The sequence below is a fragment of the Glycine soja genome, chromosome 1 (assembly GCF_004193775.1).
Source record: "Glycine soja cultivar W05 chromosome 1, ASM419377v2, whole genome shotgun sequence".
NCBI lineage: Eukaryota > Viridiplantae > Streptophyta > Magnoliopsida > Fabales > Fabaceae > Glycine > Glycine soja.
In genome coordinates this window covers 23,147,535-23,219,623 of record NC_041002.1, presented here as the reverse complement: position 1 = coordinate 23,219,623, position 72,089 = coordinate 23,147,535, and the positions used below count along the sequence as shown (strand labels likewise).

Sequence of the window (72,089 nt, the reverse complement as noted above, 5' to 3'; positions counted from 1 at the left end):
CAATCATCTTTCTTCCTTCTCCCTTCCACTGCCATTGAACTTCAAAAAGCAAAGGACTCCATTGATGAAGAAGATCCATGGCCTACAAGCTCCACATGGAGCTTCATCATGTGGTATCAGAGCATCTTCATCTAGGTGATGTTCTTTTGCTTCCTCTATCTTTTTGTTTGGTCAATTCACTTTAATTCCTTATTCTTCATATTATTCTCCATGTATATCCTCCATTTTCTTTTGGTTTGGTTCTTTTTAGATTAGATTCAAAAAAATAAATTGATTAAATCTTAGATCTACACTTGTTCTTGCATTTCTATGGTTCAAATTTTATAGATCTACTCTTGAATCATGTTTCCGTATTGATTTTAGGTTCTATCATTTTTCAGTCATAATGTTCTTGTGCTGAACCTTTAGATCTAAATTTTATTCCAAAATATTGATTAGAAAAAAAAAACACAAAAATCTTAGTGTAAATCACTTAATCGAAGTTGTCTTAGAGTCATGTTTAGTCATAATAATTGTCACAATATGTTGTAAGTCTGTGTTGAATTGTGATTTTGTTGATTGAATTCTAGATACATTTGTTCATGTATTCTTGTCATTATTAGCCTATATTTTGAATTTTGAGTCTAATTCATGCATGTTATTTAGTTCATAACATGTACTAAATCAATTCCTAGAAGTAGTCTTGTTGTTGAACTTTGTTTTGTTTTCTAAGTTTCCTATATGCCTATGAAGAAATTGAGTTGTGGTTCTGAGTTGTGGCTGGATTTGTGAATCAAAGTAAGTATTAAGCTCTCTTGAATTGTGTTATTCAAGAAATTTAAGCATAAGCAAACATAAATTGTAATTATCCAAGCCTTAAGCAACATAAACACTACTCTTGATTTCTAGGTTGAAATCGCTGGTGATGGGAGCTTGAACATACAAACTTGTAAAAATTACTAGGAATTGGTCACTGTGAATTTTGAGCTAAAATTTTTACTGAATTTTTTAGACATCTGGACCAAAATTATCAAAAAAAGAACCAAATGATTTGGATAAAACGAAAAAATACAAAAAATCACACAAGGTGGCAAGAAAAATCAGTGTCTAGGAAAAAAAAAAGTGAAATGGAAGTGTGCTTGTTGTTTTGGCTCGAAATTTGTTCTATAATTGGTGCCTATTTCATAACAATCTTAGTTCTGAAATTTCAATTGAAAATTAGTGTGAAAACAAGTTCCAAAACTAGAGGTTTCTTGAGTCTTATTTTTTTTAGTTTTTTTTTACTATACTCTAGAGCCATTCTAGGTTCTCTTTGAGTCCTCGCTTGCTTTTGTGTGCTTTTTATTGCTTTAATTGTTGAATAATCCTTGAAAATATATCTTGTTAAAACTCTATTGGTTTAACTTTAATTTCATTTTTTTTGATCTTTGGTTATTGCTTGTCTCTTTGTTTCCTTGTTTGTGAGTTACCATATAGGGAATTGGAAAGGAGGATTGGTGCCATCCCTTGAAGAATTTGAGTCAAGAATCAAGGGGCCAACCACCTTAAGAGATATTGGACTAAGAAGCACTTCAAATTGAGTGAAACACCAAAGAGAGAATAGCTACCAAAATTGAGGACTTTTTTTTTTGTAATTTTGTAATTGGCAATTTGCTTTGCTTTCAAATTTTGTAACAAAAAAATCTTTCATTGGAAGTAAGTTGGGAGCCTCCAATAGGTCACCCTACTTCCATTTGTGTGTAATAATTTTAGGCAATTTTCCCTTAGGATAGTGAGTTTTTTGTTGGAAACCTTAAATGAGGTCATCCAAACACTCTTAGGATTCGCTTAGTTTACATTTCTTGCACTTTAATTTCTTGATTACTTTCATAGCTTATTTTCTTTACTAGTCACGCCTAGTATATCTTGTTATTACATAATACTTTCTTCTTGCTTATCACGTTTATCTTGAGTTCTTTTGAACCCTAGATTTTACCTTTTGCAAACCCCTAACAAGAAAGAACAACAACTTAGGAACCAACATGAGTCATCATTCATCTAGTGTTAATGGTGAGGGTACTAGTCATAAGGATCCGCTATCTTGAATCTTAGATGCATTGAGTTCCCTCAAGTTATGGAAAGAAAAACTAGAAAGAAAAGAAAAAGGAAAAGAGAGGGTAGGAATAAATCATGGTGAGAGGGAACAAATAATGGAAGAAGAAAGAAGGAAAATACTAAACGAATTAAGAAAAGAAAAACATACCTCCTATAGTAGTCATGACCTCTTAGACTTCACTCCCATAGAAGAGAAAAGGAATGAAAGCCTCAAGAGGCTAACATTAACCTCCCATACTTCCATGGGAATAGACAATGTGGAGGCTTACTTAGATTGGGAAATAAGGGTAGAGCAACAACTTAAAAGGATGGCTACTTCAAAATCTTTTTGCCCTCACTCTTATCTAAAGAAAGACCAAGGTCAAGGCATCTTTGGGGCGGTACCTTCTAAGCCCAAAGATGATATGGGGAAGACAATAGAAAAGCAACCCCCTAAGGCTAGTATGCAAGAGAAGACTAGCTCTATAAAGTGCTTTAAATGTCTAGGAAGAGGACACATTACTTCTCAATGTCCCACCAAGAAAACCTTGATTATGAGGGGCCAAGACATTTATAGTAGCCAAGATGAGGCTACTACTTCACCTTCCTCTAGTGAAAGTGAAGAAGCAAAAGGGGAAGAATCTAGTGAAGAAATCTACCCCCAAGAAGAAGGACAACCTTTAATGGTTAAGGAGAAGTGTAAGGAAGTAAGTGTCTCCTCCAAGAGGTTAGCTAAGAAGGAAATTCATTTTGCAATAAAGACAAACATTAAAGAAAATTCCCCTCTTAGACAACCTCCACATCTTCTCCTTTGTAAAAAGACACTTGTAAGCACTGCCACACCTCTTGGGCTTGAGATTATTCCTCAACTAAAAGAGTTGTTGGATGAGGGTTTAGTTCGTAAGAGCTTAAATCCTTGTGTTTTGTTGAGGTGGTATGATGAATGTTTTGAGTGGTGCAACCCTCTTTTGTAAAATCACCCATGCATCCAACATCTTCATGATTCACATACATAGGGACTCATTAGGTAGGTTTGTTCTTATTTTTTGTTTCAATTCAAACCTAGGTGCTTATATGGGACACCTTTGGTTTTTCATACTTTTTGGTAGGAGTAATCAACAAGAAAATATAAAAAAGGTATGTTTTATTGCATTACTTTCGTTTATTTTTTAAATGGTGATCAAGGGGTTCCCATGAACCCTAGAAGAATAAAGGTCATTCCTGAGTGGCCCACTCCACCAAGTATAAGAAAAATTTAAGGCTTCCATGACTTAAAAAACTTTTACAAAAGGTTTGTCCCATATTTTTCTATATTGTAGCACCACTCATTGAGTTGGTGAGGAACCATGTTCCCTCATGGGAAGATGCCCAGGAAATGGGTTTTTAGACCTTACCTTACTCCAATATTCCAAACACCACTAATATATATGTTTTTATTCTTTTAACTGGTGTGGTCCCAATTCAATTAAATTTATTTTCCAACACACACATCAAATATTCACTTAATGCATGTGAAATTACAAAACTACCCCTGATACAAAAACTAGTCTAGGTGCCCTAAAATACAAGGGCTGAAAAATCCTACATTTCTAGGGTACCCTACCTACATTATGGGCCCCTAAATACAAGGCCCAAAAATAATGAAACCTTAATATAATATGTACAAAGATAAGTGGGCTCATACTTAGCCCATGAGCCCGAAATCTACCTTAAGGCTCACGAGAACCCTAGGGCCTTCTCTTGCATCTCTGGCCCAATCTTCTTGGAGTCTTCTATCCAATGCCCTTGGGGGGAGGGGGGTAGGATTGCATTAGTATGGAACCCCTTAGGTTTGTCATAGTTTTTTTGTAGAAATAATCAACTTGAAAATACAAAAAAGGTACGTTTTAAGGCATTACTTTCCTTAATTTTTTAAGTAGTGATCAAGGGGTTCCCATGGACCCTAAGAGAATAAAGGTCATTCCTGATTGGCCCACTCCACCAAGTATATAGGAAATCTGGGGCTGCCATGACTTAAAAAACTTTTACAAAATGTTTGTCCCATATTTTTCTATACTTATAGCACCACTCATTGAGTTGGTGAGGAACCATGTTCCCTCATGGGAAGATGCCCCAGAAAGGGGTTTTCTGACCTTACCCTACTTTAACATACCCAACACCACTAATATATATATTTTTATTCTTTTTACAGGTGTCGAGGGAAGGAGCCCAAAGTATCAAGAACCTCGGGATTTGAGGTCAAATCCTTTCTAAGGGGGATGGGATAATGCAATCCTACCCCCCAAGGGTATTGGATAGAAGACTCCAAGAGGAATGGGCTAGTATTTTGGCCATTCCAGTAGTATAAGGTTTTAGCCTTGTATTTTAGGACTTTTTGAGTAGTCCTTGTAGTATGGAATTTTTTGTATTTTCATGTATTTTTCCATGGGGGTGAGCTTAGCTATTATAGGGAGTATTTGTAGCTAAGCTCTAGCTTCTCATCTCAAGGAGGTGAGCTTAGCTATTAGAGGAGTGTGTGTAGCTAAGCCCTAGCTTCTCTAGGAATCTTCTCAAGGAAGCTTCTCGAGGAAGTTTCTCAAGGAAGCTTCTTAAGGAGGTGAGCTTAGTTATTAGAGTGTCAAAGCTCTAACTTCTCAAGGAAGCTTCTCAAGGAAGCTTCCATCAAGGAAGTTTCTCAAGGAAGCTACCTAGGTTATAAATAGAAGCATGTGTAGCACTTATTGTAACTTTGATTAATGAGAGTCTTGTGTGACACACTTCAAAGTTCAACTTCTCTCCCTCTTTTCCTCCTTCAATTTCGTGCCCCCCTTTCTCTCTCTCTCTCTTTTTCTTTTCCTCCATTGAAGCTTTCTCTCTAAGCTTCTTATCCAAGGCACTCTTTTGGTGGTGAAGCTCCTTCTTCCATGACTTATTCCCTAGTGGATGGCGCCTCCTCTCATCTCTTCTCCTTTATCTTCCGCTGCATCTCCATGGTGGAAAATCACCATTGAAGGACCTCATTGAAGCTCAATGATCCAGCCTCTATAGAAGCTTCACAAGTAAGCTTCCATCATCCTCACACATCTCCTTCATCATTTTGTTGTTCAAATTGGTGGCATTATCGGTGATTATCTTTCTGGGCAACCCATATCTGCAAATTATTTCCTTCTTGATGAATTTTACCACCACATTCCTAGTCACATTAGCATATGAGGTAGCTTCCACCCATTTTGTGAAGCAATCAATGGCGACTAGGATGAAACGATGCCCATTCAAAACCTTGGGTTCGATAGCCCCAATCACGTCTATGCCCCACATCAAGAACGACCATGGTGCTGACAAGACATTCAATGGCGCAGGTGGGGCATTAACATTATCTACAAAGGTTTGGCGCTTGTGGCATTTCCTGACGTGAACACAACAATCACTCTCCATGGTGATCTAGTAATACCCGACTCTCAAAATCTTTTGGGCCATGGCATGCCCATTGGCATGGGTGCCAAAGGATCCTTCATGCACCTCTGTTAGTATCTGCTCGGCCTCATTTGCATTCACACACTAAAGCAATACCATATCATGGTTTCTTTTATATAGGACATCCCCACTCAGGAGGAATCTGGCTGCCAACCTCTGTAACGTTCTCTTGTCATTGTCAGAGGCCTCAGGTGAGTATTCCTTGTCCTTGATGTATCGCTTGATATCGAAATACCAAGGCTCACCATCCTCCTCTTTTTCTATCAAACAACAGTGTGCAGGCTTAATGTGACATTTGATGTTTATGCACGAAAAATCTCCGCGAGAGCCTATTTTGAACATGGACGACAAAGTGGCAAGAGCACCAATCATTTGATTTTTCTTTCTCGGAATATGATGAAATGATATATCATTAAAGAGTTCCATCAATTCCTTGATATAAGCTTGGTAAGGTATCAACTTATGGTTTCTGGTCTCCCATTCACCTTTCAACTGATGAATTACCAACACCGAATCTCCGTACACTTTGAGCAACTTAACCTTAAAGTCGATTGCTGCTCGGATTCCTAGGGCACATGCTTTGTACTCCTCCATATTATTTGTACAAGCGAAACACAATCTAGCCATGAAAGGAAAACATTGTTTATCTGGCGAAACCAACACTACCCCAATTCCATGACCCAATGCATTAGACGCACCATCAAACCATATAATCCACTTTTCTTTGTCTTCATCTTCACTCTCTTCCTCAAATAGGGCCATAATATCCTCATCGGGGAATTCTAGATGCATAGGCTGATAATCACTTATGGGTTGTTGAGGTAGATAATCTGCCAAGGTGCTCCCTTTTACTGCCTTCTGAGTGACATAAACAATATCGAATTCTAACAACAAAACTTGCCATCGAGCTATTCTCCCAGTAAGAGCAGGCTTTTTGAAGATGTACTTGACTAGATCCATTTTGGACACCAACCAAGTAGTGTAACTCAACATATATTGTCTCAAACAGTGAGCTGCCCACGCCAAGGCACAACATGTCCTTTCTAGTAACGAGTAGTTCATCTTGCATGCTATGAATTTCTTGCTCAAGTAATAAATGTCTCGTTCTTTTTTTCCGTATTCATTGTGTTGCCCCAACACACACCCCATTGACTCATATAATATTGTCATGTACAGAATAAAAGGTCTTCTAGGCACTGCTGGTACGAGCACAGGAGGATTCATCAAACACCGTTTAATTCTCTCAAATGCTACCTGACAATCATCGTCCCACTTAACAGACTAGTTCTTACACAACAACCTGAAAAGAGGCTCACAAGTGGCAGTTAACTGTGATATGAATCTAGTGATGTAATTTAACCTCCCCAAGAACCCCTAGACTTGTTTCTTTGTACATGGCTTGGGCATCTCGAGGAATGCTTTCACCTTGTTTGGATCCACCTCTATTCCTCTCTGGCTCACAACAAAACCGAGCAACTTTCTAGATTTTACCCCAAACGTGCACTTCGCGGGATTCAATCTTAACTTGTATTTACGTAGTCGCTTGAACAAATTTCACTAATTGATTAAGTGCTCCTCCTCCATTCTTGATTTTGCAATCATGTCATCTACGTAGACTTCGATCTCCTTATGCATCATGTCATGGAACAATGCCACCATGGCCCGCTAGTATGTTGCCCCAACATTTTTTAGCCCAAACGACATCACCTTATAACAGAAGGTTCCCCATAGAGTAATGAAAGTCATCTTCTCCATGTCCTATGGTGCCATCTTTATCTAATTATACCCTGAAAACCTATCCATGAAAGAGAATAGGGCAAAACGGGTCGTATTATCCACTAGAACATCAATGTGTGGCAAAGGAAAATTATCCTTTGGACTGGCTCGATTTAGATCTCGATAGTCCACGCACATTCGCACTTTTCCATCCTTTTTGGGGACGACCAAAAAACTTGCACCAAAATGTTTCTTCACCTCTTCTTTTATCTTTAGGGATATCCCAAGCTTCATTCTCCTCAATTTTTGTTTCATCGGGGAGCAGTCGGGATTCAATGATAGCTTGTGCTGCACAATTTCTGAGCTCAAACCAGGCATATCCTAATAAGACCAAGCGAAGATGTCTTGGTAGTCTCGCAACAGGGCCACTAATTCTTCTCGGATGTTAGTTGACACACAAGTGCCAATCTTGACCTCCTTTTTCTCTTCACCAGTGCCCAAGTTGACAACCTCTGTTTCCTCTTGATGTGGCCTTATTTCCCTCTCTTCTTGCTCCGCCATCCTCAACAAATCAGGAGGCAATTCCTAATCCTTCTCTTCATCTTCCTCAACTTGGTTGATTGGCATCTCAAAATTGACATTAGGGATCTCGATATCAATGTCTTCATAAGACTCATTATCAGATTTGCATCAACTCATTTAATCGCAACGAAAATAAATGTTAAGAGATGTAGGAGGGAATATGTCTTTGAAATGCATTTTATTAATGATCACTGGAATTGAAAAAAAAGTACGCTCGACAATATGTGAATCCTAAAGCCTTAAGCATAGCAATATGATCTGGGAATGTTTAATTACATCAAATCTGAAACATAAATCTCGGGTTGCTCTATGATCTGCCAATTTCTCAATTCAAAGTCTGGGGGACATGGTTGCACCCAATTCAACTGATCTTGATCGGTCTCTTCATCCAGCATAGCAACTTGATCTTCATGCATCCACCCTACACTCATAAACCTCTCATTGATGTGACAAATAGGGACCCTCTCCACCTATGGTTCTCGCCCTTGTAAATGACCTAAGATTTTCTCTTTCCTTTCCAAAGCAATCCTCTTTTCGTCTGCACATGTAGGCTTGTAACCCAAACCAAATCTCCCACGGTTTTCAGAAATCTCCAACAAGCTTACCGCACCATCACCATTCAGGCCCAAACCTATTCCAGGCTCATACCCATCCTTTAGCATAACTCGGGCTACCAACAAAGAGGTATCAAACAAACATGGTTGTATCGAAGGAGACTCCACATAAGCATTATTCACAATTTCCAATGTTTGAAACAACATTTCTAATGACTCCTCTACTGCTTCAACATAAAGAGTAGAAGACAGACAACTTACTAGTATGTCCTCTTCACCTGATACTATAACAAGCTGACCCCGCACCATAAATTTCAATTTTTGATGTAAAGATGATGAGAGCACCCTAATAGAATAGATCCAGGGCCGACCTAACAAAAAATTGTAAGCGGGAGTTATATCCATGACTTGGAAGGTGATTTGAAATGTGCATGGGCCAATCTGAATTGGGAGATTAATTTCCCTCTCACATCACGTCGACTTCCATCGAAGTCTCTGACCACTATAAAGCTTGGCCTCATGTATGAGGCGTCAAATGGAAACTTGTCTAATGTCATTTTAGGCATGGCATTGAGAGAAGAACCATTGTCCACAAGCACCTTGGCCACCATATGATCCGCACATTTGACCGACACATGTAGAGCCTTATTATGCTCCCTCCCTTCAATTGGTAACTTGTCATCAGTGAAAGTCAGATAATTAATTGTAGTGATATTATTGATTATTCCTCCAAACTTCTCTACCGAGACGTCATGCGCCACGTGGGCCTCATTTAAAATTTTTATCAACAACTTCCGATAAGGCTTAGAATGCATGAGCAGTCCCAACAAAGAGATCCTGGCCGACATTTTATTCAATTGTTCGATTACCTTGAATTCACTCTGCTGAATGGTCCTCAGAAATTTTGTTGCTGCCTCAGTAGATATCTCTTTCTTTCCAAAATTGCCCTCTTCCTCCGCAATATTTCTGATAGGGGCCTCATTATTCGTCACAGGGCCTATTTTCTCCCTTTCAACCTCATCCTCCTTTGCATTTCCCTTGTCCTTCAACTTTGTTGGTAGTTCGGGAGGAGAAAAAATACGTCCACTACGAGTCATGCCACTCATATCGATAATATTCGTGACCTTAGTAGTCGGCATGCTAGCCCTAACACGCATGATGAACGCGTCCTGCCTTCTGTCGAATCCCTGTATGCCATACCTCTATGGCACCTCCTTGTCACTTTTATAAGGGAATGGTGATGGTGTCCTCACCACAGCGGGTTGGAAACCTCGAGGTACTTGAGTGGTAACATCTCTGGTAAAATGAATTTCCAAAGGTTTAGGCTTACCCAGGTTGCTGTCACTTGACTGCATGAACACCTCTCCTTCCTCCCTCCTTACACGGCCAATTTCAATTCGACCCCCATCTATCAATCCCTGCAACAACTCCTTGGATACTGGGCACGTTTCTACATCATGAAACTCCCCTGGATGCAGTGGGCACTGATCCCCTTTATTACCGTTGTATTCCACCATGCCAGCCTTACGTAAAGCCTCCAAGATGAATCATTTTGGGGTTGGCACATCCTCTTTTTTCTTCAACTCCTAAGACTCCCCTTTCTCAACAGCATTCACCGATGAGCTTCCATGATTTGCAGGAGGATTAGTTCTTACATTAGGACTATCCACTTGAAATGTAAGCCATCCCGCATCAGTCAAACTCTGCACTTTATGCTTAAAAGCTACACATTGTTCAATGGAGTGCCCCGGGACACCACCATGGTAGGTGCATGTAGCGTTAGGATTGTACCATCAGGGAAATGGAGGTTGATAAACCCTTCTCGGGCTCACTACTACCATTTGGTTGCTGAGTAAGGATGGTAGTAGGTCGGCATACGACATTGGGATTGGGGTGAATTCTACAGGTTTCCTTTATGGGAAATTCCTTCATGGGTTGGTGTTTATGTTGGGATTGGGAGTTGTATTTGGTCTGGGTTGTATAGGGAATTAATTTTGTGGGTGATGTTGGGGAGGTCTCTGCGGTTGGTTAGGTGCTCTTGGTCGAAGGGGCGTTGGGCAGGGGGGAGGACCGATATTGGCTGAGTAGTGGTATTGGTGTGGGGGATACTGATACATGTGGTTGTGAGTGGTTTGCGGGGAGTTCAGCCATGTGGGCACTATAGTCACGACATGGGTTTCTCCCTTTTTTTTCTTTGCTTTATTCTCCCTAGGCCTCCTATTACCAGGACTCATAATAGAAGCATAATCAAATTTCTCTCTTCTCAGACCCACTTCAATCCTCTCGCCAGCAAACACTAAATCTGGAAAACTTGAAGGCATGTAACCCACCATATTCTCATAGTAGAACACCGACAATGTATCCACTATCATTGTTATCATCTCTCTCTCCATCACCAGGGGCGCTACTTGAGCTGCCAGATCTCTCCACCTTTGAGCATATTCTTTGAAAGATTAATTATCTCTCTTGTACATATTTTGTAGTTGCATTCTATCTAGATTAGTATACTAGGTAATAGCTGCCCCAACAAGAGTCTCCTGGAAGAAATGCATCAATAACTTTTCATCCTTTGCATACGCCCCCATCTTCCTACAATATATTTTCAAGTGATTCTCTGGGCAAGTGGTTCCCTTGTACTTACTAAAATCTGGCACCTTTAACTTTGGAGGAATAACCACGTCTGGTACCAAGCACAACTCTGCCATGTCAGCAAAGGCATAATTTCCTCCTCCTTCAATGGCCCTCAGCCTTTCCTCTATGTGATCAAATTTTTCCTTCTCAATTATAGCAAGAGGCCCTCCTCCCCTCACAAAATGTAAGGGTTGGGGTGGTGATTGATATTGAGTCCCCCTTGGAGCGTTTGGCACAGGGACACAAGAAAATGTCTGCCCTTCAGTGGTATATCCGGGGTGGGGCTTGAAATCGACCAGAGTGTGGTCTTGGGGAGCTTCATGTGTTTCCCCCATGGGTTAAGGGATATGGGTATGATCAGGTTAGGGTTGTTGATTCTCAATAAGTATGGGTGCAAAATTGTTGATATTCTCACCAGGAGCGTATACAACAGTGGGTGGTGTATAATTGGGAGGAAAACCATATGGTGGAAGGAAATGCTTGCTCTAAACCTGAACATAATGGGGGCCACTTGCATTTTCCACTGCCTCGCCTCCTTGACCTACTACATCTGAGACTGGACAACTCACTCAATTGAAACCGGACGGGTGAATCGAGTCCATCGTAGTGGCAGTACTCGCAAAAACAACTGTAGCAGTGTTAACCTCGATCATCTTCCTCATGCTCATCATTGCTTCCATCATTATTGTTATCTTCTCCTTCATGGCTTCCATGTCGGTCTTCATTTGTTCCTGTACCTCTTCTATCTCACTCATTATTCTAGCTTTGGCATGCGTCTGGTATGAGTGCCGTAAAGCGCATTTTTTCTCTTTGATTACAATGATTACGATTCTGATTTCAAGGAAAGAATGCAATGAGCAATGCAACAACCAATAAGCATGAATGCATGAAAATGGTGACCCGACACAATTTTTTTTGGCACAATTTTCACGCAAGCTATTCAAAAGAAACATGAGGTCAAACCAAGCCCATTTTCCTTTTAACAAAAGTGGGTTCAAATACATTGTGTAAAGGTGTGGCGTCCCTAAATAATGACTGGTTTAATAGTAACGATTTAAATAACAAAAACCATGGGAATTTTTTTCTTTTTTTTCTTTTTCATTTCTTTCTCTTTTTCACAGTAATTAAGTTCAGAAGGAAAATCATCACTATAGAGTCCTGAATGGCCAGTTCACAACTCTATTCGGAGTCATTTCTTTTTTTTCACGCATAACCTTTAAAATATGTTGCTCTTTCAAAAATGAAAGTATACCAGCCATCAATTTAGGTCGTCACGTGTAAAATAATAAAGTAAAATACAGTCGGTGAACTCTCTTTCAAATAAAGTTTGTTAACACATTCTTTTCAACTAACAAGATTAATCATAAGCACATTCATCATCTAAAGCTGTCCAAAAATATGGGAGTTTTGCAAAATACATAGTGTCATCCAGAGCAAAGGTATCCAATGTGGTGGCTTCAGCCACATGTATACATTCATCAAATTCCTATACAATAGGTCTACACATACAAAAAAAACAAAAGAGTAAACCTAACTATCTGTACTAGATACACCCACCCCCAAAAAGTATATAATCCTAGTCTAAGGAGCCGTCTGCTATGATGAAGAACCTCCACTAGTCGCTATCCCTCTGGGACCTCTCTCCTCCGTAGAGTCTGCCTCAGATGCCGACATGACGTCCTCGGGAGAATCCACCTCAGGAAGTGGGTCCTCATCACCCTCTAGAAAGTCAAGAGCATCCACAGCAGGCTCAGGAGGTAGCTCCTCTGGGTCCTCCTCAGGGTCTTCCTCAGATGACATCACCTCAATCACTTGGACTGGCTCCACTAGTAGATATGGAGTAGGTGTAGGTAATATCCACTCCACAGTGCTTGAAGCGTGCGTGCTGGTTCCTCTGGATGTACCAACGAAGTAGCCGTGAGTCGGATCATGCCACGGAATCGGCACCTCGCATTGCCTTCGAGGGTCTCCCAAACTCCCTCCAGGCACTCCATCTCCACTCTGTCATGGATGAACTGCGCTGCCATCATGATCTACAAGGAATAAAAGAAAGGGGTAGACTCTTTCACGAGAGATCTAACTACAGTAGCAACACAAAGCTTCCCATAACCACTACATGCAATTAAAAGGTGTGCCTTAAGGCTTTTCTCCTCTGGTAATCGATTACACAGCATTGGTAATGGATTACTAGAGATCAAACACGAGTTACACAGCTTCAGAACATGAAAACCTGCAATATGCACTGTGTAATCGATTACACATAACTGGTAATCGATTACCAGTGGCCTGTTACTCTGTGTAATCGATTACACAGTATTGGTAATCGATTACTAGAGGCCTCCACAACATACTGTCTCCATTTCTAAGCTTGGTAATCGATTACACAACATTGGTAATCGATTACCAGAAGCCCTCTCACGTTCCTGATCCCATTTCTAGGCCTGGTAATCGATTACACATCCTTGGTAATCGATTACCAGAGGCCATCTTAACTTCCTGTCTTCATTTTTAAGCCTTGTAATCGATTACCCACCCTTGGTAATCGATTACCAGAGGCCATATTCCAAATATTACTCAAGATCCATAGCTGGCCAGCCACCACACAAGCCTCCTTGCTTTGTGGTCTTTGTTCTTTTATCGGTTGACTGCCAGGAGCTCGCCTGTTTAGGTACATCACAGGTTCTCACTGACTGACTATGCCCGGGTTGGGTCGGGATTGGTCAAGCTTGGTTTTGGGCAATAACACCCCACCTGACGTCCCCAAGGTCTCCTGACCCCCGCGACATATCTCCAGGTACCACTCTGTGGTCAACGAATAAAAGTAGGAAGTCTCACCCTTCCACACTTCCTCACTTCAAGCTTGTAGGATTATGGGGTACCCGTCACATGTGGTACTAGGTGGCGGTCGGGCGATGGTGCAAGTCGACTATCCACATCCACAAATCACACATAAATCCACCATCCCCAGTTGCCCACCTTCAACTGAGCTCACGTACTCCCACGTAGCCCTTATCCTCGTTCCTCTCAACACCGGGTCCCCATCAATCCCTCCAAGCTTCCATAACATCCAAGCAATTTCAACATCCAAACATCATGAACTATCAAAACCAAGCAAAAACAGGGCAGAGGCAGAAAACTCTGCCCAAAACACAAACCAATACCACAACTTTTCTTACTCAAATACCCCAGTAACATTCTCTTCGTTCCAATTTGTTCACCGTTGGATCGACTCGAAAATTTTACTGGAGGTCCCTAGTACACAAGTCTACATTTTGACCGTTGGGATCTGCTAGAAAACGTCGAGAACCCAATATGTACAACCCTTTCCACAGCCAGCCATGCATAAGCATTTTCTGCACAAACACAAAATTCAGTTGCACACTTTAACAACAAAATTCTGCATATAAGTGCAGATTTTCGAAATCACCCTTGCCCTCATCCAAAATTGCCCAAATTGGATCCTACAAGTCCTAAATCAAGTATAAATCATATCTAAACCGAAGACAAGCTTTAGACCAAAGCAACTCAAAATCTAGGTATCTAAAACCCCACAATTTAGTGGATTTTCAAGGTTTGAGAAGTGAAAATGAGAATGGGGTAACTTTGGAGCAAACTCTCATCTCAAACAATTCTATAACATTAATCTAAACTCTCTCAAACTGTTTTTACGACGAAAACTCTACCGAATCAAAATTTGACTCCTCAACACCCAATTTACCCTAGAAATGGCTCTTGCCTTCACTTTGGTCACTCATTTTCCTCCTTTGCACAGCCCAAGCTTTCCCACAGTCCTAAATGACATTTCAAACTAGGATTAACTCACTCTAACCTCCAATTACCACTAAATCCAGATTTGGCTTTTCAAATCCTCAAAGCATCACACTTTTCCACTCATATCACTACATTCTCAATTTTTAACCCTAGGTTAACTCTACCCTTCATCTCTATCAGTTTTCCATCATCCATTTTAGCACACAAGCATCATCATAAAAACCCTAAAACAGAATGGGTAAGCTTGACTCATACCAAACATGACAAATTTAGCATGCTTTCATCAAATTTCTTCACAAATAACTATCATAAGGCATAAACCTAGTAAAACTACCCATTATATCTCCCAAAACCCAATACCCACGAAAATTTATGTGAGAAGAAGTCTACCCAAACCTGAAATGTGAAGTCCCACAATGGAGAGGTGCGCTTCACGACTCCGAAAATGGCTTCCTTTCGCGATTTGGAGCAGAAATGGTGTACAAAGGTTGGAGCTTTGATGGAGCTTCAATGGTGAGGAAGAAGAAAGGAATAGCAACGTGAGAAAGAGAGGGAGAAAAGCTTCTGAATTTTTGGGGCTGAGTGAGGAGAGAGAGAGAACGTGGCTTGTGTTTAAAAGGCTTCCTCTTTTCTTTTTCTTTTTTAAACAAAAGATGTGCCACATGTCTTCTTTTGAGTGGAGCAAAAAGGGTCCATTTTTTTTTTCTTGATGTGACCCATAATCAGTCACAAGAAGAGAAAAATCTGACCTTTTTGAAACGCTAAAATCTTGCATCGTTTGCGTGTCGTTTCTCTGGTTCCAGTCCCTCGCGTTTCTCTGCACCCGTCGAGGCCAGTTTTTGAAAATAGGCAATATATATATCAAAACGCTCAGAATGAAACCCCGAGCGTGGTGCAGAGGTTGGTTTCGTTAAATTTTAAGTTGTACGCAAAATGATAATTTTTAGACTAATTAATTGAGAATTAACCTATAACTATCCAGTTATGGATTTCTCTTCGTTAATTAGCCTAACCCGCGTATCTTTCCCCCAATATACCTACTTCTACCAAAAGTATATATATATACACTGAATAATACTTATATGTAATCATTCAAAATGCATCGTTTACAAAATTCCGGGTAGAAATTTCCAGGATGTCACACAAGGTACAATTAAAAACAAATAGCAGGTGCATCAGTGGTTCCTGATTATATGGGTCATTAGCTCGACCATGTGTTGGTAGTAGTCGAAAAGACTATGAACTTCATCCGGGGTAGAGGATGCACCAGCCACCGTCTTGGCTCTGGCTAGCAGCCTTGGAAGCTCTTGACTTCCATTTAGAGTGAGAGCAAATATGTCCATCCATTTCATGCCTTCTTCATGCAATAACTCTATCACCTCTTCCCTTGCCTCCCTTTCAACTTGCAAGGCCGACACCTTTGCTTGTTCATCCTTCAGCACCTGCCCCCGACCAGCAGCTAGGTTCACCTTCTCTTTATATTGATCAATGATTATCAACATGTTGTTTTTCATCTTGCTCAACTGCTCTTTCAAACTTCCCTTTGACTCTCGACAATTCCTTAACTCATCTTTTAACATTACGTTCTCCATCCTTGATTTGTCTCTCTCGGCCTTTCTCTAAGTTTGAGCTCATTCCTACTGCCTAACAAAGCCCCCAAAACTTGTTTCTACTCCACTTTTCTTTTATGGCTTTCTTTGTTTCCTGCTCTAGCGCTTCAGCTGCAAACATGTTGATATCTTCCAGCCTATCACATTCTTTCCTAACTCTAGTGACTACCACCTTCAGCTTCTCCTTTGCTACTTTTGTCTTTTCCAACTCAGCCTTCAAGACTTGCACCTCTTCACTTTCCTTGAGCACTTCTGTCTCTTCCCCATTCAGACCCTTTAGCTTTTTGAGCCAAGCTATCCCTTGCACTCTAGATTTCAGCCATTTGTGATAGCTGCCTATGACACCATTTCTTCTTCCTTTAAGCTCCTTATCTTTTTTCCCCACTTTATTCCATGCCTTACGAATCTTTTGAAGTATCTTCGTATTAGCTTCGTTGAATCCTTGTGCGATGAAAGGCATGATGGTTTCCTCCGATGGCGTACCTCTCATTGGATACCCTAACTATCTTATGGCCAACATAGGGTTATGATGAAATCCTCCCTAGGAAGGGACCAGTCACTAGAGCCATGAGCAAGAGGCTCCAAGAGGATTGGGCTAGAGCTACTGAAGAAGGCCCTAGGGTTCTCATGAACCTCAGGATAGATTTCTGAGCCCATGGGCCAAGGTTGGGTCCAATTATCTTTGTACATATTAGACTAGGATGTCATTATATTTGGTCCTTGTATTTAGGGCTCCATAATGTAGGTAGGGAACCCTAGAAATATAGGATTTTTCAGCCCTTGTATTTTAGGGCACCTAGACTAGTTTTTGTATTAGGGGTAGTTTTGTAATTTCACATGCACTAAGTGAATATTTGATGTGTGTGGTTGGAAATAAATTTAATTGAATTGGTAGAAGCCCAATCCAATTAAATTTTAGAGGGGGAGGTGAGCATTTGCTTACTACACCCCATTGCCACATCATATAGTCACATTTTGTGCATGTCATTCATGCTTTACATGCCTCATGACACCTAAGCATACTTAGTGGAGAATCTTGGAATTGATCTTGGATTAGTGGGCTGAACCATAACTAAAATTCACTAATCATAATTAGTGAAATTTTGGCTCCAAAGTTTGGCTCTACAAATTCAATTTCAAATTCAAGTGAAATTTGAATTGAAATTCAAATTTCCCTCCAATTTTGTGTGACACTTAGGCTATAAATAGAGGTCATGTGTGTGCATTTTTTTAACTTTGATCATTTGAATATCAAACTTCAGATTTCAGAGCTCTTTTAGAGCACAAAATTTCGTGCTCTTCTCTTCCCCTCCCTTCATTCATCTCCTTCTTCCTCCAAGCTCTTATCCATGGCCTCCTATGGTGGTGAGCTTCTTCTAGGCTCATCTTCTCCTTGAAGTGGCGTCTCTTCTCTCTCTTCCTTCTCTATTCCGCTGCCATTCATCTTCCAAGAAGCAAATGAATCCATTGATGAAGAAGATCCTAGGCCTATAAGCTCCAATGGAGCTTACATCAGGTTATAATTAATGCAACCCCTCGTCCCTATCAAAGGGACATTTAGAAATCCTTCACACGAGCACAATACTCCTGTCCCCCCTTCTTTCCACCATGGGGACCAACTAATGGATTCTCCCATCATGCCTGCCAAGAGCTATTCCCAATTTGCTTTATCTTTTCCTGAACACATGCAATGACCTTGTAGAGGACAGACAAATCTACTTCCATGATTAAAGACGTGGGATACCAACCATACATAAAGAGCAGGCGTACAACAGACAATTCTTGCACTATTTTCTCACATCTTAAATCGAATGTATCACACACATCTGCTAAAACAGCAATGACCAGGATTTCCTTGTTGTGGTGATAAGTAAGAAAGGCATCAACCACTGCAAGATCTACAAGTTTGTCTACATTCGGAAATAATACTGCCACAAACAGTAGTAGTGCCAATACATCCATGAATGATAACCATTCTTTTGGGCTTGCTAAGGTTTCTGCCTTCTCCTCTAAGCACTTTCTCGGTATTCCCGCTACTCCATTCCTACTTTGCTTCACTCGATTTAACTCTCATTCTAAGATCTTGACTACTCCCGCTACTCTCGCCATAGAAGGGTAGTACCCAGAAAAGAGGTATGGCTTCCTTCCTCCTATCGGGCATCCAAAGTTCCTCTCAAACTCCTCTATGGTTGGTGCTAACTGAAAGTCCCCAAAAGTGAAGCATCTCAGCGATTGGTCATAATATTGGGTAAGAGAAGCAATGGCTTCAACTAATACTTCTATCATTGCCAGATCCCAAATCTTTCCATATACCCTGCTAAAAGACTGATGTTGAACCTGATCCATCCGCTACCCCAACTTTCGCAAGCTGGCTACTTCTAGATTTTTGACCTTGACATGATAAAACCTTTTCTTCAAAGTATGTGCTTGGTTTGGCCCCATGTTTTCATGAATAGAAAATTGATTGTTAATACTTCAACACCCTATCATAGAGGAAAGATATGATGAATGATCAAGGCATAGTTATGCTATGCATGACAAACGTATTTATCAAACTAACATAAGACGCCCGAAAGACCACCCCTTCTTATTAATAGTGCATTGGGTACCATGTTCATATGACTTTCAATCATCCTCGGGAGAAAGAATTGTATAACCCCAACATGGTTTATTTATAGTTATTACCATGGTACCCAACACATGCAACTAAGAACGTGGTGTAAACTTTCGTGTTTCATTGTGACTTTGGCGACAAAGAAAAGAATGCAAGGCATGAGCAACTATATGGAAGGAGTATGCATGAGTGAACATAACATGTGACTAATGACAACAAAAGGTATGTGATTGGCAGAACAAAAACATGCTAAATGAATATGTATGATAATGGAATGACTTATGCAAATGCAATGCATGAATATGATAAATGGTAAATATAGGAATGATATGTCCATTATGACACTATGTAGAGATGCATGATACGATCAAGGAAACAAGACATGGCGAGTTTGCTTCATGTCCCTAATTCAGGAAACTAATGGAAAGGATCCAAAAGTTCACTATCTAGTGACAACTCCTAAGGGTAGTTTCATGTAACCTTATAGGCCTCTAGAGATATCATCCTCTTAGGTAACAACACTGTGGCGGTAGAGACTACCAACGACAATGCATCACCAAAAGAGGAAAACTCTAGATGAGGCTTCACTGTTATCAAGCGAGTCGGAGACCTAGCATGATCACAGATTGACCTTCACTCCCTATGGCTCACACAGACTCGGGTATAGGGCCTAATATCTCAATGTGTGTGCAAAAAGTGTAGGTGTCATTTGTGAATGGAGCAACCTAAGGATTAACTAACCCTACCTGCCAAGCAAACAGAAAATTCCTAGGTAGATACAACAAGTACATCACATGTCTACCCAAGGATTCAATGGCACAAATTATTTCTAACTACGAAGGTAATAGATACAAAGATACACACCAAGAGATAAAAACATGGCAAAGGTTATTTACAAGTATGAACAAAACAAAGGATAAAAGAAATGAGGTTGAAGCAAAAACCACAAAAAGAACTGTAGTGGAATGAAACGATCATGAACGTGAGCATAACATAAGGATAAAAGAGAAAAGGGAACATAAATAAAGAAAAAGTCACAAAAAAAAAATTTCACACTGACCAAATGGCTTAACTTTCTAACATGTCCCCAGTGGAGTTGCCATTTGTCGCAACCTGCCTTACGACGGGATGGCGAAAGAAAATAAATAAAAGCACGTTCATCTCCTAGGGAGAAAACGAGTGGGAATCACCACCAACATTTTATTTTAGGAAAATGTTAGAAAACGAAAAGAGGTCTACAAATTTTGAAAAAAAAGGTTCAGGAGTTGTTTACGCATAGGGAAGATATTAGCACCCCACGCGCCCGTCACAAGAGATGGCATCCTTTAATCCAGTGTGCAAAACATGACTTCAAAATTATTTATTTTCCCTCTTTTATTATTATTATTATTTCGAATCGACAAGGGTGTTGCCCTTGCTCCTACGTATCCCCGAGTGCAATGAGGAAATCAGACCTATGTAATTCTTTAATAAGAATACTCATGTTTCTTTTTGAAAGATTCATTTTAAATGCAAACAAAAAGTTTTTAAGGCGTTGGACCTTGAAACCATCTTAAGTGATATTTGAAAAAAAGAAGTTTGATTGTGAATTGATTTTTTTTTTATTTTGGTTTTGTTTATCACTTTCTAGTCATACTAAGAAAAACAAATTTCGTGACACTAGTGACTGATTAGAACTAAGCCTTATGGATAAAATGAAATTACCAACGATATGTGAAGAAGATAAATGCACATATAATATAACAAAGGACCTATAAGGGTGCATAGATTACATAAAAATCTTAAGAAAAACTAACTGACTGTTGCACAGGTTACAAGGCTAGCAAGATAAATGATGTAGGAAATAATCCACGGTTCGATTCAGCAACGCCTCAACTTTGATTTTTTTTCTTCTTCTCTTTCTCTTTTCTGTGTTTTTCCTTTTTTTTCCCTCAATTTTCCAACCCTTAAACCCTTCCCCTGCAAGGCTATTTATAGGAAGGGCCATTTGGTGCAGGGGAAGCTCGCCCAGGCGAGCTAGTTGCTTAGGCTTAAAGGTATCAGCTTGCCCAGGCAAGCTGGTTGCTTAAGGCTGAAGCTTTCCTATGGCCTAGGCAAGCCAAATGCTGTTGGCCTGGGTGAGTTTAGGTCTAGAAAGTTCCAGAAAATGACCATTTTTCCCCTTTCTTTGTGGCCTTTGTTTTTGGATCTGACAATCAAACATCAACCCTGAGCAACCCCTCGACCTTGCGCTGCAGCCGGTGCCAGACACCGTAATTTGATTAGCAATGATCAAAACATCATATGTAAATGATAAAAGTATTATACTCAGATGAAATTAGGGTCTAATAGCAGCCTTGGTAATTTCCTTGAAAGTTCTGTTGAGGTCTGTCTTGATTATGCAAATAATGGGCCTCCTCTTCCTGTTGGCAATCACCAGGTGCTGAACAGTTGCCATTCTGATGGTCACCACCACATAAATCACATCTTAAAACTTGTTGAACTTGACGATCTTAATGCATTTTCTATGATCCACCTTGTTGAAATTGTTGAGGAAGTTGCCCTATCTATTTTGTTAAGGCCTCTATTTGCTAAGTCAAGAGTTTATTCTAAGCTAGAATTGCATTCTGAGTATTCGACTCCATTATACCTTTCCTTTGAACTAGAGCCCTATCATGTTGACTCTGATAATCACTGGCTACAATAGAGTCAATGATTACAATTGCTTCCTCAAGGCTCTTAGACATCATAGTACCTCCAGCTGAGGCATCAAGAATAATCTTTGTCTGAGGTCTCAAACCACTACAGAAAATATGTAGTTGTGCAACATCATCGAAACAATGGTTTGGGCACCTCTACAGTAAATATTTGAATCTCTCCCATGTCTCACAGAGAGGTTCATCTGGCCCTTGGGAAAAAAGTAACAATAGCTGATTTTTCACTAATGTATGTGGATGGAGGAAAGAATCTTGCAATGAATTTTTCCTCCACTTCTTCCCAAATGTTGAGACTTTTGTTTGGATGTGATTGGAGCCATGTCTTTGCTTTACCTGTCAAGGAGAACGGGAAAGCTCTAAGGTAGATAGCTTCAACATCTTCGTCAGAAGCTCCCATGGTACTGCATAGTTCCATGAAGGTAGACAAATATGTGTATGGATCTTCATGATCCATTCCAGCAAAATGGTGTGAACCAATCAAACTGAGCTATGTTGGCTTCAACTCCACAACCTTGTTACTGAAAAGAAAAATGACTATGTTGCTGTAATCTTTTGGTTCTTGTTGATAAGCATAGTCACCAAGAATCCTCCTTGGTGGTCTATTTTCTTCTCCTCTTCTATTAGCCATAACATCAATTACAAGTGGCTTTTCTAGTGAAGGAGAATAAAAAGAAGAAGATTCACCTGGTGGCTTAATGGTTGCTTGTTTCTTTTTCTTCCTGTTCTTCCCTTCAGTCTTGGCAATTTCCAGATCAAATAGCAATTTATCTGTGTCATACCCTAATTTCGTCCGGGGATTATAATTTGATGATATACAACCATTGATTGGTAGCTTCGAGATATTTGGCACCCTTTGTTGCACAATATGTGAAGTCCCGAGACGTGCCGAAAATCAAAAGGAAGCAGGCTTACGCGATCCGTGAAAATTCCGTGATGTGACGAAAATCGAAAGGAGGTATTTTTCGCAATCCGTGAGTTTTCGTAACTTCTTCGAAAGCTAAAAAAGAGTAAATACATAATCCGTAAGGACTCGTAATCTTGCGGAAGGAAAATAAGTACCGTTACGAAATTCGTAAACTTTCGTAACGTTACGAAAAAAGAATTACCAAAAAAGGTAGAGGGGGGTGCATTTAGTAAAAAGGGGGGTACAAATAGCAATCAGGCCCACTGGGGCCTTCCAGATTCTTCCTCCAGAAGGCTGTTGCTTTTGGAGGAAGCAACCTTGCTCGCCTGGGCGAGCTGGGTGGCAAGCTCCTCCCCTATTTTGCTATAAATAGGGGGAGGAGTGAAGGGAGAAGGGGTTCAGCCTTCTTGGCACTTCTCATTCTCTCGAAATTGCTGAGGAAAATTATTTCCGTGAAGAAAATCTAGGCCGAGGCTCTTCCGTAACGTTTCCGTGAGTAATTACGCGAAGATTCTCGACCGTTCTTCAACATTCATCGTTCGTTCTTCGTTTTCTTCAGTCTTCAACGGGTAAGTACCTCAAACTGAGCTTTTCAATTCATTCTATGTACCCGTGGTGGTCCACATTTTGTTTCATGTATTTTTATTCTCGTTTTCATTCACTTTTTATACCCCCTTTTGACGTGCTTAAGTCATTTCTCGCCTAATCTAAAAATAAAATAAATTTCCACCGATCGTTTGAATTGTATCATCCGTTAATTTCGGTTTAAATGAATTCCGACCGTTCGGTCGTGCCGTAACCACGTTGGAAATCAAAAAAGAGGTAAAATAATAATATAATAATCAAGAAAATACCTTTTAGTAAAATAAAGCGAAAAATCAATCGGACGTTTTCTCTTTGGGATTTCTCATTCTTAATTGAATTGACTAATAAATAAAGTGAAACTAAGGCTAAAATCAACTCGCCTAGTCAAGCTCGTCCACAAAAATAGGGTTTTGAAAGTTTATCATTTCAGTTTCTTACCAAGTAAAATGGATCATTTTTAAGGTCCAACGCCTTAAAATGATCACCTTTCAAGTAAAAAGAATCACTTGATTCACGCATAAGGAAGAACTACGTAGGTCTGATTTCCTCTTCGATGGAGGGTACGTAGGAGCAAAAGCCCCGCTTTTGTCAACCTCAAAAAATAAAAAGAAATAAAAGTTAAGGTAACACAATTTCCACAATTCTAAAAAATAGGTTGTTGTCCTTTGAGACAAACGTGAGAGGTGCTAATACCTTCCTCAAACGTAAATACAACTCCCGAACTTAGAATTTTCATTTTGACCGGTTTCCTTCGATTTTCCCGATGTTTTCCACAAATAAACGTTGGTGGCGACTCCGTGCACCTTTCCTCCTTTGGAAAGTGCACCCGTGAGCCTCGCCTTCGCTCGCCCGCAAAAGGGCACGTTGCGACAGTTGGCGACTCCACTGGGGACTATTTTTGTGAGTTAGGCCTATTTTAAGGAATTGTGGATTTGTGAAACTTCGTGTGTGCATTTGTTGAACTGTGTAAAATGTAAATAACTGTTGTCTATTTCGCATTCTTTACACTGCATTCTAAGCACCCCCGGGTTTGAGTAGAAAAAGGGCCCTATACCCGGGTTCATGGGAATTTAAGGAGTGGAGGTGAATCTATCATCATGCTAGGTCTCCGACTTGCTTGATAATAGTGAAACCTCGTCTAGAGCTTTCTCTCTTTATAATGTGTTGTCGCTGGTATTCCATACCGCCACAATATTATTATCTTGAGTGATGATACCCCTAGAAAACAGCCGTGTGAGTTATGAATTGTTGGGGAGTAGTTATTAGAGACCCCTAGATATTGTCCTATAGGTTCCCAAATAGGGGCAAAAAGCAAACACGCTCCGTGCCATTCGTTCTCATGCATTTTTTTTGGTAAAATAGCACTAGTTTATAGTTTTTGCTAGTGGTGTTTGGTTTCTTTAGAGTAATACAGCAGAGGCACCAGCAGAGGCTCCCGACGAGGCAGATGAGGCCCGCGAGGACGAGGAGATGACTGATTTACTTGATATCTTAGGAGGGAGCGGGGCCACATGATTGGGAGATCCCTTGATCCATATTTCTTTTTGTTTCCATTTTTCCTGTTATATATTTTTGTTTGACTAAGGGACTAACGTTTGTTTCATGTTGATTGACTTTTGTTTTGTACATACATATCGTTTGAGTTGTTACGTCAGTACTTGTTTCATTGTTGTCAATAATGTTTGTTGAAATTCCGGGACTATGTAAAGTTTTTCATTTAGGAACGTCGTCCTAAAAAATAAAATGAACCAAAAATCCTAATAAAAAGAAATAAGCGTTGTGAATAAAATGTCTGCGTATACAAAGAAAAAGGAAAGTGTGTATAAAAGGATTTTTTGTGTGTAAATGATGCGTGGAAAGGAATTATTGTGTGTGTGAGCAACGAGTGTATATGAAGAAACTTTTGTATGAACCATAAGTGTGTGTTGGGAAAAATGAAAAAATCTTTGAACGTAAATAGGGTTTGTATATAGACCGTGTGACGTAAAGAGAAAGAGTTCCAATGCGTGTACAGAAAAAGTTTGTCATGTATAAGAATGTAGATGTACAAAGAAAAATTTCTTCATAGAGGACCATAGGTGTATAATTTTGTGAATATATAAAAATGAAACAAAAAGGAAAAAGAAAGAAAGACCGTGAAGGTCGACATGTTATAGTTAAGAAAAGGAAAGAAAAGGAAGAAATGGAAAGAAAGAAAAATAAAAAGATGAAAATAAAGAAAAGAACAATAAAAAAGAAAGAAAGAGAAGGATTCCCGATCAAAGGTCGAAAGGAAGTAAAAATGGAAAAGAAGCGATTCTCAATCAATGAAAGAAAGGGAATGGAAGATCTTCAAACCAGATAAATTTTCGGCAAGATAAGTGATTGCCGGCAAAGGAAAACCCATTTTTGGTGTCTCTTCCTTTCAGATTGCCATTCAAAGGTCATTCTCGACTGGCGATATCCCACCCCACATGAACAAAGAGGAAAAGACCGAAACACCCAGCTTCCTCTCCAAAAAATCCTATTGGTCCATGATCGTACGTTTGATCTTTGATTCGATAGGAAGTCATGTGCAAAATAGAGTCATGGTGCAGTTATGGTTTGGGAATAGGATAAAACACTTGCCTTGTGAGTTTTATACACTATGAGTGATTTATTTTCAGCTTAGCCCGATGTTTCCCCTGCATGTTCATTTAAAAGCTAAAAGTTGACGTCCTGCCCTTCATTCTCGGTTACAAGGAAGATTACCCTTGGCACAAGTATATTTTTTCTCTAAGATATGGTGCTCTCGCGAATGATTTATTTTTCTTTACAAAAAGCATGTTTGCCTTTCAGGTGGAAAAACCCGGTGGACCGTTCGGTCCCGCCGACCCCCTTTTTCGGAGCCCCATGAATGTTATTGCCTAGCGCTGTTCATGTGTCCTCCACCTTCGAGTTTGGAGCTATGTTTCATGATTGCCTAAGTGCGGACCCTCAAGGCAATCCTCCATTCTCCCTCTTTTTCGGAGCCCCATGAATGTTATTGCCTAGCGCTGTTCATGTGTCCTCCACCTTCGAGTTTGGAGCTATGTTTCATGATTGCCTAAGTGCGGACCCTCAAGGCAATCCTCCATTCTCCCTCTTTTTCGGAGCCCCATGAATGTTATTGCCTAGCGCTGTTCATGTGTCCTCCACCTTCGAGTTTGGAGCTATGTTTCATGATTGCCTAAGTGCGGACCCTCAAGGCAATCCTCCATTCTCCCCCTTTCTTGGAGCCCCATGAATGTTATTGCCTAGCGCTGTTCATGTGTCCTCCACCTTCGAGTTTGGAGCTATGTTTCACGATTGCCTAAGTGCGGACCCTCAAGGCAATCCTCCATTCTCCCCCTTTTTTCGGAGCCCCATGAATGTTATTGCCTAGCGCTGTTCATGTGTCCTCCACCTTCGAGTTTGGAGCTATGTTTCATGATTGCCTAAGTGCGGACCCTCAAGGCAATCCTCCATTCTCCCCCTTTTTTCGGAGCCCCATGAATGTCATTGCCTAGCGCTGTTCATGTGTCCTCCACTTTCGAGTTTGGAGCTATGCTTCATGATTGCCTAAGTGTGGACCCTCAAGGCAATCCTCCGTTCTCCACCTTTTTCGGAGCCCCATGAATGTCATTGCCTAGCGCTGTTCATGTGTCCTCCATTATCAAGCACGGAGCCTCTGGTGACTGGGAAATATGTTCTTCTGTTGTTTTCCGGATCGGTTCCTTTGCCAAACGTGTGTATATGTGTATATGTATATTATATTCGTTGTTCTTGTTGTTGTTTGTATTTTGTTTTGTGTTGTACAACAAAAAAGAAGGAGTAGAGACGAGAATCGTCATCACGGAAAGGGCAGGATGGACGAAATCAGTGTCTTATCTTTGCTTTCCTCTTATCTCCGATGAGAGGTAAGTAAAGAGGGGCAACTGCCATACCCTAATTTCGTTCGGGGATTATAATTTGATGATATACAACCATTGATTGGCCGCTTCGAGATATTTGGCACCCTTTGTTGCACAATATGTGAAGTCCCGAGACGTGCCGAAAATCAAAAGGAAGCAGGCTTACGCGATCCGTGAAAATTCCGTGATGTGACGGAAATCGAAAGGAGGTATTTTTCGCAATCCGTGAGTTTTCGTAACTTCTTTGAAAGCTAAAAAAGAGTAAATACATAATCCGTAAGGACTCGTAATCTTGCGGAAGGAAAATAAGTATTGTTACGAAATTCGTAAACTTTCGTAACGTTACGAAAAAAGAATTACCAAAAAAGGTAGAGGGGGTGCATTTAGTAAAAAAGGGGGTACAAATAGCAATCAGGCCCACTTGGGCCTTCCAGATTCTTCCTCCAGAAGGCTGTTGCTTCTGGAGGAAGCAACCTTGCTCGCCTGGGCGAGCTGGGTGGCAAGCTCCTCCCCTATTTTGCTATATATAGGGGGAGGAGTGAAGGGAGAAGGGGTTCAGCCTTCTTGGCACTTCTAATTGTCTCGAAATTGCTGAAGAAAATTAATTCCGTGAAGAAAATCCATGCCGAGATGCTTCCGTAACGTTTCCGTGAGTAATTACGCGAAGATTCTCGACCGTTTTTCAACATTCATCGTTCGTTCTTCGTTTTCTTCAGTCTTCAACAGGTAAGTACCTCAAACCGAGCTTTTCAATTCATTCTATGTACCCGTGGTGGTCCACATTTTGTTTCATGTATTTTTATTCTCGTTTTCATTCACTTTTTATACCCCCTTTTGACGTGCTTAAGTCATTTATTTAAGTCATTTCTCGCCTAATCTAAAAATAAAATAAATTTCCACCGATCGTTTGAATTGTATCATCCGTTAATTTCGGTTTAAATGAATTCCGACCGTTCGGTCATGCCGTAACCACGTTGGAAATCAAAAAAGAGGTAAAATAATAATATAATAATCAAGAAAATACCTTTTAGTAAAATAAAGCGAAAAATCAATCGAACGTTTTCTCTTTGGGATTTCTCATTCTTAATTGAATTGACTAATAACTGAAGTGAAACTAAGGCTAAAATCAACTCGCCTAGTCAAGCTCGTCCACAAAAATAGGGTTTTGAAAGTTTATCATTTCAGTTTCTTACCAAGTAAAATGGATCATTTTTAAGGTTCAACGCCTTAAAATGATCACCTTTCAAGTAAAAAGAATCACTTGATTCACGCATAAGGAAGAACTACGTAGGTCTGATTTCCTCTTCGATGGAGGGTACGTAGGAGCAAAAGCCCCGCTTTTGTCGACCTCAAAAAATAAAAAGAAATAAAAGTTAAGGTAACACAATTTCCACAATTCTAAAAAATAGGCTGTTGTCCTTTGAGACAAACGTGAGAGGTGCTAATACCTTCCTCAAACGTAAATACAACTCCCGAACTTAGAATTTTAATTTTGACCGGTTTCCTTCGGTTTTCCCGACGTTTTCCACAAATAAACGTTGGTGGCGACTCCGCGCACCTTTCCTCCTTTGGAAAGCGCACCCGTGAGCCTCGCCTTCGCTCGCCCGCAAAAGGGCACGTTGCGACAATCTGCAGAAACTTTACCTTGCATAAAGGAAAAAAGAACAAACTACAATAAACCATAAGCATGAAGGTTAGCGAAAATAAAATATAAAAAGAGAGAATTTATACAAAATCAAAATAGGAAAACAATAAAAGTAAGGAAAATGGCCTATAAAACTGAAAGATTAAATCTGAAAGAACTGAGTGAGCGACTAAAGTCCCCAGCAACAATGCTAGAAACTTGTTAGACTATTGGCAAGCGTACCAATGTCGTCGCAAGTTACAGATTTTATAAAAGAGATCATCTGCACAGGGACTTGAGTTACTCAGTTTCTCCAATTAAAAGTAAATAGTTCAATAGTTATGTACAACAAATTTAATTGAAATCTCATGGGTTTAACGGAAATAACGAATGTAGCAGAAATATCAGAATTAGTGCGTCAAAAATACGTAAAATTACGAAAACAAGTTAAATGAATTTAATTAATTCAAGAGAAACATAGGATTGGATTTCATTGTTCATACCCTCAGTATCCAAATATTATTAATACATATGAATTATTTTCTAACATCATTAATGCATATATTAAATCACCCCAAATCAATCCTTCGCATTCGAGAATCCAAAAAATATTTACCTAATATCGATTCCTTGCATATGAAATAAATATCCCAGCATTAAAATCATAATCTCATGCTATTTGCAATCATAATGTTATGCTTTATTTCTAGCAACGAAACGTAAAGAGTAAATTCATTCAATTAAAATTCTAAGAGTACTTTCCAGTCAAACTTAAAATTCAATTTCATGAAATTAGTGATCAAATAGAATCAAGGATTAGGAATAGAATGAAATCACTAGTAATGAGTAGAAAAGATTCATATATATATATATATATATAATATTAAAGGAAATACATAAGGTTACGAAGATTACATCCAATCCTTCGGAGAAACTAGCCGATTATTGTGTAGAGCACAAGATCAATATAAGAAATGATGAAGGATGCGATTCACAGTCACTTCTCTGCAGCTCTAGGTCCACTTTTCTCTCTTCTCTCTCCTTGTTCATGCTTTTTCCTCTGGTTTCTGCACTCCACACCTCTGGTTTTCAACTTTTCCATGGCTTTTAAACAAAATGATCCAAGAGGTGTCTGACCAACTCACCCAGGCGAGTTGGTTCCTTCAAGCTGAAGTAATCTCACTAGCCCAGGCTAGTTGATTGCTAGCCTAGGCGAGTAGCACTCTGAATTTCTTCAAATTGACCCTTTGTGCTCTTCATATTGTCTTGGTTTCTGGTTCCAACAAATAACCATCAAAGCATAAGAAATGCATGGATGAATTTTTCATATTTAAACAAAACATTTATAAATGAACAATATATAAAACAACTAGAATTAAGGGAAGTTTATAAGAAAACTATTAAAATCAAAAGATAAGTGCTAACATTCTAATCCCAAAAATAACTAAAATATGACACTTATCAGTGGTGTTAGGAATTTCTTCAATGAGTCGCAAACAATATACCCAGAACATTTTGGAGGAATGTTGAGTTTGTCAATAAAAAGGTGATAGCATCCAAAGTTCTAGGAATCAAAGTGGTACTGTCCAACGACACCATTGCCAAGGCAATAGGGTACCTTTGTGAAAGAAGTACATACCAAGAGGGATGGAAGAAGAACTATGACTCTTATGTAACAAGTGCACTATATAAGGAAAATGCTAAGAAAGTAGAGACCAGAAGATGATTGTGTATAACCTCATGTGCGAGCAGGCCAAGATTTTGGCCAACATTCTAAACAAGAGTGTTCTCCACAAGGCAGGCTCAAAAACAACTCTGTCAGATCTTCACAAGTTTTTTCTTTTTCACTTGATGGAGAATTTGCCATTTGATTTTCCTTACACCATCTACATCAACATCTTGAGAAACTTGAAAGGCTTGGGTGGTCTGAACATCATCTATTATGCTTCTCTCATCAACATGATGCTCTGGGAACAAAGCATGTATCAGGTCTTCAACAAGATGGATGATGATTCTAAGCACACTCTAATAGCCAAGGGTTTAGTTGTTGCTAAAAAACTAAAATTTAGCAAAACTAACCTAAAAGATACAAAGGTTGCTCTAGAACATAGTGAAAAGGATGCTCCTCAAGTGGACTTGATTGCCATAAACAAGAGGAAGCAGAAGGGGCTAGCCAAAGCTATTGCTGATGAAGATCAGGGTGTGAACAACTTTGGTATTTCCAAAAATGGACAAAAGATAATGGCTGAGAAACAAAAGAAAAATAAAACAAGGAAGCATTCCCAAAAAGAAGAAGAAGAGGAGGATAAGATGAAGAAGAGACATGAGCAGTCCACTGCGTCCATTCCTGTGCATCTAGTAGCTGGAACTTCAATCCTACAAAGGTTGAAGGACTTGAGTAAGATAGATGAAAAAGATGAAGGATTTGTACAAGTTTATTTCCATAAGAGAAAAAGTTGTAGCCTTGCTTTCTCCTGCCCCCATAAAGAGTCACGAAAGTTCAACCAACTCCAAAACCAAGAGAATCTGTCATTTCGTCTGCAATACCAAGGCATATCAAGACAAGGGCTACTAAAGCCAATCCTAAGATTGGTGAAAAGGAGTGGGCAGTCTGCTTCACAGGGAACAAATGTTGGACAAATGGCCTCAGTTATCTTAAGAAGGGGTGAATTAATTTCCCACTAACAAACTTTTAACCCCCTTCTAAATGATAGGCTCAAAATGCAGAAGTAGAAGCAACAATCAATTTAATAATGTTCTTTAAACATGCATAAAAAATTGATTGCAATAATATAAATGAGATAAGGGAAGAGAGAAATGCAAACTCGATTTATACTGGTTCGGCCACTTCCCGTGCCTATGTCCAGTCCTCAAGCAACCCACTTGAGATTTTCTACTCTCTTTGTAAAAATCCTTTTACAAAGTCTGAACCACACAGGGACAACCCATCCATTGTGTTTAGGAATCCTTACAACTTAAGAGACCCTCAATCCCTTAATCAATCTCTTTGAAGAAGAAGAAGAATTCTCTCTTTAAGAGAAGAATATTACAATTGAAGTTCATGGATGAACTCTTAATGGATTTGCAAGTGTTTGCCCAAGAGTTGTTGAGAGAGCATTTGGCAATGAAGTTCTCTTGGAATGTCTCTCTCTTGCTTTTTGAAATCAGACACACATATATATAGGCCCTTCATTCCTTTTCAAAATGGTTTGAAGCGATGTGTCTTTTCAAAAAGCTTTTTCTGAAATTTTTCACTGGTAATTGATTACAGGTTTCTGATAATCGATTACACAATTGTATTTTGAAGGGTCATGACTTTTGAATTTGAATTTCAAGAGTTCTGTTGCTGGTAATCGATTACAAATATCTGGTAATCGATTACAGGTTCAAAATTTAAATTCAAAACCCTTTTTAACATTACCAGAGCCTTAGATGTCTTGGGAACACTTTGGTTTGAGGCAAGGTTTGATCTTTAAGAAATCTTGAAGCAAGGCTTTGTATGTTGAAGCAATCTTGTATTAATCTTGAAGCAATGCTTATCCTTTGAAGTAGCTTTGTTTAATTCTTCTTTGGCATAATCAAAATCATGTATACATACATTCACAATAAATAGGGTCAAGCTTCATCATCATCAAATAGTAAGTCAATTGGTGATACTTCTATCTCTCATCTTCATAAACATGTTCCCTCTACACAACCGCGTCCACCTCCATCCCCCCACAATCTAGAGGTTTAAAAGAGCTGCTCCAAGGGAACCTTTGACAGATGCTCAAAGATTTCCTCTAGCATTTATTAATGGTAATCCTATAATTAAATCTCCCTACTTTGAATACATCTCCATCGAACCTGTTCAAAGGGAAATCATTAGTGTCCAAGCTCTTACATGGAAAAAGTATGACTGTGACCACACACCATCTAAGGTCTTTAAGGCTTTTCCAATAGATGCCATAGTTTATCTTCCACTCCCACAATGGACTCATCCAGTGTAGCCAAACATTATCAAGATGCAACCACATTGGCTTGCACCTGGCACCTAGCAATGAGTTCATCCATCAATAAAGGTATCACGAACAAAAGCTATATATATATATATATATATATATATATATATATATATATATATATATATATATATATATATATATATTAATTATTTTCAATATTAGTAAATTTAGTATTATATAGATATATAGGAGGGATCAAATTACATAAGTGCAACTTTGACAACTATTACAATATTTTATAACTTTCAATTAGATAATGTTATAAAAGTTGTGTAATAGTTGTCAATGTTACACCGGTATAATACCTTATGGATCATATCTAAAGTTGGCAAAATGGATCAGGCCAGCTAGGTTGGGCAAAGCTGGACTGAGAAAATGTTGGCCCAAATAGAATTGGGCCTATATGGGCTAGCCTGATGGGCCCATTGAACCAGGCTAGACTTAAAAAATATAGGTCTGAATTCAATTGAGCCTATTTTGGCCTATTTTTTTTTTTATTTTTTTCCTTTTGATTTGTATAAATGTAAACAAAAAAATTAAAAGGGGTCACTATGGGCTGGCCCGATGAGCCACCAGGCCTATATGGACTTCAAAAAATAAGGCTCATATAGAATATGGGTTGATCTGGCCCACCCCATTTTTCAAGGTTGGCTTGATGGATTGAGTTGTTGGGCCGAGCCGACCACCCATTTTGCCACCCCTAATCATATCATGTTGTGTTCTTTCGAGGAATATTGTTAAGCTAACCAGGGAAGACATGAATGAAATGAAGTATAGCTTAGTCCTTGGGGGTGTTTATCTAGTTTGGAATCTTCGTGTGGCTCATGTTGATCCCATGAGTTGGAGTATCCTTGTAAATCTGGGTCCCTGATGCATTATCAAAAATCTTTTGATATGGGTGTTCATAAAATCCGATTATATAAAACCAATCCATAATCGTCCATATCCAAACTACTTTAAAGGATTGGTTTTACATCCAAATCTAGTTTTTTAGATTTTAAATCCAATCCAGTTATTTGGATATGGATTGGATATTTTATTGGATTTTCAAATTTTATTGCATTCCTCCAAAACAACCTTGGTCGAGGTCAGCTGAAAGTAGCTTTTTAGTCGACATTGGCTGAGACTATTTTTGGGCTGATGTAGACTGAGGTTATTTTTTTCGGCCAATGTCAGTTGATAATGTTTCTCAACTGACCTTGGTTGAGACTATTTTTCGGAGGACATCGACTAGTCTTTTCTTTTCAATGAACATTGGCCGGGGCTATTTTTTGGCAAATGTCGTTTAGAGTGTTTTCAACCAACGTCGATTGATGATGTTTTTCAGCCGACATCAACGAGGCTATTTTTGGTTGATGTCAGCTAGAGCTTTTTTCGGCCAACATTGGTCAAAACTATTATTTGGTCAATGTTGTCTAGAGTTTTTATTGTTGATGTTGACTGATGATTTTTTTTTGCCGACATTGGTCGATGCTATTTTTTGGTCGACATCGAATAAGGTTTTTGCGATTGATGTCAGATGAGACTATTTTTCGAATGATGTCGACTGAGTTATTTTTTGGCCGAGACTATTCTAACAAATGTTAGCTAGGATTTTTTGGGCCAACGTCGATCAATGATGTTTTTTGGCCGACATCAACTAGGATTTTGTTGGCCGACTTTGGTCGAGGCTATTATTTTATTGGCGAAAAAATATCCCTGACTGATGTTCCTTGAAAAATAGTTTTAGTTGATGTTGACCAAAGAACATCACCAACTGAAATTGACAAGAAAATATCCTAGCCGACGTCGGCTGAAAATAGCCCTGGCTGATGTTGGAAAAAAAAACATTATCGATCAATGTTGGCCGGAAAAAAAAACCTAGACGAAGTTAGCCAAAAAATGGCCTCGACTGACGTTGACCGAAAAAAATCATAGCCAACATCAATTGAAAAATAGAGACAATCGACGTTGGCTAAAGAAGTCCTAGCCTATGTCAACAAAAAAATAGCCCTACCTGACCTCAGTTGAAAATAGCCCTAGAGGATGTCGGCAAAAAAAATTACCGGCCGACATTGACTGAAAAAAAACCTAGTTCACTTCTACCCAAAAATAGTTTCACATTGACCTAAAATAGCCTAGTTGACGTCGGCCAAAACCCCTAGTAGAAGTCGACAAAAAACAATTTTGACCAAAGTCATCTAAAAGCAGCCTTAGCCGAAGTAGATTGAAAACTGATTTATGGTTTAAAACTAGATTTAAAGCCAAAATGATTGTGAACTATAATTCGGTTTTAAAAAAATCCAAACCACTTTTATCCAATTAAGTGGGTATGGATTTTAAATCCAATCCATTTAATTGGATTTGGATTGGATTTTGAAAATCCAATCCATGAACACCCTTGCCTCCTGAGCTTCTTTCAAAATATTTTTAATTATTACCACATGCATATAGAGTCATAAATTAAATTTTGCACCATAATGAATGTGTGTCTTTGAGAACATATCTAGTAATGTGAAAATGGTACAAATGTTTGTCACGTGTGAGGATACATTATTTTTAATGTTTACACTGTTATATATGATAAGATGTATCTCACTCTCTATCTATTTGTGTTTGGGCTAATTGTCATCCCAGGTCAGGATCATCAAAGTAGTAAGATGATGCTAAAGAAGAGGGTTATCCTCATGTACTTAGTTTATATTTGAGTTGTGGGAGTTATGCTCTGATAGTTGTAACATTGAGACAAAGTTATATTTTTATAAGAGTTTCTTTATGAAATTTATATTAATGTTTTCCATATAACTTGTATGGCCTATAGAGTGCTAACCTTTGTTATTTATCTTTATTCACTATTAGAAATTACACTTTCAACATCGGTTATTTAGGGCATTCTACATCGGCTCTAAAACCGATGTTGAAAGTGATGATGTTGAATGTATCATTGTTAACATCGATGTGAAAAATAACCGATGTTAATATAGAAACGGTAACATCGGTTATGTATGAATAACCAATGTTAATGTATAAAAGTTAACATCGGTTTTCTGTATGACCAATGTTAAAGTTCATGTTGACATCGGTTTTTGTAAATAACTGATGTTGTTTACCATATTAACATCGGTTTTTGTTAATAACCAATGTTGTTTTCAAGTATTTTTTTATATATACTTTCTGTTTTTACAATAAACCCAAAATTGTACCTATAAAATGCAATTTCAAGCCCAATTCACAACAAATAAACATTTTATTATGCTTTCAAGCAGTTTTAATGATAATAAACATCAAATAATTGATTTATCATAAAGAACAATCATCAAATGAATTTAATGTTCATATTACATAGAAAATGTCAAAAATGTTAAACCAAAGTAAACTAAGCTAAAGATGATGTCCCTAAATCCTAGGTTTGATCTCTAACTCGGAGATAAAACTGTGCCCACTGGATCCGCAATGCCTTTAATCTCTCTGGCTCCAATGGTCTAGGATCGTTAAAATACTGCACGATGAAATAAATCATAATAAGTTAATAATGTAATACAAATTATAAATAAATCGATTTTGTTTGAAATAAACTTACCGCTTCCCTATTATTCCTAAAAGTTCCTAAAATGATGGTGGACATCCAGTGCATCACATTGTAGCCGCACTCAGTACTTCCTTTTTGTCTATTACACTAAATACATAATGAAATTTGGATATTAATTAAACAACTAGTGTACAGACACATAAAGAAATATATATATATATATATATATATATATATATATATATATATATATATATATATATATATATATATAAGTGGAAGTTTTATGTAAATGACGTACCTTGACGACAATCCACCTAGCAGGAGCCTTTGATTTAGGCTGTGGAGCATCATCAAGACCTTTTAAAGCACTGTTCCAAATGAGTAACAATTAAAAACTGGTGTTGTACGTTGAGGTATTTCAAAGCAAATGTATTGAAAAGAACACTAACCTATTAATAATCCCCTTAAGGTAGTTGTCTGGCCTGATATGCAATGAACAAAACCAGACAACTAGGTGTTCCTTGGGCAGGATGACCACCATCTGCCAGTGTTCGCTGCAGTGGAGACGAATATGGGTTAGTATATTAGTAAACATGAATTAAATTCAGTTATTTTGTGTGACTTACCCATTTAGGTAGGCTCCAAGATAGACATCGCGTTTTGAACTCTGCATCCAAGTCTTTATGTAACTTTCAGACTCCAACAGCGATTGCCCAGACCTCTGAATGGACTGTGGCTCGAGGAATCCATAGATATCAGAATTCCCCGCTCGCATACATGTTTCAGTGAGATGCCTGTTTATATTAAGTCAAAGTTAAATATTTATGAATTGAAATCAATAAATTAGGTAATTAAAAGTAATATAAAATGACTTACAGAATCCACAACTGTAACACTGATATGCTGAGACATTGACCACCGTGTGCGATTTCGGAGAGGTCTTCGTGCTTTATGTAGAGGGGGAAATCTGGATTAAAGACCAAGAACACGGTGGCATCCCATCTAACCTGATAAGGCCTCAAGAAAAGCTCTGGGATGGTCAATGTCATCAGATAAAGCAGATCATCGACCTCCGGATCGGGCTTTGGAGGTGGTTTTGCCGGAGACACAACTACCTGTTCATGAAACAAAGTTAAATGGCCTAATTTGAGGCACGCTTAATGAATTAATTTAAAAAGAAGAAACATATAGTAAGGACAATAAGTACCTACAGTGATAAAGGCTTGACCAGATGTGTCGGCCAAGCAAGGAAGGTGTGAAGTGCCTGCCCCACTAAGGAAACCTCATCAATGGGTACAGGAACTGGAGCATCTGCATCTGTAACCTCCTCCACACTCACCTTTACTTGGCCAGACAACAAAGGAGTGTTATGAACAATAGTGGATCCCTCATAAAATCTCCCCATGGCAACCAGGCGGGCAGGATCTGCTTCTATTTACAAGCCGCACCTATCAGAGTCACCCGTCTCAGGATCGTTTCCTGAGGGATCAACACAACTCCCATTTGTGCTTACTTGAGGACCGGAGGGACCAACCAGAGGGTCGGGAGGCGGTGCAAGTCCCTGAGATTGCATCTGGGACAGAATCTGGGACTGCATCTGGCTGAATGATGCCATGAGCTGCCGCGTCACTTTTTATGTGATGGACTCCTCTAGTTGGTCCCTGATTTGCTAGGTCAACTACTGCAATTCTTCGGGAGGCAGGGAGGAAGAGCTGCGGGACGTCCGCGGAGTTGATCCAAAGTATTGCCTGATGGTGACCCCGACTCCAACAGCACGGACACGTCCAGGGTGCTCTGGACGTCCAATAGCAGCGGTGAGAACATCCTGACGTCCATGGGGGATGAAGGATCCCTATGTGGCCTGCTCCTCAAAGGAATCCTGCACAGAAAAAACACAGTGGTACATGGCATTCACAAAATATTGAAATATAATTGTAATGGTTAGTTGAAAATGACTTACGATCTTCTCAGCAATTTCCTTTGCGGCCTTAGTCGTCTTCTCCCCTATTTTCTTCGTGTGGGCCATCTTCCATTTCACGTGGCGTCTGACCGGGGATGGAGGGTCAATGACGCCATCAATGCTTCTTGACTGTGCAGCTTCCTCCAGCTTCTTCTTCATCTTCTCAGCCAGGAGCTTCTGCTCCAAATAGTCATAACCCCCACGAGACAAAATGTGGGGGGCAGTATTTTGCTTCTGGATGGCCTGTGCCTTCTTGCGCACATCCTGAAAAAATTAAACAATAATATTTCAAATTGGTAGAATGAAGTATAACAACATCATGTTTTTTGAAAAAAACTTAAATGGCAAGGAACATACCTCCCAAGAAGGGTCTCTGCGAGTCTGGCATAACTGGGCCCACTTTTCCTTGCTGATGTCGTATTTCTCATAGATAGTGTCCTCGACACTGTCCTGATCAGCTGCAAGGGCCCATTTCTTCGTGAGGTCTGATTTAAACTGCCTATATCTCTCCCCCACGGTCTAAAGTAACTTCCTTTTCGTCCTACTGTCAGAAGCCTCTAGGATATCAAATTTCGCCTGACAACATCAAATAAAGTTTATTTATTACAACAATGTATTTTTTGGCTATTAATTAAACAAAATCAAATAAGAAAAGAAAAATACCTGAATATCCTCCCAAATCAGGTCCTTCTGAGCAGTAGGGACCTCCTTCCAGTTCTCGTAGGTGACGTCCACCTTATCACACGCCACAATCCCCAAATATGTTCTTAATTTCTTCCTGTGGGGACCGTCGGCCTTGCCGATAGCAGGATCAACATGGACCACTGGTCTCTCAGCACCAGGTGGTCTAGTAGATAACGATCATAGACGTGAGGCTTTGCGTGTCCGCTTCACGGCAGACGGCGAAGCCGATGTGTCCGAAGGAGTAGTAGTAGGAGGAAGAGGATGATGAGAAGGAGGAGTAGGAGGAGGAGGAGGAGGGGAGGCAGGTGGAGAACCCATGATCTTTTATACAATAACATAAAACAACATACAAAATAGGATTAATCAAAAGAGGATAAGTCATAAGTGATTTAGTTGTGCTTTTTAATTGTGATTCAAAACAGGACAAGATGTAATAGTAATGAAAAAGTCTGATAAATCAATAGTGTGATAACAAATTAAGGTTGATGATGTGTTGTGATACTTGTGCTTTAAATTTGTTTGAAGACATGAAAGAAAATTACTGTGTAGCACAAGTAACAATAATCGTAGACATGTAAAGATTACATAGTGTGCACTCAAAGCTAGATTTGTATGGGATTTAAAGGATGTCAAAATGGGGTGAATGCAAGCAAACTTTTCTTAGATTTTTAGAATTGTAGAGAAATCATTGACAACAGTACTTCAAAGTCTCGGGGAAGGAATGACATGAAGACCTTGAATGATGAAGGAATGAAATTGGGGGTTACCAGGGGAGGGGTTGATTGGGGTTGGTGTCATTTTGTACATAGCAAATTTTAGTGACGTGTTGTGCAGCAAACATTGAATTATGATTTGATTTGGGGCATGCATGTTAAAAAAAGTCTATTACACGTAATCAGCAGTCAATGGACGCGTGATGGAATATAAATACTATATCTTGAGAAATACACATGTAGATGGCATCCTTAGGACTTCATCCAGCTGATGTTTGTCGCCAATTTCATCATCCACCACCCTTACCTTCTCTGGCTTTTCACGTTTATTGTTGTTAAACCCATATTTATGCCTTCTTCCCTTCATGTCTTGTTTTATCACAACTTTAGCCGAATCTCCTATCTTCAACACAGTTGAATCTCTTGTCTTATTCTCCAATGACACACTTCGATGGCCTGTATCTTTTTTCTTCATATGTTCTAGTGCTTCAGCTTCAGAATGCATAGAGCAATCTGAACTTTCCAGTGATCACCAAAGGCTTCTGCATCAACATTGACACTCTCCACCCTCTTTGCTTTATGCTTCTGTGCTGCATTCCGTGGTTCCTCCTTATAATTCTTAGATTTATTAGAGGTTGCACTAGAAGAATCAGCACCAATTCGTGCCTCTTCCTCTTCTACCAACTCAATATCTTTCGTTTCACCTTTGCTTTTGTAAACTACACTGTAATTTACAAAACAAAAGTTGAAAGGAAAGATATTGAGCTGGTAGACGAGGAAGAAGCACAGATTGGTGCTGATCGTTCTAGTGCAACCTCTAATAAATGTGAGATTTATAAGGAGGAAGCATGGAATGCAGCACTGAAGCATAAAGCAAAGAGGGTGGAAAGTGTCAATGTTGATGCAGAAGCCTTTGGTGATCACTGGAAAATTCAGATTGCTCTATGCATTCTGAAGCTGAAGCACTAAAACATATGAAGAAAAGAGATACAGGCCATCAAAGTGTGTCACTGGAGAATAAGACAAGAGATTCAACTATGCTGAAGATAGGAGATTTGGCTAAAGTTGTGATAAAACAAGACATGAAGGGAAGAAAGCATAAATATGGGTTTAACAACAATAAACATGAGAAGCCAGAGAATGTAAGGGTGGTGGATGATGAAACTGGCGACAAACATGAGCTGTATGAAGTCCTAAGGATGCCATCTAAAACAAAATACCAATGCCTTAATCAGAAAAAAATGTAGCTGTCACTTACTTGCTTTGGTGACCTCTGTCTCTGCAGAAAATTACATTAGATGATGTTAATCAGTTCTCCTTCATCATGATCATTACGATTAGCATGAACGTCGTCAGCTTCTTCTTCTCCGACAACGTTAGGAGTGATTTGTGCAGTCAAAGGACTAACATAGGTGTCCATGTATGAATCATCATTTTATACATTAACACCAATTGTTTTGCCCTGCAGAACCACGCACCACCTTTCATCACAAGGGTCTTGCACGTAAAATACTTGTCTAGCTTGTTCTGCCACGATGAAAGGGTCATTGTGGTAACCAAGTTTCTTTAGGTCTACCAGCGTAAATACTATATCATCGGTGCGCACACCGGTGTTGCTGTCAACCCATTTACATTTGAAAACACATACCGTGAATTTCACATAGTTAAGCTCCCAAATTTCATCAATGAACCCAAAGTAAGGGATGGAAGCTACACAGGGATTGGCGTCATTGACACTTGCAAAGTGTTGAGATTCAGCCCTTAGGGTGACCCCGCTGTTCTGCATTGTACTTTTGTCATCTTGTGCTTTTGTGTAAAATGAATACTTGTTTATGTCGTATCCTTGCCAAGTTATAACATTTATGTTAGGCCCATCTGCTAGCTTTCTTAATGTTTCTGAAGCATTCTCATCTGCAAAGATTGTATCTTTAAACCAATCACAGAAAGTCTTGTTATGCTTTTTCAACACCCAATTCTTTGACATTTTTGGATTACTCTGTTCAACTAAAGCTTCATGCTTAAGTATGTATGGCAATACTTCATTACTGTTGTTCAAGACATACAAGTGAGCTTGTAACAAATGTTCTACACTTGGAGTGATCACATGCAATCCTCTTGAACCCTTACCGCCCACTCTATCATCATGCCGAGACTCAGGAAGGCCAACAGGTTTAGCCTTCTCTAAGTATTCTGAACAAAATTCAATGGCTTCTTCTGCAATGTACCTCTCAACAATAGATGCTTCTGGTTGATATAGATTCTTTGTATACCCTTTTAAGATCTTCATGTATCGCTCAACCGGGTACATCCACCATAGATAAACAGGACCACATCATTTGATTTCTCTGACCAGATGCACAATCAAGTGAATCATGATGTCAAAGAAAGCAGGGGGAAAATACATATCTAACTGGCACAGTATAATTGCGGCCTCATTTTCCAACTCATCAAACTTGATAGGATCAATGACTTTGCTACATATAGCATGGAAGAAAAAGCACAGGCGAGTTATCGCTAACCTGACTTTGTTTGGCAAGATGTCTCGTATAGCCACGACTAACAATTGTTGCATGAGCACGTGACAATCGTGAGACTTTAACCCTACAAGCTTAAGCTCATTCAAATGCACAAGGCTCTTAATATTTGAAGAGTATCCTTGTGGAACCTTCACCCGACGAAGACACTGACAAAAACTTATCTTCTCCTTCTTGGACAAAGTATGGCAGGCTGGGGGCAAGTAAATTTTCTTCCCATCAGACCTTGGATGCAACTGTGATCGTATGCCCATATCAGCTAGATCTTGATGGGTATTCAAGCCATCCTTCATCCTACCTTGAATGTTAAGGAGCGTCCCAATCACACTGTCACAAACATTTTTCTCCACATGCATAACATCAATACAATGTCTAACGTCAAGATCAGACCAGTACGGAAGATCAAAGAAAATGGACCTCTTCTTCCATATGCAACTCTTACTTTTATCCTTCTTTTGGGTCTTCTCAAATACAATATTCAGGTGTTGAACCCGCTGATATACCTGCTCACCAGTCAACGGTATCGACACAATATCATGCTCTTGACTTCCATTAAAAACTTTTTTCAGTCGTCTGTACGGATGATTGAGTGTTAGAAAGCGGCGATGCCTACTGTAGACTGTTTTTCTCCCATGTTTAAGTTGTATGTAGCTTGTGTTTTCTTCATAGATGGGGCATGCATGATGACCCTTAACACTGTAACCGCTGAGATTCCCATATGCTGGAAAGTCATTAATGGTACAAAAAAGAATTGCATGCATTTCGAACGTCTCCTTGTGAAACGCATCAAACACTACAACCCCCTCGTCCCACAACTTTCTTAGATCTTCAACCAACGGACTTAGATAAACATCAATGTCATTTCCTAGCTGTCTTGGGCCCGATATCATCATAGACAACATCATGTATTTTCGCTTCATGCATAACCAAGGAGGCAAATTGTAAATTACTAATAGAATTGGCCATGAACTGTGTTGCGTGCTTAAGGTGCCATATGGATTCATTCCATCATTGGTGAGGCCAAGTCTAAGATTTCTTGGCTCTTTCCTGAAATCCGGATACAAACCATCAATCTTCTTCCACTGTGAGCAATCAGCCGGATGACAGACCAGTCCATCAGAAATCCTTCCATTTGCATGCCATGTAAGGTCTTTTGCGTCGTCCTCGTTAGCAAAAAGACGCCTAAACCTTGGAATGATTGGAAGATACCATAAAACCTTCGCTGGCGGGCCCTTGTTTGAGTTTTCATCATAACTGCTTTCCTCTTCAGCCTTCACTTTGTACCGTGAAATCCCACAGATAGGGCATTTGAACATTTCTTGGAATTCATGCCTGTAGAGTATGAAATCATTGGGGCAAGCATGAATCTTCTGATACTCCATACCCATGGGACACAGTATCTTTTTCGCCTTATAGTAAGTTTTAGGTAGCGTGTTGTCCTCTGGAAGCAGATTGTGCACTACCTCAAGCAGTGAGGTGAAACTTTTGTCACTCCACCCATACTTGGCCTTCACATTAACCAGACTTAACACCACAGACAACAGAGTTAAGGAATTCTTGCACCTCGTATACAAAGGCTTCTTTGAATCACTCTGCAATCCTTCATACACAGGGGCATGTGCTTCCTGAAAAGACTCTTGTCCAAGGTCACGAATCATGTCCTCCAAGTGATCTCCCATTTCTACATCAAACGGTTCAGATTAGGACCCACTCTGCATGTCAGCCACTTCACCATGCCATATCCAAGTCGTGTAATTCTTCTTGATCCCATCACACAATAGATGGTCCCGTATGTCGTCCAGTAGTTTTCGTCTTCCGTTCAAACAATTGATGCAAGGACAATAACATTTTCCTTCTTCATTCGGTCGACCTCTTTCTAAAGCAAATTGCAAGAACTGCTCCACGCCATCCTCATATTTTGGGCTCATGCGACTTTGATTGATCCAACTTCGATCCATCTAAGAAATTCCATGCATGAAATTCTCACTTTTTTATTTATAGGTGTGGCCCTATCCCATTTAGGAAGACTGTCTTTTGTGTTAGCCTCAAACGTCATGGTTAACATTATTTTGAACAATTTGACTAAATTTCGGCAGCATTTCGCATTGGTCTCCAAGTACACGACATGACATCGATGAAATTAATTTCCCGATAATGAAGGAGAGGAGGGAACATTTTCTGCAGGGTTTGGGCTTAGTTGATTCTACAAACCAACTATCTTGTGCCTAAAAGCAAGGATGAAATCCTCACCTTGTCTTCGATGACTTTAGCTATGAAGTCACTTTGTGAAAGTCACAATGACATATGGACCCTTATGACTGCCCTTGAGCTTCGTGTGAGTGATTGGGAGGACAAATGGATTGATGTGTACTTCGACATAAGTTCGAAGTTGCTAGACATTTGCAATGCATTTAGCTCTGAGCTTTCACGTCTGAACCAGGGAAACCTTCCTCTTAAGTGTGCACTACACAATTTAGACTGTTTTTTTTTGTTTTGCTCAGCGAAAATAAATAATATATGTGCGAGAGCCAAACGGCAGGAAGATAAAGACAATCTCTGGACATTGTGTTCCAGTAAAAGACATATCAGTTTCGAAAGCAGCTAAAATTGTCACAAACTTTGTCTCTGCTGACAATGGTGCTTTTCATGTCATTAATGCATATCTCCCGAGCTTCTGCATCTTTCAATGAGCTCAAGCAGCTCCACAAGGAGCTTGGATCATCTCACTCTCATAAGAAGCACAAAAGGCACAGAACAGAGAATGGTAATGACATTGGGAAGGTAGTGGGAAATTTTGTTCAAAGTGTTGATATTAACAAGGAGCTCAGCCTTGGGCATGTGAAATTTGATCAGTTCAAAAGGCAACAAAGTGGCAGTGGGAATTCTTATCAAGATGATGAAAATTTTAGTCAACAACTTGATGTTTTATTGGGTATGAAAGTGAAAATGTGGATGGGGGTGAAATGCATAAGAAGAAGAAAAGAAGAAGCAGGAAGTTGAGTCCTTGCACGACATAGATAGCACCGTTAAATTTGGAGTGACGGAAGCTGATGGAAAACATGTTAGTTCTAGGAACCCTAGAATTTAGAAATGTAGTTCTATGTTAGATAATCCTGTGGGCTCACTAGATCTTCCTGAGGTTAAAAATTCTGCCAAAGGAAAGGTTTTGATGCAAGCAATGTATGGAGTTAAGGTGGAGACTGTATTTATTTGCAGGGTGTTTACTGCAGCATTCTTTGGCTCGTCAAAGAAGTTATCAGACTTGAATGTGGCAGACATACATTCATGGGCTCTAGATTTTAGAAGGTTGCAGAATCTTGTAAATGAGGAAATTAGAGTAAGATTTTCTGGTGGTAAATTTACTGTATTGAATGAGTTGGAAGCGGTTGATGCGTCTATGAAGATATTATATCCTACTTGTCGCAACCTACCCTTCGGCGGGAGGGCGACGCGTGACTCGCGGGATGCGTGTTCCACGAAAGGAATACGCGCGGAGTCGCCACCAACGTTTATTTGAGGAAAACGTCGGAAAAACCGGAAAAGACGCGATCTACGAACTTTTTAAGTGAAAGGTTCGGGAGTTGTATTTACGCACGGGGAAGGTATTAGCACCCCACACGCCCGTCCCAAGGGACGGCAGCCTTTAATCGAATGTGCAAACATGACTTTGATTTTTATGTTCCCTTTTATGTTCTTATATCCTTTATACCCTTTTTATATTTTTTCCTTTTTTGTGGTCGACAAGGGTGTTTCCCTTTGCTCCTACGTATTCCTCAATTTGGGATGAGAAAATCAGACCTACGTAGTTCTTTTGGAACAAGTGATTCTTTTTTACTTAAGTGGTGATCATTTTAAGGCGTTGGACCTTAGAAATGATCCATTTTACTTAGTGAGAAATTGAAATGACAAACTTCAAAAGCCTATTTTTGTGGACGAGCTTGACTAGGCGAGTTGATTTTAGCCTTAGTTTCACTTTAGTTATTAATCAATTCGATTAAGAATGAGAAATCCCAAAGAGAAAACGTCCGATTGATTTTCCGCTTTATTTTACTAAAAGATGTCTTTTTGATTATTATATTATTTTTACCTCTTTTTTTGATTTCCAACGTGGTTACGGCATGACCGAACGGTCGGAATTTATTTTGACCGAAGTTAATGGATAATACAATTCAAACGTTCGGTGAAAATTTATTTTATTTTTAAGTTAAGCGAGAAACGACTTAAGTAAAATGGCTTAAGCACGTCAACAGGGGGTATAAAAAGTAAACAAAACGAGAATAAAAATGCACGAAACACAATGTGGACCACTACGGGTGCATAGAATGAATCGAAAAGCTTGGTTCGAGGTACTTACCCGTTGAAGATCGAAGAACGATGAAGAACGAATGAAGAACGTCGAAGAACGGTTGAAACCTTAGCGAGATTCCTCACGGAAAACGTTACGGAAACGTTTCGGAAGCGCCTCGGCTTAGATTTTCTTCACGGAAACAATTTTTCCAAGCAAATTCGAAAGAGAGAGAAGTGCCTAAGGAGCTGGAATCCCTTTCTTCTTCACTTCCTCCCCTATTTATAGCAAAATAGGGGAGGTGGTTGCCGCCCAGCTCGCCCAGGCGAGCAGGGTTGCTTCCTCCAGAAGCAACCGCCTTCTGGAGGAATCTTCTGGAGGGCCCAAATGGGCCTGGGTGCTATTTGCACCCCCATTTTTACTAAGTTCACCCCCCTCTGCTGTTTTTTGGTGATTCTTTTTTCGTAAAGTTACGGAAACTTACGAATTTCGTAACGATACTTGTTTTCTTTCCGTAATGTTACGGAACCTTGCGGATTACATAATCATCCCCTTTTTGACTTACGGAATGTTACGGAACCTCACTTAATTATACAACGATGCTTCCTTTTGATTTCCGATGTGTCACGGAAACTTACGGATTGTGCATCAACATTTTTTTGGTTTTTCGGCATGTCCTGGAATTTCATAAATTGCCTAATGATGGGTGCCAAGCACCTCACAAGGACCAAAGAATGGTCGCACGTCATCGAGCAAAGGTCCCCGGACGAAATTAGGGTATGACAGTTGCCCCTCTTTACTTGTCTTTTATTGGAGATAAAAGAAAAGTAAAGATAAGACACTAATTTCGTCCCTCTCGATTTGACGAGAGTCGCGGGTGACCATAAAATCTCCACATGCAAATGACTTGTTGTTCCCAGAATTTCACAAATTGCCTAATGATGGGTGCCAAGCACCTCACAAGGACCAAAGAATGGTCACATGTCATCAAGCAAAGGTCCCCGAAAATCAGTGTATGACACTAATTTTGCTCCTCTCGGTTGACGAGAGTCGCGGGCGACCATGAAATTTCCGCATGTAAATGACTTTGTTGTTCCCGGAGGAACAAAAGGTGCAGAAGACTGTGTCAGCCCCTGCATGCTATCAAGCGTTCTGTCTTACAGATAGCAAAAGAATGGGTGCGAATAACCATAAGGTATCTCCGCGTATCATGGGTGCAGGATGACCAAACTTGGTCTCTGCGTACCATCGGACACGACTGTGTCTGAATGGCAAAGGGGTGCGGATAACCGTAAGGTATCTCCGCGTATCATGTGTGCAGAATGACCAAACTTGGTCTCTGCGTGCCATCGGACACGACTGTGTCTGAATGGCAAAGGGGTGCGGATGACCGTAAGGTATCTCCGCGTATCATGTGTGCAGAATGACCAAACTTGGTCTCTGCGTGCCATCGGACACGACTGTGTCTGAATGGCAAAGGGGTGCGGATAACCGTAAGGTATCTCCGCGTATCATGTGTGCAGAATGACCAAACTTGGTCTCTGCTTGCCATCGGACACGACTGTGTCTGAATGGCAAAGGGGTGCGGATAACCGTAAGGTATCTCCGCGTATCATGGGTGCAGAATGACCAAACTTGGTCTCTGCTTGTCATCGGGCCCGCCGCCTCTGGATGACAAAAGGGTGCGAATAACCATAAGGTATCTCCGCGTATCATGGGTGCAGAATGACCAAACTTGGTCTCTGCGTGCCATCGGACACGACTGTGTCTGAATGACAAAGGGGTGCGGATAACCGTAAGGTATCTCCGCGTATCATGTGTGCAGAATGACCAAACTTGGTCTCTGCTTGCCATCGGACACGACTGTGTTGGAATGGCAAAGGGGTGCGGATAACCGTAAGGTATCTCCGCGTATCATGTGTGCAGAATGACCAAACTTGGTCTCTGCTTGCCATCGGACACGACTGTGTCTGAATGGCAAAGGGGTGCGGATAACCGTAAGGTATCTCCGCGTATCATGTGTGCAGAATGACCAAACTTGGTCTCTGCTTGCCATCGGACACGACTGTGTCTGAATGGCAAAGGGGTGCGGATAACCGTAAGGTATCTCCGCGTATCATGTGTGCAGAATGACCAAACTTGGTCTCTGCGTGCCATCGGACACGACTGTGTCTGAATGGCAAAGGGGTGCGGATAACCGTAAGGTATCTCCGCGTATCATGTGTGCAGAATGACCAAACTTGGTCTCTGCTTGCCATCGGACACGACTGTGTCGGAATGGCAAAGGGGTGCGGATAACCGTAAGGTATCTCCGCGTATCATGTGTGCAGAATGACCAAACTTGGTCTCTGCTTGCCATCGGACACGACTGTGTCTGAATGGCAAAGGGGTGCGGATAACCGTAAGGTATCTCCGCGGGCTACCAGCTCTTGAGTCATGACAACAAAAGGCGGTATGGTCGACAAAAGCGAGGCTCTTGCTCCTACGTATCCTCCAATGAGGAACTCAGACCTACGTAGTTCTGGATAACTTGTGAGACTTGAAAAAGTCTCGTTGTTTTCTCCACTAAAATGCAAACATGCTTTAGCAAAGAGACAAATATTCCAACTGATTTAGAGCAGCATATGCTTTTTTGAGTGAAAAACAATGCGTCTACCGGGGAAGGAGAGTCTGCTGATGAAATCTCCCATAACCATAAATGAGATTTTTGATGTTAGCATTCCGTTTCTAAATGACCATTTAGAGGAAACACTGGGTTCGACAAAAATAGAAGAAATCCACTCAAAGTGTATCAATCTCGCACAGGTAAGTGTTTTATCCTAATTCCGAACCATAGATATGTCATGACTTGACTTTGCAAATTATTTCCTATCAAATCAAAAATTACATGCGTGATCATGGGTCAATAGGGCTTCCCTTGGGAATGGGTTCTTTTGGTGGTTTCTTCTTTCGGTTTTTGTGTGTTTTTGGCTTTTTCTTTTTCTGTTTTTTTTTGTTTAGTGCGGGGCGAGAAAAAAAAGGTCGCTAGCGCACGGGATTTTGGTTGGTAATTAAAGGGAGAAGACCATTTTAGGTCGTGGTTTCCTTTCCTTCCTTTTTTGTTCATTTGGTGACAATTCTGTATTGTTCAGATATTGTCCGGTCAAAAGACCTTTCTGTACATTTCTTCTAGTTCTTTGATCAAGAACTTTCTTTCCTTCCTTTTTTCTTTTTTCTTTCTCCCATTCTTTGATTGGGAATTTTCTTTCTTTTCTTTTTGCTTTCTCCCACTCTTTGATTGGGAATTTCCTTTCTTTTCTTTTTGCTTTCTCCCACTCTTTGATTGGGAATTTCCTTTCTTTTCTTTTTGCTTTCTCCCACTCTTTGATTGGGAATTTCCTTCTTTTCTTTTTTTGCTTCCGAGGGTAAGGATTATGGTGAGTCAGGATTTTGGCTCAAGGTTTGTAGAATGGCTAGACATGATACATGTCGGGGTTTGGTTTGGTTCAAGGATAAAAAGGGATGCCCCACATTATTTCCATGACACAAAATGCAAAAATGATGATTTGGAAATTTTATGCAAAACTGGTCATGCATGCACCTATGCGGACACTCAAATGTCAAATTTTTATGGTCATGTGATGCTAGGGCTCAGGATTCATTTCCTCTATTTTAATCAACCCAATGTTTCCAAAATATGTTCTTTTATCAATTTGTGCATTCATCCGAGTCCATTTCGGGCGTCCGGGGAAATTTCACAGCATTCACCCTTCAGGTGTAGACACATTTTCCAAAAATTGGTTATGATCAATGAATTTTTTCAAAGAAAAGTTGGAAATCATCTCTTTTCAAAAGCATGCCGGTTTTTAGCTAGACAACTTATTTTTCTTTTTTCTCTCTTTTTCCCTTTTTTATTTGTTATTTCTTTTTCTTGTTTGTTCTTTTTTTTTTCTTCTTCTTTTTTTTTTTTTTTTTTTTTTTTCATGAGGTATTTTGCTACCTAAACATGTGCATATTTTTGTGAGGTATTTTTGCTATATACATGCATATCCAAGGTATCTTGCCACCTAAACATACATATATATGTTTTGTGAGGTATTTTTTACTACATACACGCACATCTAAGGCATCTTTCTACCTAAACATACAAATATATTTTGTGAAGTATTTTTTTGTTTACATACATGCATATCTAAGGTACTACCTAAACATACATATATATATTTTGTGAGGTATGACTACCTTCCGAGCTTGCGCTTGTTTTATTTAAATCCCCAGGATCATGAGCAACTAGGTGCATCCTACTATAAAAAGCGATCAAATAACAAACATAGATTCAAAAGGTACTAGGTTGCCTCCTAGTAGCGCTTCTTTAATGTCTTTAGCTGGACGCCTTATGACTTGTCGGTCACTGACCTAGTACTTTGCTTACCTTTGGCTTTGGACTTGGTCGCTTATTGGTCGGCCATGGGTCGTAAGCAACGCTCTAACCTTTTTGTGGATGAGCTGAGGTGAACTCTAGAGGTGATGGCGGTGCGTCTGTTGCCCGCTGCCGGCCATCCCCAGGCTGCTGTGGTGTTTCGCCCTGCGCCTGCCTGGAGACGCAGCACTTCTAGATGAAAACTCGATTGGTAGGGGGCCTGATGACCCTGCTGGGGGCAACAGGCACTCCCTTGAACTGATAGAGACCCGTATTTAGAGCTGGCAACTCCAAGACACTGTTGGCCTTCTTCGGGTCCACTAGGTGTCTTGCGGGCACAATCCCTGCAAACAATAGATGACATCAGAAATCAGTTGAGCGATGTGCATACTTACCTATGATGACGTGACCTTGCCGGGGGGGTACGGGCACCCTGTAGGGCCGACAGAGGCCCGTAACCAGAGCTGGAAACCCCAGGGCCCTGTTGGACTTCTTCAGGTCCACTGGGTGTCTTTGTGGGTGCGATCCCTGCAAACAATAGATGGTATCAGAAATCAGTTGAACCATATGCATACTTACCCCTGTCGGGACGACACAGACCAACTGATACTTTTGCAGTGGGAGATTGGCATTGCGGTCGCTGGGCAGAATGTATCTAAGTAGCAATGTCATCTATATCTGTGTAAGAGTGGTCATGTTGTTGCGCATGATCCGCACTCGTCTCTTTGCAGCGGCACAGGTGAAATCTTGCCCCGGTATGCATAGTAGCTGTGTGATAGCCTCCCTCTCTGGTTGTGCTCGCACAGTTGGCCCTCCTCCAATATCAGGGGGTGGCCCAGGAACCGTTAAAAGGAAACTACTGGTCCCTTAACCGGGAGTGCAAGTCTTGGTTAAGCATTTAAGGATAGAGGACCTTAAATTCTCTTAAGGTGCGGATGTGGAGCACACTGAAAATGAGGACACGTAGCCCTCTAAAGGTGAGGGCGTGCAACCCTCTCAAGGCGAGGATCTATAGTCCTCTGGAGGTGAGGGTGTGTAGTCCTCTCAAGGTGAGGGTGTGCAGCCCTCTGTTGGCGAGGACGTGTAGTCCTTTCAAGGTGAGGGCGTGTAGCCCTCTGACGGTGAGGGTAACTAGTACCCAAGGTGAGGACGTGTAGTCCTCTGAATGTGAGGGCGTGTAGCCCTACAAAGGTGAAGGCACATGACCCTTTGACGGCGAGGACGTGTAGTCCTCTGAAGTTGAAGGTACATGACCCTTTGAAGGCGAGGACGTGTAGTCCTCTGAAGGTGAAGGTAACTAATACCCAAGGTGAGGGCGTGTAGCCCTCTCAAGGCGAGGACTTATAGTCCTCTGGAGGTGAGGGCGTGCAGCCCTCTGGTGGTGAGGACGTGTAGTCCTCTCAAGGCGAGGACGTGTAGTCCTCTGACGGTGAGGGTAACTAGTACCCAAGGTGAGGGCGTGTAGCCCTCTCAAGGCGAGGACATGTAGTCCTCTGGAGGTAAGGGCGTGCAGCCCTCTGATGGTGAGGACGTGTAGTCCTCTCAAGGCGAGGACGTGTAGTCCTCTGACGGTGAGGGTAACTAGTACCCAAGGTGAGGGCGTGCAACCCTCTCAAGGCGAGGACATGTAGTCCTCTGGAGGTGAGGGCGTGCAGCCCTCTGATGGTGAGGACGTGTAGTCCTCTCAAGGCGAGGACAGGTAGTCCTCTGGAGGTGAGGGCGTGCAGCCCTCTGATGGCGAGGACATGTAGTCCTCTCAACGGTGAGGGTAACTAGTACCCAAGGTGAGGGCGTGTAGCCCTCTCAAGGCGAGGACAGGTAGTCCTCTGGAGGTGAGGGCGTGCAGCCCTCTGATGGCGAGGACATGTAGTCCTCTCAACGGTGAGGGTAACTAGTACCCAAAGTGAGGGCGTGTAGCCCCTTTCAAGGCGAGGACGTGTAGTCCTCTGAAGGTGAGGGCGTGCAGCCCTCTGATGGCAAGGACATGAAGTCCTCTGATGGCGAGGACATGTAGTCCTCTAAAGGTGATAGGTACAAGTACCCAAGGGTCCACCCTTATGAGAAAGCAAGAGATCGACTCATCGAGAGGGCCGGTCATCCCAAATCCACAAGATTTGGACATTTAGATGTAGGGAATCTATGTAGTTAACATGATTTTGAGGGATGCAAATGCATGCAACCTTTGTTGTGAAATTTGGGTAAATGCGGACTTTATATGAAACAATGCAATGTAATGGAAAGTTGTACAATGTTCATGGCATTCTTTCCCTATTTTGTGATTTTGATTTTGATTTGATTGATTTTTATTTTTTTATTTTTATTTTTTTTATTTTTTTGGAAAACACAGATTGACTGCCCTTTTGAAAAAGGTGATAATTCATGCAACCTCATCCTATCTTTTTGCAAATCTCTCCGGGAACTCCCTCAGAGTGTACGTTCTTTTTGATTTAGTCACTTGACCGTTTTGGAGTGACGGGAATGGAGTCGTTTGATGTTTGATCAATCCATTGAAAACCTAGGGTTTGTCCCCCCTTTTCTTTTTCTTGTTTAAAAACATCGACAGGTGAGAACTTTTGATAACCTATTGGGTGAGAACTTCTAATCTGCCCCTAGGTTCACTTGAGGCTCATGCACGGTGCCCCTCATTGCCCCAGTGTAGGGCTTAGAGGTACCAAGTGTTGTCTTGTTTTCACGACCTCATAGTGAGGAAGAATGAAAGAAGCAGTTGATTCTTGCAAAAAGAATTTTCCAAGGACGAGAAATAATTGAAGGATCTTTCAGTTGATGGATTAAGTCAAATGACTCCTATGTAGAAGCAAGATGTTTTGATGTCTTGATGATGCTAAAGGATCAAGTGCTTCTAAGTTTTATTCAAGACTAGAATCCAAGAAAATCAAGATATATGATCAAGTTGATCTCTAGAATCTTAGGAAGAAGTTTCCAAATTGAAGAAGCAAAAGGTTTGACCAAGGAATTCTATCCTTTCAAATTGAGATTTGCTCTCTGGTAATTGATTACCAACAGTTTGAAAATGTTTTAATTCAAATTTTTAAAACCTGTAATCGATTACATAAGTCTTGTAATTGATTACCAGAGGGGATTTTCAGAAAATAATTTCCAAGAGACATATCTATTCAAATGGCCATTCAAATGTTTTAAAGAGAGTTTTCATTGCCCAAACAGTTTTATCCTCTCGAAAGATCAAGAGTTTTTCTGAACTGAAATGTCTTATCCTCTAAAAAAGATTCCTTGGTCAACCACTTGCTTATTCAATAAGGAATTTTGATTGATCTTCATTTTACAATCTACCTCTTTTACGAGAGACCTCTTCTTCTCTTCTTCTCATTTCTGAAAAGGGATTAAGAGACCGTGGGTCTCTTGTTGTAGAGGATTCCTGAACACAAGGGAAGGGTTATCCCTGTGTGCATTGTTAATTCGAAAAGAGAGATTGATAGTTCAATTGGGGAATAGTCTTTGCATCTTAATTCAACCCCCCTTTTTCTTAAGGTAACTGAGGCCATTTGTCCAACATCCTATTCTTGATAACTCACTTCTCTCTAAAAAGACAAAATGAGGTCACATGAACGTCTATATTTTTACTTGAAAACACAGTCAATCAAATGCCTTTTTATTTTTTATTTTGAAACTTATTTGTTTTGAACTTTGCTCGTTGTTTTACGGCACCCCCACCAACGTGCAAGATGAGTAATCTCTGATTGAACGGTCTTGGAAGTCAACACTTAGGAGCGCAGGTTGCTTGAGCAAACAGACCAATGGCTTACACCCACATTCCGGTGAAAGTTGAATAAGCAAACATGCGTTTGTGAGAGGATGAGGGACAAAGATATCAACTTTATCCATTTCATTTAACATTGTAGCTGTGGTTTACAATATAAACTTGGAAACCCTGATGAGTCATTAGGGACACCTAACAACAGCTTTCAAAATTGCCCCATGTGTGGCATTTCTTGTCAATGTTAGGATTTACACGCAATTCTCCTCAAATTTCAGCCAGCCCGTATCAATTAGACTTCACACTTTATGCTTCGGGGTCATACAATGCTCAATGGAATGCCCCAGGGCTCCTCCACGATAAGCACACGTTGCATTCGAGTCGTATCCTCAGAAAAGTGGAGGTTGATGAACCTTGGCTAGGGTTATGGCTACCATTGAATTATCAAATAGATATGGGAGCAAGTCAGCATAGGATACTGGAATTGGGGTGAATTCTACAGGCTTTCTCGCTGCAAAATTCACTTCTTGGTTGGTGTTTTTGGTTTGTGCTAAAGGTGGTGTTCGTCATTGGAAGTGCAGTAGACAGACTTTGTGGTAGATTTAGGGATGGCCTTTGTGGATAACTGGGTGGTGGGTAAGGAGGAGGTTTGTTATTGGCTGAGTAATGACATTGTTGGGTTGGTGGGAAACTTGGCCGTATAGGAATGGCAGTCACAGCATGGGTTTCTCCCTCTTTCTCACCCTCTTCATTTGCCCCAGTTTTCTCAGTCGTCCTAGTAGGATGATCAAATTTGCCTTTTTTTTTTTTTTCAGACCCACATCGATCCTTTCACTGGCGAAGACCAAATCTGTAAAACTTGAAGGTGTGTAACCCACCATTTTTTTCATAGTAGAACACCGGTCACGTGTCTACTATCATTATGATAATCTCTTTCTCTGTTTTTGGGGGTGCTACTTGAGTTGCCAAGTCTCTCCATCTTTTGGGCGTGTTCTTTGAAAGATTCGTGCCCCCTTTTTGCACACTTTTTGTAGTTGCATCCTATCCGGAGCCATATCAGAATTGTACTGACACTGCCTAATGAAGGCAACCATTAGGTCCTTCCAAGAATGGACTCAAGAAGGTTCCTAAGTTAGTATACCAGGCGACAGTTGTCCTAGTAAGACTTTCTCAGGAAAAATGTATCAGCAGTTTCTCATCTTTTGCGTATGCCCCCATCTTCCGACAGTACATCTTTAGATGGTTCTTGGAGCGAGTAGTCCCCTTGTACTTGCCAAAGTCCGGCACCTTGAACTTGGGAATGACCATGTTTGGGTATTAGGAACAACTCTTCTAGGTTAGCAAAGGCATAATCTTCACCTCCTTCAATGGCCTTGAGCCTTTCCTCTAGGTGATCCAACTTTCCCATTCCTGCCATAGTCATAAGGGTTTTTAACCGCTGTGGAATGCAAGAGGTGCAGTTGTGGGTGATACTGAGGGCCCTCCAAAGGGTTTTGTAGGGGTATACCACCAACTGCTTGCCCTTCAGTGGTATATCCGAGCCAAGGCTCGAAATCGGCTAGATTGTGATGGGGAATTTCATGGGTCTCTTCCACAGTTTAAGAGACATGTGCATGATCAGTTTGGGGTTGCTGGCTTTCAATGGGTATAGGAGTGGAGTTATTGACATTCTTATTGGGAGTGTACGCCACATTGGGTGGCGTATAGTTGAGAGGCAAGCCATATGACGGGAAGGCGTGCTCGTTTTGAATTTGCACATCATGGGGGCCGCCCGTACTTCCTAAATCTTTGCCTACCATATTTGAGGTTGGATGATTCATTTGCTTGAGGCCAGATGGGAGCATCGGGTTCACCTTAGCGACAGCGCTAGTAGCGGCAACTATAACCACATTAGCTTCCATTATCTTCTTCATGCTCATCATGGCCTTCATCATTGTGGCCATTTGCTCTTTTATGGCCTCCATTTTCGGCCTTCATCTTCTCTTGCACCTCCTCTGCTTCACCCATTACTCTAGCTCTAGCACGAGTTCGGTAAGGGCGCCGTAAAGCGTGTCCTTTTCTTTTTGATAAGTTCATTTTATTTTATTTTATTTTTCAAGGAAAGAATGCAATGAGCAATGCAACCAATGAAAAGCATGGATGCATGCAAATGATGTACAGTCGAAGTATTGGGAATTTTTACGCAGGATATGGGGTTGAATCAATTTAGATTTTCAACATGGTCCATGACATCTTTGTCAAGGTGAAACTGGAAGTAACAAGGACATCAATAATCCTAAATATGTTTGGCAGTAGACGAAGCAGTGATGTGACTCGATTCATCTTTTGCCCCAATTTTGCAAGACGGTTACTTCCATATTTCAACTTGACTTGATGAACCTTTTTATAAAAGCATGAGCTTGGTTCAACCCTATAATCCAAGGAATGGCAATTCTGATCGCCAATACTTCAACAACATCTCATATGAATGACTCGGGCATACTTTAAGCTATGCATGGAAAATGTAATTATGAAATTGAGATGCCCGAAGAAACATCCTTTCTTAGTTAAACATGCATTAGGTACCATGTTCAATCATTTTGTTTTTAAGTGAAATGGGTTTATGATCCCAACATGGTTGGCTCATGGTACCGAATATATGCAACTAAGAATGCAGCGTGAATTTTCGTACTTCCCTTTTTTTTTGTTTTTGTTTTGTAGAGGAAAATACAAGGATCATGTATGAGCAAACAAAAAGTATGTTGAACGCATATGATGATGCAATGACTCATGCAAAATGTGAGGCTGGAATATGATAACGAACAAATGCAGGAACGATATGTTCATTATGATGTTATGAAGAGATGCTTATGCGATGCATGATATGAATGCATTTTACGGACACGAGAGCCCGGAAAATTATCTCTTCTTACTTGCGCATTTGGGGGCGCAGTGCCCCATGTGTACAATTAAGAAGGTGATATGGACCTTCCGGCTTCCCGTGACAAAGGACGAGACCAACATACAATGCATGCTAGAGATAAAATGCGGGAGTGACTTGATTTGCACAAGCTTTTTGGAGTAGAAACATGGGACCAACTCATTTTATTTCAAAAAGGAAGTCGTATCTAGTCAAGGTCTGAGAGACCATACAAGTTTCCTAACGATTTCTAATTATGTGGGCCATTAAGTCTATCATATGCTGACAATAGCCGAGAAGCCCATGAATCTCTTCGGGGGCAGAGTAGGTGTCTGCCATCGCCTTGGCCTTGGCTAACAATGGGGAAGTTCTTGACTCCCATTCAAGGTAAGAGCAAACCGATCCATCCACATGGTTGCCTCTTGGTGCAATGAATCAATTACCCTTTCCCTTGCTTCCCTTTCTGCTGATATCTTGGCGTACTCATCCTCTAGCCTTTGCTCGTGAGTCGCCGCTAGATTTAGCTTCTCTTTGCACTTATCGATGATGGCCCCACATATTCCCTTCAGTCTCGCTTAACTGTTGGGACAAATTTCTTTTCGACCTAAGGCAAACCTTTAGCTCGTCCTTCAAGATCATGCCTTTGACCCGTGATGATTCCTTTCACCTCTTCGGAGCTTGAGCTCACTATTGCTGCCCTATAAAGCCCCTCAAAACTTTGCTTTGGTCGTGTTCTTCCTTTCGGGCCTTCTTGGTTTCTCATTCCAAGGCTTCATCGGTGGCCATATTGACATCCCTTAGTTCATCATACTCTTTTCAGACTTTGATGGCTATGGACTTGAACTTCTCTTCGACTACCCAGGCTCTTTCAAGCTCTGCCTTTAGGGCTTGTACCTCATCACTTTCTTCCGAAGCTTTAACCTCATCGTCTCTCACAGTCTTTAGATTTGGGAGCCAATCTAGTCCTTGTGTTCGGACTCTCAGCCACTTATGATAGCCGCCGATGATCCCATTACTGCTTCCCCTAAGCTCTCTGTCCTTTCTTCACGCCGCATCCCATGCCTTGCAAACTCCTTGGAGTACCCTCGCGTTGTGGTCACTGAAACCCCGTGCGATGAAAGGCGTGATGCCTTCGTCTAATGGCGCTCCTCTCATGGGGTAGCCAAGAGTTGGTGCACAACAAACAATTCTTGCGCCGCTCTTTTCACATCCCCGGTCGAACGTGTCACACATGGCCAAAATGGCGACGATCGGGCTTTCCTTGCCATGATGAAAGGCGAGGAAAGCGTCAATCGCTGCTAGGTCCACTAACCCTTCCATATTCGGAAAGAGGACAACTCCAAAGATCAACAGTGTGAGAATATCTATGAATGGGGTCCACTCGCCTTTATCTGCCAAGATTCTTGCTTTTACCTCCAAATATTTTCTCGGTATTCCGACCACCCCATTTTCGACTTGCCTTTGGCGGTCTAATTCCTGGGCCGAGATTTGGACTTTTTTAGAAATTCTGGCCAATGAGGGGTAGAACCCTGAGAAGAGGTATGGTTTCCTTCCCCCTAGAGGACATCCTAGGATCTCTTCAAATTCTTCCGCCATTGGTGATAGCTGGAAGTCCCCAAAGATGAAGCACCTCAACGGCCGATCATAATACTGGGCGAGGGAGGCAATTGGTTCCATGGAGACTTCTACCCTAGCTAGGTCCCAAATCTTACCATAGGCTTTGCAGAAGGCTTGCCGTTGAAGTTGACCCATTAATTGCCCCAACTTTCGTAAACTGGTGACCTCTAAGCTCTTGATTTTGACTTGATAAAACCTCTTTTTAAGCGAAGGCTTTTGTCTTGATCCCATGTTTTACTAAAGTGAAATAAAATCTAGTGCGAATCAAAACTCCGACATCTATCATGGGTGGGATGGATGAATGCATGATGGAATGCATATGACACAGATGCAATCTAGAAAAGCGGGGGTTCGGGGAATTTGTCCCCTTCTTAGATACGACGTCTAGGGGTAGCAGAATGCCCCAACGCACGTTTTTAAGAAGGCGACACGGACCCTCCGTTGGTTTGTTTACAGAAGGGATCAAGACAGAACCCATATGCGATGCCTATGCAAAAGACACAATGCGGGAACGTACACAGTATGACGATATTTACTGAACATAAGCAAAAGGGTATATGATACTTATGCATGGCAGTGTGAAAAATGGCACGCAGCGTGTTTGCTCCGTGCCCCTATTTAAGGGACCTATAAGGGAGAGAACTAACTAGGCTTTTAGCAATAATCCCCAAGGTAGTCATATCTCTCTTGATGGTTTCTAGAGGTATCATCCCCTTCGAAGAACATATTGCAGCAGTAGGGACTACTAGCAACAATAAGTTTTCAAAGAGAAAAGCTCTAGATGAGGGTTCACTGTAATCAAGCAAGTCGGAGACCTAGCATGATCACAGATTCACCTCCACTCCTTATGTTCCCATGAACCCGGGTATAGGGCCCTTTTTCACTCACAGTGTGTGCAAATAGTGTTAGTGTTTGTGTGCATCAAATGAATAAATATTTACCTCATGCATACATTCTAAAACACACTAAAAGCAACAAATAGTTTATAGACACAAGAACATAAGACAAATAAAGGGAAACCAACAAAGGAGAAAGTCATGATAAAACATTGCACAAGATTAAATGGCCTAACTCTCTAAAAAACTGTCCCCAGTGGAGTCGCCAACTGTCGCAACCTACCCTTCGGCGGGAGGGCGACGCGTGACTCGCGGGATGCGTGTTCCACGAAAGGAATACGCGCGGAGTCGCCACCAACGTTTATTTGAGGAAAACGTCGGAAAAACCGGAAAAGACGCGATCTACGAACTTTTTAAGTGAAAGGTTCGGGAGTTGTATTTACGCACGGGGAAGGTATTAGCACCCCACACGCCCGTCCCAAGGGACGGCAGCCTTTAATCGAATGTGCAAACATGACTTTGATTTTTATGTTCCCTTTTATGTTCTTATATCCTTTATACCCTTTTTATATTTTTTCCTTTTTTGTGGTCGACAAGGGTGTTTCCCTTTGCTCCTACGTATTCCTCAATTTGGGATGAGAAAATCAGACCTACGTAGTTCTTTTGGAACAAGTGATTCTTTTTTACTTAAGTGGTGATCATTTTAAGGCGTTGGACCTTAGAAATGATCCATTTTACTTAGTGAGAAATTGAAATGACAAACTTCAAAAGCCTATTTTTGTGGACGAGCTTGACTAGGCGAGTTGATTTTAGCCTTAGTTTCACTTTAGTTATTAATCAATTCGATTAAGAATGAGAAATCCCAAAGAGAAAACGTCCGATTGATTTTCCGCTTTATTTTACTAAAAGATGTCTTTTTGATTATTATATTATTTTTACCTCTTTTTTTGATTTCCAACGTGGTTACGGCATGACCGAACGGTCGGAATTTATTTTGACCGAAGTTAATGGATAATACAATTCAAACGTTCGGTGAAAATTTATTTTATTTTTAAGTTAAGCGAGAAACGACTTAAGTAAAATGGCTTAAGCACGTCAACAGGGGGTATAAAAAGTAAACAAAACGAGAATAAAAATGCACGAAACACAATGTGGACCACTACGGGTGCATAGAATGAATCGAAAAGCTTGGTTCGAGGTACTTACCCGTTGAAGATCGAAGAACGATGAAGAACGAATGAAGAACGTCGAAGAACGGTTGAAACCTTAGCGAGATTCCTCACGGAAAACGTTACGGAAACGTTTCGGAAGCGCCTCGGCTTAGATTTTCTTCACGGAAACAATTTTTCCAAGCAAATTCGAAAGAGAGAGAAGTGCCTAAGGGGCTGGAATCCCTTTCTTCTTCACTTCCTCCCCTATTTATAGCAAAATAGGGGAGGTGGTTGCCGCCCAGCTCGCCCAGGCGAGCAGGGTTGCTTCCTCCAGAAGCAACCGCCTTCTGGAGGAATCTTCTGGAGGGCCCAAATGGGCCTGTGATGCAAGCTCCATTGGAGCTTGTAGGCCTAGGATCTTCTTCATCAATGGATTCCTTTGCTTCTTGGAAGATGAATGGCAGCGGAATGGAGAAAGGGAAAGAGAGAGGAGACGCCACTTCAAGGAGAAGATGAGTCTAGAAGAAGCTCACCACCATAGGAGGCCATGGATAAGAGCTTGGAGGAAGAAGGAGATGAATGAAGGGAGAGGGAGAGAAGAGCACGAAATTTTGTGCTCTAAATGAGCTTTGAAATCTGAAGTTTAATATTCAAATCATCAAAGTTGAAAAAAATGCACACACATGACCTCTATTTATAGCCTAAGTGTCACACAAAATTGGAGGGAAATTCAAATTTCACTTGAATTTGAAATTGAATTTGTGGAGCCAAACTTTGGAGCCAAAATTTCACTAATTATGATTAGTGAATTTTAGTTATGGTTCAGCCCACTAATCCAAGATCAATTCCAAGATTCTCCACTAAGTGTGCTTAGGTGTCATGAGACATGAAAAGCATGAAGGACATGCACAAAGTGTGACTATATGATGTGGCAATGGGGTGTAGTAAGCAAATGCTCACCTCCCCCTCTAAAATTTAATTGGATTGGGCTTCTACCAATTCAATTAAATTTATTTCCAACCACACACATCAAATATCCACTTAGTGCATGTGAAATTACAAAACTACCCCTAATACAAAAACTAGTCTAGGTGCCCTAAAATACAAGGGCTGAAAAATCCTATATTTCTAGGGTACCCTACCTACATTATGGAGCCCTAAATACAAGGCCCAAAAATAATGAAACCTTAATCTAATATTTACAAAGATAAGCGGGCTCGTACTTAGCCCATGGGCCCGAAATCTACCCTAAGGCTCATAAGAACCCTAGGGCCTTCTCTTGCATCTCTGGCCCAATCTACTTGGAGTTTTTCTATCCAATGCCCTTGCGGAGTAGGATTGCATCATTCCCTCCCCCTTGAAAAGGATTTGACCTCAAATCCTGAGGTTCTTGATACTCTGGGCTCCTTCCCTTAACACCTGTAAAAAGAACAAAAACATATGTATTAGTGGTGTTTAGTATGTTGAAGTAAGGTAAGGTTTGAAAACTCATTTCCTGGGCATCTTCCCATGAAGGAACATGGTTCCTTACCAACTCAATGAGTGGTGCTACAAGTATAGAAAAATATGGGGCAAACCTTTTGTAAAAGTTTGTTAAGTCTTGGAAGCCCCAAATTTTTCTTACACTTGGTGGAGCGGGCCACTCAGGAATGACCTTTATTCTCTTAGGGTTCATGGGAACCCTTTGATCACAATTTAAAAAATTAAGAAAAGTAAAGCAATAGAACATACCTTTTTCTGTATTTTCATGTTGATTATTCCTACCAAAAAGTATGACAAACCTAAGGTGTCCCATATGAGTGCCTAAGTTTGTATTGAAACTAAAAATAAGAACAAACCTACCTAATGAGTCCCTATGTACACAAATCATGAAGATGTTGGGTGCATGAGTAATTTTACAAAAGAGTGTTGCACCACCCAAAGCATTCATCACACCACCTATTTTAGGGATTTGGTGCCTAATAATACCTATTTTGGGCACCAACAAAGCACAAGGATTTAATCTCTTGCGAACCAAACCCTCATCCAACAACTCCTTTACTTGAGGAATAAACTCAAGCCTAAGAGATGTGGCAATGCTAACAAGTGTCTTTTTACAAAGGAGAAAATGTGGAGGTTGTCTAAGAAGGGAAATTTCTTTAATATTTGTCTTTATTTCACAATGTCTTTCCTTCTTAGCTAACCTTTTGGAGGAGACACTTACCTCCTTACACTCCTCCTTAACCATTAAAGGTTGTCCTTCTTCTTGGGGGTAGATCTCTTCACTAGATTCTTCCCCTTTTGCTTCTTTACTTTTACTAGAGGAAGGTGAAGTAGTAGCCTCATCTTGGCTACTATAAATGTCTTGGCCCCTAATAATCATGGTTTTCTTGGTGGGGCATTGAGAAGTAATGTGTCCTCTTCCAAGACATTTAAAGCACTTCATGGAGCTAGTCTTCTCTTGCATACTAGCCTTAAGGGGTTGCTTTTCTATTGTCTTCCCCTTATCATCTTTGGGCTTAGAAGGTCTCACCCCTAAGATTCCTTGACCTTGGTCTTTCTTTGGATAAGAGTGAGAGCCATAAGATTTTGAAGTAGACTTCCTTTTAAGTTGTTGCTCTACCCTTATTTCCCAATCTAAATTGGCCTCTACATTGTCCTTCCCATGGAAGTATGGGAGTTTAATGTTAACCTCTTGAGGCTTTCTTTCATTTTCTCTCCTATGGGAGTGAGGTCTAAGATGTGACCTATGCCTTCCTTCATAATAGTCACGAAGTTCTTCACTTAGGCTCTTGCAAGAGTTATGACTACTATAGGAGACATGTTTTTCTCTTTTCATTTCTTTCATTATTTTTCTTCTTTCTTCCTCTCTTATTTTCTTTCTTTCATCTTGACTTATTTCTTCCACTCTTTTTTTACCTTTTTCTTTTCTCTCTTGTTTTTCTTTCCACAACTTAAGGGATCTCAACTCATCTAATATCTTATACAAGGGGTCCTTAGGAGTAGAACCCTCACCATTAACACTAGATGAAGAATGAAGACTCATGTTGGTTCCTAAGTTATGGTTCTTTCTTGTTGGGGGTTTGAAAACAAAAGGTAAAATAAACTATGGTTGAAACTAGCCAAGATAACACTAAAAGAGGGGTGAAAGATAAGGTAAAAACTAATTGGTAAAAGGCAAGCTATCTAGGCGGTTTGACAATGGAGGGTAAAGGAAATAAGCTATGAAAGTAAGCAAGAAATTAAAGTGCAAGAAATGCAAACTAGGCGGATCCTAGGAGTGTTTGGATGACCTCATTTAAGGTTCCCAACAAAACACTCACTATCCTAAGGGGAAATTGCCTAAAATTATTACACACAAATGGAAGTAGGGTGACCTAGCGGAGGCTCCCAACTTACTTCCAATGAAAGGCCTTTTTGTTACAAAATTTGAAAGCAAAGCAAATTGCCAATTACAAAATTACAAAGAAAAAAAGTCCTCAATTGTGGTGGCTATTCTCTCTTTAGTGTTTCACTCAATTTGGAGTGCTTCTTAGTCCAATAGCTCTTAAGGTGGTTGGCCCCTTGCTTCTTGACTCAAATTCTTCAAGATATGGCACCAATCCTTCTTTCCAATTCCCTATATGGCAACTCACAAGCAAGGAAACAAAGAGACAAGCAATAACCAAAGACCAAAAAAAAATGAAATGAAAGCTAAACCAATAGAGTTTTAACAAGACAAATTTCCAAGGATTATTCAACAATTAAAGCAATGAAAAGCACAAAAAAGCAAGCTAGGACTCAAAGAGAAACCTAGAATGGCTCTAGAGTAGAGTAGAAAAAACTAAAAAAAAAGACTCAAGAAACCTCTAGTTTTGGCACTTGTTTTCACAATAATTTTCAATTGAAATTTCAGAACTAGGATTGGTATAAAATATGCACCAATTATAGAACAAATTTTGAGCCAAAACAACAAGCACACTTTCCTTTCACTTTTCTTTTTTTTTCCTGGACACTGATTTTTCTGCCAACTTGTGAGATTTTTCTTATTTTTTCCTTTAATCCAAATCGCTTGGTTCTTTTTTTATAATTTTGGTCCAGATGTCTAGAAAATTCGGTAAAAGTTTCAGCTCAAAAATCGTAGTGACCAATTCCCAGTAATTTATACACTTTTGTATGTTCAAGCTGCCTGCACCAGCGATTTCAACCTAGAAATCAAGAGTAGTGTTTATGTTGCTTAAGGCTTGGATAGTTACAATTTGTGTTTGCTTATGCTCAATTATCTTGAATAACACAATTCAAGAGAGCTTAAGACTTATTTGATTCACAAATCCAGCCACAACTCAGCACCACATCTCAACTTCATCATAGGCATCATGTAGGAATCTTAGAAAACAAAAAAAGAGTTCAACAACAAGACTACTTCTAGGAATTGATTTAGAACATGTTATGAACTAAATAACATGCATGAATTAGACTCAAAATTGAAAAGATAGGCTAAGAATGACAATAATACATGAACAAATGTATCTAGAATTCAAAAAGCAAAATAAAAATTCAACACAAACTTAGAGCATAATGTGACAATTACTATGACTAAACATGACTCTAAGACAACATGGATTAAGTGATTTACACTTAGATTTTTGTGTTTTTTTTTTCTAATCAATATTTTGGAACAAAATTTAGATCTAAAGGTTCAGCACAAGAATATTATGAATGAAAATTGATAGAACCTAAAATCAACACAAAAACAAGATTCAAGAGTAGATCTACAAAATTTGAACCATAGAAATGCAAGAACAAGTGTAGATCTAAGATTTAATCGGTTTATTTTTTTTTGAATCTACTCTAAACAGCACCAAACCACAAGACAATGGAGGATATACATGGAGAATAAGATGAAGAACAAGGAATTAAAGAGAATTCACCGAACAAAAAGATAGAGGAAGCAAAAGAACATCACCTAGATGAAGATGCTCTTGATACCACATGATGCAAGCTCCATTGGAGCTTGTAGGCCTAGGATCTTCTTCATCAATGGATTCCTTTGCTTCTTGGAAGATGAATGGCAGCGGAATGGAGAAAGGGAAAGAGAGAGGAGACGCCACTTCAAGGAGAAGATGAGTCTAGAAGAAGCTCACCACCATAGGAGGCCATGGATAAGAGCTTGGAGGAAGAAGGAGATGAATGAAGGGAGAGGGAGAGAAGAGCACGAAATTTTGTGCTCTAAATGAGCTTTGAAATCTGAAGTTTAATATTCAAATCATCAAAGTTGAAAAAAATGCACACACATGACCTCTATTTATAGCCTAAGTGTCACACAAAATTGGAGGGAAATTCAAATTTCACTTGAATTTGAAATTGAATTTGTGGAGCCAAACTTTGGAGCCAAAATTTCACTAATTATGATTAGTGAATTTTAGTTATGGTTCAGCCCACTAATCCAAGATCAATTCCAAGATTCTCCACTAAGTGTGCTTAGGTGTCATGAGACATGAAAAGCATGAAGGACATGCACAAAGTGTGACTATATGATGTGGCAATGGGGTGTAGTAAGCAAATGCTCACCTCCCCCTCTAAAATTTAATTGGATTGGGCTTCTACCAATTCAATTAAATTTATTTCCAACCACACACATCAAATATCCACTTAGTGCATGTGAAATTACAAAACTACCCCTAATACAAAAACTAGTCTAGGTGCCCTAAAATACAAGGGCTGAAAAATCCTATATTTCTAGGGTACCCTACCTACATTATGGAGCCCTAAATACAAGGCCCAAAAATAATGAAACCTTAATCTAATATTTACAAAGATAAGCGGGCTCGTACTTAGCCCATGGGCCCGAAATCTACCCTAAGGCTCATAAGAACCCTAGGGCCTTCTCTTGCATCTCTGGCCCAATCTACTTGGAGTTTTTCTATCCAATGCCCTTGCGGAGTAGGATTGCATCAGCCTGGGTGCTATTTGCACCCCCATTTTTACTAAGTTCACCCCCCTCTGCTGTTTTTTGGTGATTCTTTTTTCGTAAAGTTACGGAAACTTACGAATTTCGTAACGATACTTGTTTTCTTTCCGTAATGTTACGGAACCTTGCGGATTACATAATCATCCCCTTTTTGACTTACGGAATGTTACGGAACCTCACTTAATTATACAACGATGCTTCCTTTTGATTTCCGATGTGTCACGGAAACTTACGGATTGTGCATCAACATTTTTTTGGTTTTTCGGCATGTCCTGGAATTTCATAAATTGCCTAATGATGGGTGCCAAGCACCTCACAAGGACCAAAGAATGGTCGCACGTCATCGAGCAAAGGTCCCCGGACGAAATTAGGGTATGACACTACTATCCAGGCTGGTGTAGATACCATTGAGATAGAATGGCTTGTGAAGACTGTTGAGGAATTACGTGCGGGTGCTGAGAAGCTTTCACAAGGAAATGATCTTCTTGCAAAGGGAATAGATGGGTTTTTTGAAGTTGTTATGACTAGTGGCGATACTTTGCTCAGATCTGTGAGGATTGATAAAACTGTAAATGATCGTTCCCCAGGCCATAACAGAGACATGCAAGTAGTTCACGAATTATGCAATAGCCTAACTCTGGTAGGTTTTGGGGGGGGGGGGTGTTCCTTTGTAGGATTAGTAGTATTTTCGGACTGTTAGTATTTTCTGTGTGTGGTTGTGTGTGTATGTGGGTGTGGGTGTGTGTGTGTTTCTGTGTGTGTGTGTGTGTGTCTGTGTGGGTATGTGGGTGTGTGTGTGTGTGTGTCGCTGTCTGTGTGTGTGTGTATGTGGGTGTGTGTGTGTGGCTGTGTGTGTATGGGTGTGTGGCTATCTATGTGTGTGTGTGTGTGTGTCTGTGGCTGTGTGTGTGTGGGGGGGGGGGGGGTCTGTGGGTGTGTGTGTGTGGTTGTGTGGTTGTGTGTGTGTGTATGTGTGTCAACAGCACAAGCTGGATTTCAAAGATAGCTTTAGGGGAGGACTATTGACAGATACTCATTAGATGCTAGATAAGTTAGTCAAACAAATGCAGCAATTTATCTACTAAACAATGGTATTGGGCTTGCAAATTGATTATTTGTTATTTACTTTCCAAATTATTCAATAAATACTACTTTCATGGCATTGCAATTTATCCTGTACTTAGCAACAACTGGTGCGTATAAATCAAACAGTTCTACAACTAATGCATACACAAACAATTTGAGAGTAGTTTTCAAATAAAACATATAAATACCTGAGTTCAAGGCTTAAGCACAATTCACTTTCCAGCAATGACCGCAAGACCACTTTTAATTAATTTCAAAACAGCAATGACCTCTGGCTTCTCAACAATGCCTATCACTACAGGATCAACAATGGCTAAAATCGCTCCTAATGGAATCTAAAAATAGTATGGCAGCATAATTTAGGGTTTAGCAAATTTAAAATTGAGATTCTCCATGCAGCTTCTTTAAAAACTATCACGTAAGTAACACCAGCGGTGCTATCCTTTTCAAGACCAATTCAAAACTATATCAATAACTGCTAGTAACGATCGAGCTTATGTCACGACTAGTTTAATTTCAAAGTCAACAAAAGCACAATAAATCTTATCCTAATAATAATAGCAAGAATTTTATAGCTTTATATCAACTTAAGTGAACTCAAAAGGTACGAATGTTCACAAACACCACAAGTCATTAAAACAACTGTAACTCCTAGCTAGTTATCAATTATATAGACTCTTTTGTATATAGCAGAATTATAGCAACTCAACTTTGTACCAAACAATTTTCATTTGGTTGACATTCTCCACGACTAAAACTAAATGAAAGACAAACTCTTCATTGTGGTTCACATGCACTGTTGTTTTTTTTTTTTATCAGCCAAAATACTAATATATTAATTAAGTACCAGAGGTACTAGAAAATACAATAGACAACTCAGGATTGGTCCCTATGCAGTTGAACCAATGATGAGAAAATAAACATAATACAATTGTTTGCTTGAGTATTCTATGCTATACTATTAGAAAATCCTGCTCTGATATTGGATGACCATTGGTTGAAATGGATACCGAAATCCTTCTCCAAATTTGTGAGCCATGTCCATAACAAGAAGATTGCATCATTTAATATTTTGTTAGCATGCACTGTTGTGGTTCTTTTTTCTGCCACCCTACTATGTTTGCAACCTAAGAGTCCACATTGGGCCTTAACCCACAAGCAGGGGGGGTGAAAATACCTGACAGGTTTATTCTCGGCAGAGAAGGTGCAACAAAAAATCAGATTTGGGCTTTCTTCCATTTATCTTAGGAGCTGCATCGCATACTGGAGACACACAACCTCAGCATACAAATATCTCGACAATGCAAGGGGAAACACATAAGGTTATTCAAGACCTTTCTCCTCAGCCACAGGTCAGCAATGGAGTCTTAGAGGCAATCCCAGAGTCTGATAACCAGTATACTCCTGAGGCAACTCAGTTATGGAGTATGGCCAAACAATTGGGTCTCACTGGAGGGGGAAGCATGGAGGCAATCATTCAAAAATTCTAGCAAATGGAGGAAAGGGACAGAGTAGAAGCAAACAGAAGGGATGACAGCAACACGAATCAATGAATATAATCTCCTATAATGTTAGAGGCCTAGGGAGGGGTGTAAAATGGGGAGCAATAAGGAGATTGGTTAAGCAGGAGGGTGTGGATATGATTTGTCTTCAAGAGACAAAGAAAGAATTGGTTGATAAAGCTATGTGTCAGGCTTTGTGGGGACATGTAGATGTAAGTTGGGAATTGCTGCCAGCTATTAACTCAGCAGGTGGCATACTATGTTTGTGGAATGATAATTCATTTAGATTGCAGAGGAAAATCAGTGGTAGTGGTTTTATCTTAATGGTTGGGGAATGGGTCCAAGAAGCTCAACTGGTCACCCTTGTTACTATTTATTCTCCATGTGACATACACAATAAAAGAATTCTGTGGGATACAGTAAAACAACTGATTTAGTGGCTGAAGGCATGACAGGTCTGATGAGGGAAGCAATCTCAAAAAACTGCTTTAGAAGTTTCTTGGTGGGGAATAACAAGGTGCCTGTGGATGTTCTTCAATATGCTGATGATACTATATTTTTTGGAGAAGCCTCCATGGAGAATGTCAAAGCTGTGAAGGTCATTCTCAGAAGCTTTGAGATGGTCTCTGGTTTGAGGATCAATTTTTCAAAGAGTCAATTTGGAGCTATAGGTCAACCTGAGGACTGGTGCATCTCTGCTGCTGCCTTCCTTAATCGTGCTCTGCTCCAGCTTCCTTTTTGTTATTTAGGAATTCCAATTGGAGTCAATCCGAAAAGAAAGGTGGTTTGGGAACCGATAATAAGGAAGTTTGAGGCTAAACTGAGCAAGTGGAATCAAAGAAGCATCTCTATGGCTGACAGAATCACTCTTATCAATGCTGTCCTAACAGCATTACCTCTGTTTTATTTGTCTTTTTTCAGGGCCCCCTCAGTAGTGATCAATAGGTTATCTGCCATCCAAAGGCAATTTCTTTGGGGTGGTAATCGAGAAGGGAAGAAGATTGCTTGGATATCTTGGAGTCAATGCTATGCTTCTAGAGATATGGGAGGTTTGGGGATCAAAGACATTAAGATCCTCAATAATGCTCTTTTAATCAAATGGAAATGGATGATGTTTCACCAACCAGACCATCTTTGGAATAGGATCTTGGTTTCTAAATACAAAGGTTGGAGGGGATTGGATCAGGGGCCTCAAAAGCATTACTTCTCTCCTTGGTGGGCTGACCTAAGGGCCATTAACCAACACCAGAGCATGACTGCTGCTTCTAATCAAATTTGCTGGAAGGTGGGTAGGGGTGATCAGATTCTTTTCTGGGAAGTAATCTTTGTTCCAATTCCCAAAGTTAAAGAATATGGTATCCACGACGTTTCAACATTAAAAAACTTTCAGGACAAAAGCTTATAAAATCATCACATTACCTTCAACTTTAACTTAATTTTTTTTTATGAATTTTAAATTAAAAAACATCAAATTAAATGCTATAATGACTTTTTCTTGAATTATTTTACTTTGTCATCTTAAAAAAATAAAACATAAATTTCAAATAAAATTATCATAACTTTAATGCTTTTAATAATTTTAGAAACAAATTATTCTAACCTTGCTAATATTTATCAACCATGCTACACTATATGTTCTAAATTTATTTTAAATTAATCTATATTAAGATAATGTTAGAAAAAAGATTAATTTAATTTTAATATACAGTTAATATAAAGATTTTTAATTTACACTTTTGATTAATTAAAATATTTATATTTAATTTTTAAAATAGTTATTAAAGAATAATTTTAATTATATAACAATCCATAATTGAAGAATAATACAAAATCGACACTGTCATATTCTTATTAAATTTTAAGAAGATATATCATTACTCCTTCATATATAAAAATATGGCTGTTTGACTTCCACAATTAAATATAGATGCTAATATGTTGCGACCAACTAGCCTCAGCATATCGATCAAAAGATCAAAGCATTAGTTTCTCCATCTAACTTTATATGCACCATATAGCTAATTATAAAAACCCCAGCCAGATTTTTTTGAAGAAATTTGAACAAACGGAAAGAAGGATGGGAAATCTTTGTCTTTGCAGGCCACAGGTATGTCTCAGAATTAAAGGCACTGGAGTAGGAGTCAAGAATTTTATGGACCCATTACACCTTGCATTGAGAAAAACGCTGCAACTAAAAGAGTTGTGATTTAGGTCTTACCTATGATTAGGAGTGTCATTACCAATTTTCCATTTCAACCAATACTTCACCTATGTTCGCCTATTTTAAGACACATAATATATGATGTTTTATTGCTTGAAGGAGGGTACACCTATTGTCAACTAGCTATAAGATATTAAATATTTTTATCAATTTTAAATATTTTTTAATCACCAAACTCGTGAATTAACTTATATGATACACGATTATTTTAATTTAACGAGTAGTTTTAAATTTTAATACAATATATTCAGCAACTTTAAACATTTGAAAAATAATTTTTCATCTATAATATTTTTATGTAACTCGAACACAATTGTCCTTCATAAAAGATACATGCAATTTC

At 40.0% G+C, this 72,089-nt stretch overlaps 1 protein-coding gene and 1 pseudogene across 1 annotated transcript; one reads left to right on the top strand and one right to left on the bottom strand.

Moving 5' to 3' along the window:
* Positions 1 to 5,589: 5,589 nt before the first annotated feature.
* Positions 5,590 to 6,465, bottom strand: LOC114415745. Its single transcript, XM_028380615.1, has one exon. It carries the CDS (start codon positions 6,463 to 6,465, stop codon positions 5,590 to 5,592), a length of 876 nt encoding a protein of 291 aa, XP_028236416.1.
* Positions 6,466 to 30,404: 23,939 nt separating this feature from the next.
* On the top strand, positions 30,405 to 67,977 carry LOC114415664 (annotated as a pseudogene).
* The last annotated feature ends 4,112 nt before the right edge of the window (positions 67,978 to 72,089 follow it).

Excerpts from the sequence above, each read along its gene's own strand:
- LOC114415745 (XM_028380615.1), bottom strand. The coding sequence starts at position 6,465 with ATGGATCTAGTCAAGTACATCTTCAAAAAGCCTGCTCTTACTGGGAGA.